Here is a 72,089-nt window from a genome sequence, read left to right as displayed (position 1 = left end):
ATTCTTGTATAAGGACCTCTTTGCATGTATCCAGCCATCTGGCCCCTAATTGTATCTGCAGATATTTTCCAATTTGTCTCGATCTCCTTAAGGTAATGTGTTTGACTTGATCTCTGCCTTTCAATACTATTGTTTTAATGTTCCCTGAACCATCCTGAATCGGGTGGTTCTGGATGTTCCGAGCCGTATTGGCCGCAAATCGGGACGGCTCAACCAGCCAAATCGAAACATCGGACGAGGGAGAGGGGAAAGATAGGAAGAGAGAGAGGAGGAGAGAGAAAGAGGGGACGATGCCACCGGAGGGCCGTGGAGGCCTTTGTGGCTCTATATCGAAAGGAGGCACAGCCAGCGGAGAGACTGTCGGAGGGCGCCGAATGGCCACCGTGGCCACCGAACGGCAAAAAAGGCACGGGTGGAGCCACGGCTGCGGAACAAGGGTGATCATCCCTGTTTGTCGCATTTTTTTTTAAATATTAATGAATATTGAAGTCAACAATGCATTTGCTGACTTCACTCAAGTGAAGCCGGTGAAGCCGTCAATGGGTGAAGTTGGCAAACTCGCTGTCGGCTTCACTGTTTTAAGAATTTTTTTAAAAAAGCGGAAAAAAAAAGAAGTTGAAAATAGGTGTACCGGCTTCATTGTGGTTGGAATTTTTTTAAAAAAAATCTCGTGAAACAAGGTTGATCACCCATGTTTCATGCCCACGAAACCGCAGGCCGTGATTTCACCATCTGACGGCCACGACAGTTAGCTGGAGGCCCTCTGATGGTCTCTCCACTGGCTTCCCCTACCTCTTTTTCTTTTCCTCTTTCCTCTCTCTATCTCTCTCTCGACTGAGATTTAGCGGAGGAAGTAGAGGCCTTGGCGGCTCTCCGAGCACACCTGCAGCCCACCTGTGGCCACAATTTTCGCCTCTTCCGACCACCCTCTCTCTCCCTCCCCCTCCCGTCTTCCTCTCTTCCTCCTTTCTGGTTCTTTTCTTTGCTTCTGTATCGGTTCATGCCAGTCTGTTCCAGTACGGATCCGTACCAACTCGTACCGTCGGCCAGCTGACACGGATCCCAGTTCTGATTCTGTGGACCTTGGTTCTATGTTCTATCATATCATGCTTGGTTTTCTTTCATCTCCATCACTTTGCTTTCGGCTCTTTGTCGTTTGTACAAAGTTATGATCTGTCCTAATTGGTTGGTCAAGGTCATTTGTGATAAGACATGCTATAACTTTCTATACACAATTTAGAAATGAAACAAATAAATGAATATGAGTTTTGTGGTTCTATTATCCATTCCACTTTTGTGGCAAGATGGGAAAGCTAGGATTTTAAAACTTGGTTTCTGTCTGGCCTGTGGAGTAACATTTTCATCTGTTCTGCTCCAAATTTTGGAGTTTTGATCAATATAATTAGTAAAAAATTAGAAAAAAAAGGGGGTAAAAATAAAAGATGTCAACTAACTTGTTATGCATGATCTTTGAACTTTTTTTTTTTTTGTTACTACAGAATCTTTATTAGTAAAGTTTCAGTAGGTTCAGCTGAAATTACTGTTGCTAAATTACTACTTGGTGTTATACTTGTTGGCGATTGTGGAGCTTTTAGTGCATAATTATAGACTATAACCATCCAGTCTTCTCCTAACTACTTAGGTCGGCTTTACATATCCTTATTCACAAAGCTTGAAGATTTTAAGCATAGCATTTTAAAATCTTTTCTTCATAATTTCGAGTACAACTTGCAAACATATCAAATTTGCATTCATATTTTTGAAGTATGTGGTCATTTAACCAAATGCATAAAGACTTAGCAATTGTATCAATTTTTTTATGAGAAAACATGCTTGTTGTTGCCGTATTTCTTTATTTGGAATTCAGATGGCCATAATTGGTCTCCTTAAGGTATAACTATAGGGGTCTCTATGAAGGCTGGGGCCCAAGGATAGTCCCTACGCAATCTAACTCAAAAGGCCCATGTAGGATTGGGTGAGGGGCCCTGACTCATTGCTAGGAGGTTTGTGTTGGTCTAAATGGCAAGAGCCAACCATTCAATATATAATGTGTGTAACCCTACACGTCTGCCCCATGCGGTGCAAATCTTCTCACTGTGATAACTGGACTCTGCTCACCCCTCAAATTTTCTGCTCAGTGTGTTGTCTGATTAAAAACTCATTGTCTATGCTTGGTGATTTTTTGAATATAAGCCCAACTTGGTAACTTTTTAGTAAGTTATATTTTTTTTGTTAATAAATAGATACTGCTGCTGCAGGTGATGCTCCACCACCAAAACCCTGGGAACGGGCTACAACTACATCTGGACCTCCTGCACCTTTCAAGCCCCCATCTTCTGGCAGCACAAGCGACATTGTTGAAGCCTCTGGAACTGCAAAACCTGGAGAGGCGGTTCCAAGTACCGAGAGGAGTGTGTTGCCAAACAGAAACACTATTGGGAGGCCTCTACCTTCGAGACCTTGGCAGCAGAACTATGGAACTAGTTATGGAGGTAATTGTTAATTTGGTCATGCTCAACTTGATTTTTCTCTGTGCAGGTTTTGAACTTCCATTTTGAATACAGGATATGGCTCAAATATAAATTACAATTCAGGCTATGGCTCTGGCATGTACAGCTCATATGGAGGATTTGGTGGATCCGGTGGGCTTTACGGTAATAACATGTACTCAGGATATGGAGGGTTATATGGAAATTCCGGAATGTATCCAGGAAGCATGTATAACAGTGGGTTTGGGGGGGCCATGGGTGGCTATGGGATGGGCATGGGTGGTCCTTATGGTAACCCAGATCCAAATAATCCATATGGCCCTCCTTCTTCCCCACCAGGCTTTTGGATGTCCTTCATCCGAGTGGTAAGATGTTTCGACTTGTGGTAATCATGGTAACTTGGAAACCTTTGTTTCCAAAAGTCGTCCTGTTTTTGTTTTCAAGTTCTGTGCATGTGCTTTACCATCCAATCATACAAAACTTTCTTTTCTGATTTGCTGTTTTTGTTTTCAACTTCCAAGCATATGCTTTGCCGTCTGCCCAGCCAATCATATGAAAGGTTTTTTTCGTTGATAACACTGACGTACATTAACAGGTCATCAACAGGGCTTCCAGCACTGCCTCAGCGTCATTGGACTGAGCAGTGGTGAGGAGTTCCCGGTAGAGTTACATACCCTCCTGGAATAGATCCCAACATACAGAACATTGCTTGGTATTCCTGACTTGCTGCTTGTTATTGTTTACTTAACCATGATTACAAGTAGCAGGGTTGCATTCATGCTTTGTCTACTATTGCAGTTGTAGATGGTCTTTCTCAGCATTGCATGATTCTGGTAACGCTACAATTGTACTTGATAGTGCATAATAAAATATATTACTTTTTTCTGTCTTGTTACTATGCATTTCGGTCATATCGGTCAAGACTTCTAGATTCGCTCTTTTTCCTAGTATATAGAACATTACAACAGATTTTAAGTCGGCATTTCTAAAGCATGTCCGCCAGAGCTCCTTTTCTTGATTTATTCGATGCCATCCTTTCTGAAAAATTGGCCTATATCTTGACACTGATGGCAGATGCAAGGTGTTGTTAATTTCTTTGGCCGAATCTCAATCCTCATTGATCAAAACACACAGGCCTTTCACATGTTCATGTCAGCTCTCCTGCAGGTACTCTTTGATTCCTTGAAATCTTGCCCTTTGGGTTCATCATTTGTTTCAAAACTGAGGTGGTTTGATTCACTACTGGTAATGCGGTCTTTTCTTGCAGCTCTTTGATCGTTCTGGTTTACTATACGGTGAACTTGCGAGGTTTGTTTTGAGGTTACTAGGGATCAAAACAAGGAGCAGGAAACACCCTCAACTGGAACCTGGTAGACTTCCCGGTCCGGATGGGAATGGGCAGCACTACATTGAGGGCCCGAAAGCTGCCACTGGGTCTTGGGACAATGTTTGGGGAAATGATGTTAAGGAAGCCAGTTAAGATGCGGTAAGCCAATGGCTGTGGGAAGTTGAAGCTCCCCAGAGGGAAACGGGATATATGATATGTCATATGTATGATCAAGAAAATCTGTGGATACTTGCCAAACAATGTTCGTATAGCTGCCCTGATGTATGTCGTGTTCTCAACTGTTTCATGGTTCGTTGGTTCATTAGCTCTAAGACTAAATTTGCTATTTGTATTGAAATAAATTTTCAATGATGTTTGGGTCAGCAGTTGCTTGATATGCCAAGTTTAGTGCTCTCTGCAACTGATTTACTCCGATGCTTTGTTGGCAAAATGCTTTGTAGGCCAGTAGTGTAGATTACTGTATCCTGAAGGAACTGACGCCAAAACTCAATTTAACATGCTCTATCCTGATCATCAAGGCAGGCAAACCCATAGATAAAACCACTAATTTACAAGTCGAGCCATGTTACTTTAGTGGTCGCACACGGGAATAACCTCAACCGTTTCTCAGAGAGCAACAACCGCTAGCTGAAACAATTCAGCAAGTTGATAAAGATAAAACTTCAAAAAATATATTGAGACCGAATCATGTGGCAACAAGTGAGGAACAAATCATCTTCTCCACACATTAACTGGATACAAAGCTTCATTCAAACCGATATGACTTTGATAATGTTTTTAAATATTCATAGCAATTTCACCACAGAAACTAGTTAAAGGCAGCATTTAAAAAGTTTTATGATTACAAATCATGAAATAATTGAGCATCACACTTGCACAGCCACTTACAATATCATCCAACGATATGAACGAAAATTAGTACACACTGTCAAAAGGAAATTTTCAGATTCTATCCACAAACAATTCCTTGTACATGAAGATCTCCAAAGACTGCCTAAGCGATCCTTGTCTTGTTCCAAAAAAATACACAATTTATCTTTCCAAAACTGTCATGTATCCAACAAGTTCGGAACTTTGAAAAAATATTACCCAGTATTTGGTCAGCAACAATTACCTACTTGTGTTCCAATAAGAATATTTTGAAAATACAAAGGAGCATTTCTCAACCTCCAAAAACCAAAGCCTTCTAAGTATTATCTTAAGAGTTATGGACCTCTATATGCTGGTGGAGGCAAGAGTCATTGGTCAGTCTCCTAGTGTGTTGTTCACCACTAATATGTCTCCTACAAAAGCCTTTGTACTTCTAATGGATACACATGGAGAACAGGGCACCTTTGTGCACCACAAACATAAGATTACTAGTCAGCTGCTCCACCGCATCTTTGTCAAAGTAAAGAAATATATAGTTCACATGGGCTCTGTAAATCTAATAACGGTCATCAACCTTAGTCAATGCTTGCTGAAAATCCTTAATGCAGTTGTTAAATACTATGATATCTAAAAATGTCATAGTATAGGATATAAAGAGTATGCATGCACAGAACAAGTCTTCTGAATGTTAAACATTATACTAATTTTTGGGCATGCAATAGGCTTAACCAGTCATGACTAAGCCTCCTACAAGAAATAGAAAAAGCAAGATATCTGCATGAGAAAGTCCCTTGCTTGGAAAAGCTTTCCTCCAAACATGAATTATCATATCAGTAACCACCACTCTACCAAAGCCAACTTGTCAGTCAGTAAGCCTCCCGATGAATATGGCAGATCAATAGTACAAGCACATGGACGAGCTTATGCCTTTCCACATTCAATATCCACAAAAGGAATGGATGGTGGGGTTGGTTGTGTAATATCATTTTGCATTAACTGTGACCTGAATCAACTTCAACCTAAATTCTTGAAGCTTAAAGACCGAGATGAGCACATTGATGCATCTCTCTCTCTCTCTCTCTCTCTGGCGAGCACGCACTCTAGCAAAATAAGTAGAAAGAAGAAGAAGAAGAAGATCCGTGTGTATGGAGCAATTATTCAAAGAAACAAAATCAGCAAACAGAATTGAAACCAAAGTAAAACAGAAAACAGATCCCAACTCCATCATAAACAACTCTACTGAAGTTAATTTCACTTTGTTGTGATGGTGACCAAATGCAGAAAATGAGAGAAAAAAAAACCTTGACAAAACAAAGCATCACGGGGAGTCATTCTCCGAATGCAATGGGAGAGATTTACACTGCAAACAAATGACTGCCACTGGTCAAAACAAAAGCCTTGTTAACTAGGGCTGCAAACAGATCAGGTCAGATTGAGGCAGGCTTGACCCCAACCAACCTGCTCATTTACATTTCTAGGTGTTGATTTTGGACCTGGACCTGAAACATTGGTTGATCAGGTCAGGTTCAGACAGGCACATGAAAATGATTTGAGACCTAGTGGATAATGTGGTTTGGTTCGGGGACAAGCATGACTCAGATCCCTCCCAAATTATTCGAGTTCAGGTTGGAACCAGGTTGCATCTGCTCTTAGTTTAACTAAAAGCGTAATAACTGAAAATCAAATATAAAATTAATAAAAAGTTAAAATAAAACTGAAGGAATGACAACTTAAACATGAATTTTCTTAAAAGAATCTTTTTAATTTGATTAAAGAAAATGATCATTATTAAGGTGCAAGTTTAAAAGCTACATTTCAGAAAATAAATAATTATTATACTGGAGAACATTGTAGACAAAATTTACCGAAACAAATAATAAATCCTTCAATATTGTTAAGAGGAGGCGATAGGCAGTAGGGTTGTCGGAATGAACAGAGAAGGATTAGTTTAGGTGAGAGCATTCATTCAAGGAACTGAGAAAGATATTTAGAGAAAAAGGAGAGGGTTTTATATGAATCAGGTTTCAGGTCCATTTAGATCAAGTCTGGGTTCCGTTAAGCATGTGTTTTATTGATACAAATTAGACCCAAATGACATACAAGCTAGGTTAGGTCAAGTTGGAAATTACAAAATCAAGACCGGACCCATTTTTCAAATTGGTCCGATTTTGGCCACAAACTGATCCACCGATCTTCAATAATAGATTTGATCGATCTAATTGTGTCCAGAATAGGTAAAGTCAGTAGTCAGCCCAACCCATGTGCAGCCCTATTGTTAATAGTCCTCCCAATGGAATCCTCAAAGCTCTATGAAAATTTCTCAAAACATGCATTCCACGTTTCCACCAAGAATTGTGGCACTACATGTGAGTGTTTCACTTTGCCAAGTCCTACCCTACTTAAATATGAAGTAAACCAGCCCATGAAGCAAAATAGGTTAGGCCAACTCAAATCAGCATTCACTAAGTCCTAACTCGTTGCTGAGGGTACACACTCCAGGAAGACATGATGGAGATTTTCAACCAAAGCTCCACCAATTCAGCAAGAACAAATTTGACACACAATAAATCCATTCCCTTCTGTATTGGAAAAAATAGAAGGGAAAAATAAAGGGCAGTATGGAGACATCCCTGTGTGTGTGTGTATGCACGCACGCACGCACGCACACACGCACGCACGCACACACACACACATATATATATACATTCATACATACATACATACATACATTACATACATACATACATACATACATTACATACACACACACACACACATCTATATACATACCCACATATACATACATACATACATACATACATCCATATATATATATATATATGATGTATCCCTGACATACCCCTAACCAAAGATTCAGTGAGCTCTATGTTTGAATAATGGTTCCACTAAAATTGTCATGCCTTGACTTGATCCCACCTCGTGGGGAAACCATGTGACAGCGCTGCATATCCACGAGGCTTAGTCTTTTAAGGCATGCAACGCTAAACCTATTAATCATCCATCCATGAAAGCCAATAAAGATAAGATAAAATATTTCTAAATACACATCTTAGGATGATGTTCATAAGAGCATCTAACACCTCAAAACAATCACACAAAAAATGAAGTCCATAATAACACAATAACATTAGATTCGAACCAAAGAAAAAACATACTCCAACTCATCATTATCAAGTAAGACATATGGTCCAAGGATTAACAAGTTCTCAAATGAGAAGCAAAAAAATAATGAACTTAAACTAGGCCTCCAATCACTCTTGCTGCAATTTAGCACCTACTAGATTTTACTAGTCCATCTTGTCTTAAAAAAAAAAAGAAGAAAATGAACAAGCACCATGACCAACTAAATTCCCAAATGCACACAATTTTTAAAAGGTTATGATTGAGCATTAAGTGCAAAAAAGCACAAGTTTAAACGTGTTTCATACTATCAAAATATAGACATAAAATAATTCGATGCACAAGAAATAATGTAAACATAATATTTAAAATGTCACCATCTTGATAACCAAACGAATTCATCATCTTTCAAGTTTTGGGCACAAACAAAATATAGATTTTTAACAAATAAACTAGATAACCATCATCACATGATTTCCCCTATGACAAGTGTCGATAACAAGCAAGGTTTGCCAAATTGGTACCAGTGGGTGTATCGACCTACGACCGATTCGGCACGGTACAAATGTGTACCATGCTGTCCTAGAGCTTACTGAAAACAAGAAGAGGGAGGGAGAGGGAGAACTAGAGGGGGGAGAAAGAGAGAGGACAGTTGAAACCTGAATCCTAGGGGTAACCCTAATAGAGCAGCAAGGAAGCTTACGTTCATTGAGACTAGGAATGCAAACGAGTCGAGCTACTCGCGAGCTACTCGAACTGAACTCGAATTGAGCTTGACTTGACTCAGTTATTATCGAGCTCGAGTAGCAAAATACTCAGCTCGAAAGCTCGCAAACCTACACGAGTTTATATATATATTTAATAATATTATTTTTATTTATAATATATATATTAATATATATATATATATATGTAATTAGTAGGCTAAAGCTCGAACTCAAGCTCGAGTATAGCTCGGTTGATATTCAAGTTGAGTCGAATCCAATCGATCTTGAGTTTTCCCTATTGTTCATCGAGCCAAATTCGAGCTTGGGATATTGAGACTCAATCGATCTCGAGTTGAGTTTGGAGCCCAAATATTTTGAATCGAGTTAAGCTCGAACTTTCAGGTACTCGATTCGGCTCGGCTCGATTACACTCCTAATTGGGACTCTAGGAGGCTGCAGAGGTACAGCAATGGTGAGAGAGGTGGAGCTCCACTTCAATTGGAGCCTTATAATCGAGAGAAAAGAGAATGCTAAAAGAGAGAGAGGGAAGGAGAGGAAGGAAAGAAAGGGCAACTTATAGGTGATCGAGATGGAGCATGCGAACAATGTTGATGACATCAAAGTCCTCGAAAGGCCATACAGGTGGGCCAGGGGGGATGGAATGCTCTTGCCCTCTCAAAACAAAGCAAGCAACGATAGGATGGGGGGCACTCTTTCGAGTCATCATGAGAGATTGAGAGCCCTTCTATACCTAAAAAAAAAAACAAATCATCGACCTAGATTGACAACTTAAATAGGCCATTTTGAATATATTAGTCGAACCATGCCGGTGTTCAAACCGGTCCAACTTGATACACCCTGAACCATCCAGTTTAGCACGGTTTAACAATCTTTGATAACAAGTACCACAATATGCCACATGATAGGCATCAATCAATCTTATAGTTTGCCCCATGACATGCATCAACAAATGTCATGATTTGCCCCATGACTAACATTGGGACAAAATAGAAATGACTAGCCAACTCATGATATTATGGTATCAATAACAATAACCTAATTGAGGCCTACCAACCCATTAAATTCCATTATTAGAAGCTCACAAAGTTATGATTCAAAAGTCCATTTACATTTAAAAACCTCGTGCCAAATGAAATACATTTATGAACATGGTTGTAACATGAATGCAGCAAGATGAATGATAGGTTTAAGCTAAATAAAATAATATCGACATAACAAAATACCAAATTTCTAAAGCAAGGTGCAAAATTGCAAAAATATATTACATGATATCTGAAAAAAATGTTCCATAAGAATTAACTAATTTCAAAATTTTTAATAAAAGTAGAGAGTGTATGGGGGGACAGAGAGAGAAAGGAAAATTTGCCTTGCAGACTTTAGCACAAACCGTTCTCAAGATATTCTAACATTTCAAAACTCACCTAAGCAAAAGGAATCAATTAAATGTCAATCTTTTATCAAGTATTTTAAGAACTCTTAGAACTAATCTAGAGCTAAAACTTCCAGCTCAGTTTTGACCCCACAATGATCAAACTTGTAAAACTCTGAATATAAAACTTGTAGGCCTAAAAGTTAACTTCAAAAACAAGCATCAACACATCTAAAATGGAAACATATAGCAAGTTATACCTCCAGAAAGGTGATAAATCCTTTTTTTTTGCATCAAAATCACCTCCACAAAAATTAGGATATTAAAAAAGTCTGAATAATAAAAATTTTAACATTCATAGCCTTAACATTGGTTAACCATCTAACAAAATTCAAATGAAAAAAAATGGAGGATACCAACCCCAAAAATGCATAATAACATAAATTTGGAGAGAATTAATGTCAAATGTCTTTATCTCTAATTGCTAGGGCTAGCTATCACTCAAGAGTGGTTTCTCTCCTTCCTCAAAACATGAACTGTAATTCCCTGCTTTGGTGAAAGCAAAAAACTTGAAAAAAAAAGTGAAAGATTGGAGGTTGAAGGCATAAGAGAAGAAAGATGAATGAAAGAGAAAGAGTTGTGGGAGAGACACAGAATACAGGAGAAAGGAAGAGAGTTAGGTCAAAAGGGCATATAAGAGGGCATACAAGGCAGAGGGCTGCACGACAAAGGGAGTGCATGGGAGAGTAGGGAGGATGTGCAAACAAAAAAATGGTTAAGAGATATGAGCACAAGTTTAAGATGGGTTTAGGGTTTGACTAATCTTGGTTCAAGTCTTGTAAAGTTTAGGTAAGTGAGTAAACGAGCCTTGTCAAGGGCATTACAAACTTCCACCTTAAAAGGAATTTGGTCCTCTAAACTTAACATACCTGATATGTCAAAAATGTAAGGATATTTCTTCTTCCTCTAGCTTCCAAGCAACATCTCTCTGTATGGCTATTCCATTGGATCTCAACTTACAGAATGGTGTGGAATCTCAAGGCCCACTACTTGTAACAATCCTGACTTGAAGAAGATCTTAGAGCAGGCTTGCAACATCAACCACACTATCCATCCTAGAGATACCAACATGTACAGAAACCAAAGGAAGAGTTTCTGGTTGATTGACCTGAAGAGCGAGATCACTTAATTTGTTGCTTGGTGTCTTGTGTGCCAACAGGTTAAGGGAGAACATCAGTTGAATATCAGAGACTACCTAGGTAATCAGAACCTCTTCCCATTCCTAAGTGGAAGTGAGAATATAGATAACGAATTTTCTATTGGGGTTGCCGAGAACCCCCAAATGGTCATGATGCAGTATGGATGATTATAGATTGACTAAAAAGATCTGCTGACTTCTTGACCATCAAGGTCAACTTCTAATTTGAGAAACTGAGGAAGCTATACATCCAAAGGTAGTGAGATTGCAGAGGGCCTAGCTCCCATTGTGCTTGATAGGCATCCAAGATTTGAAGTATCTCTTGGAAAACCCTGCACAGGATTTTGGGTACTATCTTAAGATTCAACATTGCTTTTTACCCTCAGATGTACGAGCAGTTGGAGAGGACCATAAATATCCAAGAAGATATGTTAAGAATATATCTTATAGACTTAGGGGTTCATGGGATGATCACTTGTCACTGGTGGAGTTCCACAACAATAATTTTAAGGAAAGCATCGAGATAACACCATATAGAGCACCCTATAAAAGGAAGTGCAGACCTCCAATATGTTGGGAGCATGGTTCATCGAATCGGCCCGAACAGCCCAGTTCAGCCCATACCGTGCCGAACCAGCACGAAAACAATCCCGTTCGGTCATAATTTTCGAATCAGGGCCCGAACTGGCGCGAACCAGCCTGAACCGGGCTAAACCGCCTGGTTCAGTATAGTTCGAGGCTCAAACAACCGGTTCGGCCCTGTTTCTTTTTTTTTTGTTTGTTTGTTTTTTAGTGTCAGTAGGTGGGGGGTTTCCCTCTTTTTTGGGTTTTTTTAATGCTGGTACGGTACGATATTGTATGGTACTGTACTGGTTGGCTACTAGCACGCCAGCTGGTACCAGTTCAACCTTCCTTAGTTGGAAGGATGGTAAAACAAAATTGTTAAGACTAGATTTGGTTCCTATGGCTATTGATCGATCAGAACGAGATTTTGGATTGCGCCAAGCATGTAAAAGTGCCACACCAATAATAGATAGGGAATTGGAGTTCCAAGTTAGAGATCACATGTTTCTGAAGGTGTCACCATGAAAAACATGAAGTTTGGGAAACAAGGCATGCCCAAGATATATGGAGTAGTTCAAGATTTAAGCCAGAATTAGTGAGGTGACTTAAGAGATTGGCTTCAATACCTACTTTAGAAAGAGTGCATAATATATTCCATACATCTATGTTGAGAAAATATATATTGGATTATGTGATTGAGCATGAGTCCCTTCAGATCAATGAGATTTATGAAGAGCAACTAATACAAATAGTGTAGGAGCTGGCATGTCTTAGTGTGTCACACTATACCCTATATCAAGGCACATGGAGTAACCATACAGAGAAAGACGCTGCTTAGGAACAAGAGGATGGGATGGGGGACCAGTATCCTTGACTTTCCAGCATACTATATATGCTAAGTTTAGAGGACTAAACTTTGTTTAAGAGAGGAGCTTGTAATACCTTCCTCACCCATTCACCTGAACTCGAAAAGACCAACCTGATTAGCTAAACCCATGTCAAACCCGCTCTCATATCTCTCTCAAATATTTTTTGTTCACACATGCACCCTCATGTGCTCTCATACCTTGAACCTGATTAGCTCTTGTATCTCTTTCACACGCACGCTCATGCAATCCTCTCTTCTCACTCTCTCATGTAATTCTTGACCAAGATCTCTCTCACATATCCCCTCTTCTTCATCTTCTCTCTCCCCTGTTTCACTCGTGCATCCAACCTCCAACCCCTCTTGTTACTTGTGTTCTCTGCTCTCATGGACATGGGGAATTAGGAATTCATACATTGACGAAGGATGATAAAAGCCACTTTTGGATAATAGCCAACTGCCCTAGCAATTGAAGATATATCCATTTGAGGTAAGTCCTCTCCAAGTTTGCATTATTAGGCACTTGAGGGCCTAGATCTCCCCTTCTTTGCTTTTGAATGTTGTTCGTCAACTAATCAATGTTAAGGATATGAGTGTTAGAAATTTTATTGTTAAAATGGTTTGCAAATCCTAAACTATTTAGGAGTGATTTTGATGCAAGCAAGGAATAATTAAGATTGTCTATTTTTGGACATTTTGTGTCAGCAACATTTCCAGAGGCACAACTTGAGAAATACATATCTATATTGGTACTCATTTCAAAGCTAGCTTCATGATTTACAAGTTCTGTATTCCAGTTTTTACTAGTTTGGTCATTATGGGGGTCAAAAGTGGACTCAAACTTTCAGTCTAGGACCTGGGTATTCTCATAATACTCAATATAAAGACTGATATCAGAGTGATTACTCTTCTCAGGCGAGTTTTGAGGTATTAGAATATCTTAAATTTGTTTGTTCTAGCATGTATGCAGTAAGTTTTCTCCCCCATACACTCTTACTTTTGTTAAAACTTTTGAAATTAGATTCTTTTATGGAACCATCCTCTTTGATGAATGTTTTGTAGTGTATTTGATCATTGCTTTAGAAATTTAATAGTTTGTTATCTCAGCATTAACATATTTAGTCTAACTTAATTATTCATCTTTGCTACATTAATATTATGATTAAACCATGAATGTGTTTCACCTGTATGGGAAAGAATTCTGAAATCAAAATTTTTGTAAGTTTTTCATTATCAGATTTGATAAGCTGGTAGTCTTGGTAAGGTTATTGTTATCAATATCATAATCATTAATTTGGCTAACTGTTTCTACTATCGAACAATGCCAGCCATGGGGCAAATCATGACAATTGGTCAATGCCTATCATGTGGCAAATCATGATACTCTCCGATGCTTGTCATCGGGCAAACTGCGGCGTGGCAAATCATGGCAACTGACTTATGGTTAATTGGTTTGTTTGTCATGAGCGTTTCATTTTATTTGAGCCCAAAACTTGAAAGATAATGAATTATTTTGTTTATCAAACCAGTGGAAGTTTACAGATTATTTTTACACTCTTGATTTCAATAAGATGAAACATGTTCAAATTTATACATTTACATTAAATTGCTCAATCCTAACCTTGCTTAAAACATATACATCTGCTTAGAATTTACTAGGATATAAAGCTCAAGCCTTTTCCTCTCCTTTTCAGATGAGATGGACCAGCAGAATCTAGTGGGTGCTGGGTCACAGCAAGAGCAATTGAAGCCTCGTTGAAGTTGTTACAATTTCCTTTTTCCATCTGAGGATTTGTTAGTTAAATCTTTGTACTATATTTTCTTAGTTGATAATTATAAGTTGGAGTTTTTCCTTTTATTGAGGAGAGGGTGTTGGATTGTATGATTATTATGTTATGGACTTTAGTTTTTGTTCTATTATTTTGAACACTTAGATGCTCAGATGAACCTCAACATGTGATGTGTGCAAGGAGGTATGTTTCAAGTCTTGTTAGCTTCTGTATGGCCTAATCCCTGTGGTTGTGCAGTGTTGTCACATGCCTATCTTGTGAGGTGGGCTTTCGTCGAGGCATGAACAATTTAACAAGGATCCCTTGACCTTCAAGGTAGCATGATTCTTCTAACAAGAATGGACTCCTCTTTAATGATCATCATTAGCCAAATAAAAGGCCATACTTCTGTTAAGGAAAAGACTGAATTTTATTCACAGCAATCTAGGAGAGTAAAGCACACCTAACAGTTGACCATGATATTTACATCCATACAGAGAGCTAATAGGCATGCTACAATAAGGTTGATTAGATTTGAAGAGAAATCTGATAAGATGAAATTTTAGGATTGGGGTTCCAAAATGAAGGTCCAAACTATTGAACATGGTCTGCTACCTCTAAACTATACAAACAAAAATTTTATTTATTCTGTAGGCTTTCGAGATTATGCATCGCAATAATGGATGGTAAAAATAGAGGTACTCTTATAAAACAAACGGTAAGCCACATTAATTTTAGAACAGGTAATTTTTGCCTTCAGAACTTCCTATAAGAAGTGACTGTCCTTTTTTGTGCAGCATGGATGCACGAGCTGAATATAAATCTATATGCTGATAATTTATCTTTGATGCTACATTATATCAACAAAATCCTTTATCTAGAATAGGCTTAGTTGGACAGGAAAATAATAAAGCTACTTGATCACAATGGAGCATCTCAAAGCCACTTCAATAGTTAGAAACTTAGAATCAATTTAAACTTTCTACTTTCATCTTTCTTCTGGGTTTTTGTAGTACATATGTGGACCTCAACATTATCCTTCCAGCTAATATCCCTTTTATAACTGCAACCTAAGATAATCCTTAGGGCTGCAACCTAAAATAATCATTAAGACTGAAACCTTCCTCAAATATTTGGCTCTTTTTTGATTGTTTGCTGATTGGTCATATCATGAATGCCAATATAATCCGATCCCTCCTCAAGAGCAAATTTTTGAATGTTGATGGTAGCTCATGTCAATTTTTCTATCCACCCATCACCCTCTTAATGGATAATAAATGCTTCATATTTATTAAGTCCTTGCATTCTGAAAATCACTTTTATAAAATGCCCAAATATCTATCGTCCAATGATTACTCTTTCAATAAAATGAAGATCTAAATTCAGAACTAGCATATTATACCGCACACAGTAATAAAGGTTAACAAGAGTTAAGGTTTACTTAGTATGGTTTTCATGCATCCTCATAATGCACATGATATGCTTGGTTTGAAGGTCTTATAGTTGGCATGAAGATTGTTATGACTGCTGATTTAAAAGAACAGTGACGTCCTCTAGTCTAGTGTTGTAAAGATCACGAAGGGGTTTCATTTTAGAAGTCCTTGAAATGAGGTTGTTTAGATGAAAAAGAAGGGTGACAGGGGGAGTTATGTAAAAACAGAAGAAAACTTGATTAAAGAAAGAATAACCAGGACAGAAAAGAAGAGAGTGAGAATCTATACTATCATCAATAAGCAGTAAAAAAGCAAAACGATCCAAAAAACCAAGAAAACCTAATCAAGGAAGCATGCATGCACACAGAATATATGTATCTAGTGGATGTTTGTGTTGTGCGTGTGCGCGCGCACACACACATGCACACAGAATATATGTATCTAGTGGATGTTTGTGTTGTGCGTGTGCGCGCGCACACGTGTGTGTGCGCGCGCGCTTGTCCAATTATACATATTCACACACACACACGTGTGCGCGCGCGCTTGTCCAATTATACATATTCACACACACACACACACACACATACAGAGAACCATTAAAGAAACAAAGAGAAGCGAGGAGTCAGTAATTGGATAAAGCTTCAGGGCGAGTAATTCAGAAATAGCATCCACAGACAGCGTGCAAGAGGGATTTTTTTTTTCTTTTCTTTTATGTTATTTTTTGTTTGGTCCATGTGTGTTAGGGGTGGGGTTGAGGGGTAGTACCTACATGTCTACATAGTTTCATAAAAGATTGATCTTCCATATTTCACAAAGGAAATCATTATATAGTCCTTAAGGCAACTCTAAAAGGAAAAAAGGAAAAAAGGAAAAAAGGAAAAAATGGGAAAAAAATACTGATCTAGGGCTTACTATGTGGTATGATCACCACAAGTATACAATATGAATTACTCTCACCCCTCTTGATATACATGATAAGAACAATGAAGAATACAATAGAAAATAATGATAGAATATATACATGCATTACAGTCCACAAGCTGCCTCTTCAAACTACACTTAAGGTACTTATTAATCACCCCACGAGAGCAACAATTTCTAACCTAGTCTTGAGGTCTTTCCGCTTTATTTTGCTACAATATTCAGTCTTTATCACAAGATTACCTCCAAAAAATGGTGCAACATGCTAAAGCAGAACCTCCATCTCATGTAGACCTAGCCCAGGAAGCATCAATGCAACTATCAACACCAAAATGACTATGCTTGTAAACAACTGCATAAACAAGGATCACTTTTTTATATAGTCTTAAGGCTCACCATGGTTCGTCAAATTAAACTCTAGAGGCATGCACAGATTGGAATTATCTTCATGTAACAAAGATAGATCGATATGTGGATTTGCATTATCCTTTAACACATTGTTACTTGTTTAACTATTGTAATTAATTTTAAATGTTGTATCATAACTGCCTATCAAAATCACCTTGTGTAGCCTCATATACTACTGCCCCTCTCTTAACCCAATTCATTAGATTAGTGTTTCAATGCCTTAAACAGACAAGTAATTTCTTTAGTCTTACCACACGTTAGATTGTGTAATGTGTATTAACCACACTAAGTGCAAGAACATACTATGTTACTTGTTGTACTTGAGTATAGAATGGGCAAACATCCTCCATAATGAAGACCATAAATCAGTAGGAAACTTTGCAAGCTTTCCCTTGTCCAAACTTAAAATTTAAATCCTGATACCATCAGGATCTTCTAATGATGATTTATATATCCCCATCCAAAAGTAGAGAATGTTAAGATAAAAGTTTCATATTTCATGTATAGTTATTTACTAGTATAAGCATTGCTATAAAAATTGGGCACTATGGCCAATATAGCAATTTTGGCCCAAAAATATCATACCTGTGGTAAATGGCACTTGGATATGAATCACCTGATACATCAGGCGAAAACCTGCTATAGCGGCTGCCATGCAACAGGTTCAATGCGAACTACTTATTCCATAGTGCACTAGACCAGTTTGATTTGGATGACTCAGATGTCTCCGGTTCTACTGCTTAAGCAAACCTCCTAGAAGTTCCAAATGATGATTGATCATTAAGATAGTCAATTATCAATTTGTTATTTCATTTTTCGTTTAGATTCTCGTGAAACCTTAATCTATTGTGATGATGGCGGTGAATTATGCTATATGATAGTAGACATCTTTCTTCTCTGGTTCATGTCATAGATATCCTTATGTTATGGTTAAGGTGATTGTGCACATTTTTATCTTATGAATGATGTTATCATGTTTAGTGGATGATGATATTTCATAGCAGATTATGGAACTTTACATCATATGGATGTTGACATGATATTTAGATATTAAGTGGATGGTTATTTATAGCTCGTTCCTTGATTTTATATATATATATATATATTGACACTTAGAAAAAATATTATTATATTTTAGCTCCTTGTTTTGGGTACATAGCGCTTGCTATAGCTCCATATGCTATCCACCATCCAACCTTTGGGCTTTTCTATACGCATGCTATCTGCTGTTAATATATTGAGCATGATATAATTCTAATGCTGATAGCTTAATGAGGCTGCCCAAGCAAGATCTCCATGAGATTGAAGGCTTTCCAGCAGCTATTGCACTTTGTAGATCAAAATCTTGTTACAGAGAGTTAAAAAGGCAAAACATTGTGGCAAAACTAAGTGTAAGGCTAAATGGAACAATTGAATGTCCAAGAAGACTTGGAATACATGAATTCAACCAGACACATGGACCAAATCTGTAATATGTATTCCAGTTTTATAAGAAAATGAAATGCCTAGAAGATGATCTCACTTGTGAATTAGATATATATTTTAAACAAATCACATTCTCTGCCACTGAAATTAATGTAGAGTAATCATGAGGAAAAATTGGAGAAAGGCATAAGAAGTTCAAGTAGAGATAAGCCAAAACCTGCATAGTTCATGTAACTCAATAAACGTAATTATATTTAAGATACTGTGTTCCATCCTCGTTGGAATTAGAAAAGGGAAAAAGGAGAGAAACTCTGCCTCTATGAATTGAGCATCAGCAACATGACAAAAAAGATATCTTACACAGCACTGTAACTTTGCACTCAATCTCTTCTCGCAAATAAAAGTATCAGCCTCAAAAATGTAAATAGCACTGACAGATGTAGTGATGAAGTCAATGAGGTTTCTCACATGTTCCTATTAAAAAAAAAATGCTGTCAAGTATTAAAAAGCTGTGACAATGTTTAATCATGGTATTGGCACGTGCTATCTATGAAATTTGAAATAAAGTACAACATTCAAGATTTAACACATACCAGCAGTTTCTGCATTCCAAAAGAAAATTGGGATTGAATTTTGGATAAAGACAATACAGACCATACATCCAGTCCAGCAGCAACCAAAGGACAGCAAAATTAATGCCTATTTAAGGACTTCTCTTCAATTGATATGACAGCCTTCTGAAAAACCAATTAGACAAAAAGAACAATGGAGTAAAAAAGAAATTGTTTCAAAATATAGATATACAATTTGGTAGTTTGCCCAAGATAGGTAGCATACCATCAGTGGGACTAAGTGTCCCATAATAATTTCCCATTACTAAATGATTTGAAACGTTTAATGAAGTGCTCTCTTACTGATTCTGGAATTTGGGAGTTAAAGGTCTTCCTAGCATCAAGTACCAAGTGCCTCCTGCATTACAGTAAATAGCAATGTCAGCGGAAATCATTTAAATTGAGAGACTTGTTGCACCACCATACTTTCTAAAAACATCAAACTATCTAGATTATATACTAAAGGATGAATAAATGTATTGCTCTAAAGCTTCGATGCACTTCCATAATTTTCTATTAGAAATTAACAAAAATGGTTAATTAGGAAGTCAACAGTATTGAGATCTGGCTGACAACAAACTTCTACAAATGTTACATGAGTTATCAGACCTGACATCAGGCCCATGGCTTGAAAGGTTAAAACTTGATAATGGACACTGTTTTGACAGGGAGATGGGAGGTGGAAAACTAGCCTCCCTACAGTAGGCAGCTGACAAGTTGCCCCATTCTGCATCTATGGCTCAGGCTGATCACGTTTACTGATTTCCATGACTTCATATATGTGGCAGTACTGGTAAGGAGGACTTATGGTTGGAAAGCATAACAAAAGCCACACACCTACAAGCAGAAGCCAAGGTTACTAAATTGCTTGGCGGGTTTCATGAGACCAGTGCTCCACTTTAGCAGCTGGCGTGCATGCTACACCATGCAGAGCTCAACTTCTACAGGTGTAGTTAATTCCTTCCCCCTTTCTACCTTGCCTGCTTGGATCCATTGTGCTCAATCACTAAGCATCTAGTCTTTATTCCTTTCATTATTCCCATATTCGTGACGGGACAATGGTATAGCTGGTCTTCAAAAGAAAAGTCCTGTAGCTTTTGAATTAAAGAAAGCACTTCCTTGAAAAAATGTCTTTGACAATATTTTTTGAGAAGTGCTTCCAGAAAAAGTAAGAAAACCACTTTCAACAGGGGCTAGAAAGTCTAGCTTCTAGCTTCTTATTTGTGATATTGCACCTTCACTTTCAAATATAGTGAGCTCATCCACAAAAAGTAATTCTATGGTATGTTATTACCAAACAGCAAATGTATCAAAAAGTGCTTTTTTTTATTTAAGATTTTAATGAATGTGATTTTCAGAATGACTTTTTAAAAGCCAAACGCAAAAACAAACACACCACAAGTATAATGCTTGCATGGTCAATCCAACTTATGAGATTTAAATATAGGTGTAAATTGCAGCTAATGTTGATTATCAAAAGACGTACTTATTATTTTTATCATTGATGCCAAAATGTTGATTATCAAAAGACATGCTTATTATTTTTATCATTGATGCCAAATCTAGTAACAAGTTGGAAATCTAAAGAATCTGGTTTGGTGAAATACAGAAATATAGTATGGCATTCCTCAACAGGAAATTATAACATGAGCAGGGAGCAGGGCTATGCTACAAGATCCATAAAAGGAAACATAAACAAAACACTGGAATTTTGTTGCCAGAGGATATAATCCTCAACATTAACCTAAATTAAAATGGGTTGGTATTCTGTGGTCATTTTGGATTAGCAGGAACAATATATTGCTAGCAATTGTTGGATACAATTGCTTATATAATTCCCAAAAATAGTTCGTAATTTACTATTTGCCAAGAGTTAGTTTATCCAAAGCCAGTGGCAGAGGGAAGAGAGCACTCATAAGGGCATATGCCCCCCTGGCTGAAAGAAAAACCCATACCTCCCATATTATGTTTTTCAGTCTGTGCCCCCTCTAAAGAGTAAATCTACATGGTGTGGCCCCCTTGGTTCTCCTCTAACTGGGGCCTAGGAGCCCATTCCTTTAGCATCAATTGAACCTCTTCTTTTGGGCCCTATCCTGCTGTCCCCCCATTCATGTTTTCAAATTTATCAAGACGCTTTCCTAATTTAAAAAATTTCACAAATCGCTAGAATATTTAATAATGAAAAAGGACTTCAATTAGATCTATAATCCCTTTACTGTCTAATTTATCTCTGTTCTTGTGCTGCCTGGGCAGGTTTACTATCCTCCCTTCTCTCTCTTTTTTGAAAAAAAAAATCAAACTTCTTTCTCCCCTCCCCCCCCCCCCCCACACACACTCCCTTCACCAATCTTAGGCAACTAAACCTTTATTTACCTGAACATGGATTTAGGCTCAGGTCTTATTAAGTGTTTTCCTTGCCTTTTGTTTCTGGAGAGCTTATGAAGCTGTTGCTATTTTGTGACAGCAGGTCAATTGATTTCAACAAAACATTTTTCAAAAGCTTAGATATGGATTTTAAGCCTTGCACAAATCACAGTGAAAGATACACATAGGAGCACAATATATATAAAAAAAAAGGGGCACCACTGGAACTTATCTGCTGTTGACAAAATATTTAATATTGTTGCTCTCATGTTCTATGCATTTATATTATTTCTGAAATTTGAAAGATTAATAAGTTTTTTTGTCATTATAGTGTGTTTGTTTTGGGGGCGGGGAGGGGGGTGGCAAAAGCGCGCGCCCGCGAGACAGAGAGAGAGAGAGAAGATATCCAGATCTTGCTAATATGCCATGGCATTATCCCTCAAAACTGACTGCATCATTGGTTGATCAAGGTGTGCAAATCAACTTTTCCTTCTATCTCTTATTCATCTCTACAACATCAATTATTATTTGATAATATAATCTGTTATTTGCACTTATGCATGTTTTTGAGGCTTCATACGTACAGACTAAATTATAGCAAAAAGTGTAACCAATAGAATCATGAGTATATTTTTAGAAGTTAAAATATTTAAAAAAGACTTGCTTATAGTCATGAATTTAATAACATAAACAAGATCTGATTTTCCATTTGATCTATCAGTGGTTTATAGTTCAAATAATATAATGTATTTGTGCCCCCTATACATAAAATTCCTGAATCCGCCCTTACACACAACAGCACTGAAATTAGTTACCCTTTTCTAATATTAAATAAAGGCACAGAGATGATTTCCAAATGAAAATGTATAAAAAGACACAAGCATATAAAATTTTATATTAGTTGCAGAATGAAGCAGAACACTTACTTTATAGAACCATTAACATGATCATCCATAGCTGCTTGTAAATATGACTTCTTTCTGGTGCGCATGAAATTATCCACTTCATGAACCCAACCACATGTTTGTAGCTCTGAACGGGCTTCTTTAGCAAGCCTGAAAAGACCACCAATATGATTGATACCAGAAAAGATTGGTGATACCATGTAACAGGTGCTAACTCTTGCAACATTAACCAAAGAATTATTCGGAAAATGTATATGATGCCTTGGAAAACCATAAAGGAGCATAGTGGCTAAATTGCCAATGCAAAAGTAGCAAGTTCTCTTCTTGCAACAAATAATTGTCAAAAGAAAAAAAATATCATGCTGGAGTAGCAAGAAGCAGAGACTTACACTTCTTTAAACTTTTCAAGTTCCCCTATAAACTGCTCTTTAAAACATGTACTCCGAGTCCTGAATAAAACATCTTCCCTGGACAAATTGCTAGACTGTTTGGTATGTTGTACTGAATTTTCAACTCTGTCACTATCACATGATTTTCTCTTAAATGCTGAGACACCAGAGTGGCATTTAGTAATCATGCGGCTGGATGAATTGTCACAATCAAGATCTTTTCTCACAGCTTCCACACCTTGGACACCATTGTCCTTGTGTACTTCCACTTTCGAAATACTAAAACACCCATTTCCATCTGGTACTGACAATGTCTGTGCACTACCATATGTCACCGAATTAGAAGAAATGCTCTCATCAGCAGCATTATTATAAGGTTCTGATGACACCTCAACCTTATGCATAACTTTAGTTTCATTGGAAGAGCTACATTTAGGTGCCTTAGAATCCTTTGGAGCAGAAACACTATTACACACTTCAGTGCTGTCATTACCATTTGAAATGGCTCTTTTTATCCCGAGGTTCTTCAAGTTAATGTTCTTGATTTGTGGATTTTGTGATATCTTACCATTCTTCAACATAATGGAACCATTACTTTTAACAGAAGAAACCCCATTTGGCTTTATTATCGGAGGCTTCAAACCCTCCGCAGACTTACTGCTTAGTAATACACCACTTCCATTGGAATCCAAAGACTTCATAAAATTGCAGGGAGAACTAGTTTTGCTAGATCGTGGGCTTTGATTACTGCGTACATAGAACAAGATATAGACTTTCTGAGACAAAACCTCCTGTGTGCTTGAAAGTGAAACATGAGCATCATTACAGCAATACCAGCGACCGAAAGCATCCTGCAGAAGATAATGTGAAAATTGAGTCATTTGTTATGCAGATGCATCAATAGGAATGAAGTACAAGTTCAAGTACTTGAAACTATATAACGATGAAAAAATAACAACAGGTGAGACCTTGATGTATGCATAATAGTGTCCAGACTCAGGTGAGAAACCTGAATGAACGATGCTGCCAAAAAGGTTATATTCAGGCTGCGAATCCTGCATTACCATGATACCAATGATTTTGTATTAGAAAATATCTTACAAAAGAAAAAGAATAATGAAAGATAGTTGTTTGTTGTCAAAGACATGAAAGATCAGCCACCTTAGTTCAATTAAAAACCAGTAAGTCTAAAGGATATAGATACAGATTTCCCATTTTAATGAGGCAGAGTAGGTGAAGTCTAAACTCCTTAAACAGAAAGACTGTTTGCCAAACTAACACTTCAGAAAATGGACATGGACCCCAGAGAAGGTAGGGAAAGGAAAACAGAAGAACATGAACAAATAAAAGGGGAAACCCAAAAATCGAAAAAAGAAAACTTGCAGAAAGCAGCCACATAGGTACTGATAACCCAAAATTTTGTTAGGCAAGCATACAGCTTTCAGAATTCAGGAGTTCATTTCACCCTCTACACAAATATCCCAATGACTCCTTCCCTTTTTTATAACAAATCCTTTTAATAAGAAGGTCAGCAGCTTTCGTAAAACCATCAGCCTCAAAGGTATTGTATCAATTTGAAAACTTCTAGTACACCAGGCATTTGGTCCCTCCATCAGAGATGAAACTAAGGAGAGGCTCAATATTCATCCATAGTCACTCCATTTCCAGAACCTAACATCATTCCTTTCCTATCAATCTCTATCCTTCCATAATATCCAACATTCCCAATGAACCTAAGGGCATGTTGGTTGGGGGGGTTTGGACTTTGGAATGCGAATGGGAATGAGTAATTCCCATTCCAGCTATTTGGTTGCAAGGAGTCTCATTCCCATTCTGATTCCAAAAGGAAATCGGAATGTTCTAATCCCCACAAAATCCAATCCCTACTTTCCCCTAGTATTCAAATCCCATTCCGATTCCAATTTCAGTGATGAACCAAATGCATTGGGGGAGATGGCCATTCCAATTCCTATTCCAAACCATTTCGATTCTGATTCCAGTCACGAACCAAATGCACCCTAAAGCTCTTCTCCCTTCAGATTTCTCCAAACCCTATAAAATAGCTGAGTCCTCTATTGCTTTCGTCGATATATCCAAAATCCCATTCAACATTCAACAGACCAGATAGCTAACATACATTCAATACCACTTCATTAGCCACCTCTTCCCAACTTCAACTTAATTCTGACACAAATATTCCCCATCTTTAAGGTTCAGGTAAACAGAAAAATCCAATAACAAAATGTTGTACTGGCTCAAAGAGCCTAGTGCAGTTTTTAGGTTTGATCCCTGCCAATTACCACAGTTGTCCAACATAGCCATATCCATACATCTTGCAGTTTTTGGCTCCAGGCCATACTCCAGCATAAGACTCAAAACACGATAAATTAGATGTCTGCACACCAATCCAACTTGTGTTTGCTACATGATACCCTCCATGAATAACTTAGTTGAGTTAGCCACTCCTGAAAGTAGAATGACGTAAAAGCGAGGAGCACCTGAAAGTAGAAACTACCATTAAAAAGGTTATTCTTCTGCTCAACAAAAGCAACATTTGTTTCACATTTCAGGGGCAATATCTTTTATTAACAGAGTTCTACTGTTTCATTCTAGAGAAAAGCCAAAGGGAAGCTTATCCACTCCACTCCACGGCTAAATATTTGCGCCCTCTCATTCACCTTATCATCCTCCCCATCCATATCCACCAAGAATGTCTTGAAGATATCATTAATGCTCAAAATATGCTCATAGAAGCATAAGATCATCTTGACATTCAAGACATGATCAAATAAATCATCACAAATGGCCCAAAGTGTCATCGGCAAATGTGTCCTCTTATTTTTTAACTGAAGTGGGTTACTTTCAAGATTAGCAATGCAAACACTACTATAAATTATTATTCAATAATTCTTTAGCCAAGAAACAGGAAAGAGATCATGTCACTAAGGCAAAATGCTCTCATTTCAACCAAAAAAAAAAAAAAGACAACACAAAACTCATAAACAAACTCGTATACATTTTATATAAGTTCTCTCAAAATCAAGCTTACAAAATTAACACAGCTTCTTCAATTACGACTTTGACTGATCTAAGAATGTCACCAAAAATTGATTGAGGAAGCCACAAAAATAACTACTTGTGAAAGAGAACATGACATCAATGCACAATCTTCTCATTCCAGAGAACCAAAACAGAACAACTCATCCGCATTTGAACTGTGATATGTCAAAATCAAGCTCACAAAAATAACATGGCCTTTTCATCAATCAAAACTTTGAGCAATATTAGAGAGTTACCTAAATTTGACTGAAGAAAGGCCACAATTAACTACTTCAGGGAAAAATCTAGACAGCTAACAAAAATTCCCATTCAATCTCAACAACATAAGGTTGTCTAGTCCATTAGTAGAAGGGGCTATTTCATTGCTAATATTTATGAATTAAAATGGAGGCATCTGCGTTGGCAGTGCCTCCATCCACCACATGTCGTCAACATAGATGCCTCCATCTGCCACGTCTCCCACACATCCATTGCAACTCCTTTCCATCAAAAGACATCGCAAATTCTTCTCCTCCTTCACCGTCCCTTCCTTCTCACTTCCTGAATCCAACACGTCAAAAACTTCCCTCAAATCCCTCTCAGTATCAAACAAATAACGAAATCAACCAAAAAACAAATCCCTAAAAAAAAAAAGTAAATATGATTCACACAACCGATCAATTAGACAACCAGATGCAATGATGGTCAAAGAAACTCGCTTGCTAATTCAAGAAGAAAATGAATCGATCAAGAAATAAAAAAAAAAAGATGAGAAAAACATGGAAAATCAACGCCCAACAAATCAAAACGGCTTTTGTTCACCAACGAATCGAGATGGAAAACACGAGCAAGATAGGGACCTAGGAGCGTAGGAGGAGGATTGGGGAATAGGTGCGATCAAAGAGCTCCGACGGCATGGAGAGCAAGGAACAATGCCGTGGTTTCTGCCTTGGTCTATGCACCAAAAATGTTTTTAATTGGGGGATCGGGAGAGGGGAAAATAAGAAGCCAATAAAAATCCCAACAACAACAAGAATGGATGAAAAAATACTTCCCATCAAGTGTAAAAGCCTTCTCTTCTCTCCCTTCTTTTTCCCCTTACATTTGTTTAATTTTTTGGTGTTTAGTTTTTCTCTTAGACTGTGGACCGGTGCATAGTACGCTCTATCTTGGACCCACTACCCAAACAAAGAAATTATTGCATGCACCAAGTCCCACTGAAACAGGGCAAATCCTGGAGCATATGCACAGTGCATGGTGTGCAATTAGGAATTGGTGAAATACAAGGGGTAGCGTGGCATGTTATCCATCGTGGGATTTGACGTGGTCCAATTGCACCTTGTGCATGCACTATGGAGGCCATGTTTGGTGTGAACAGTTGTGTCCATGGCCACATTTTCTCCTCCGCCGAATGCTCTGCAAGGATGTCTCGCGACAATCCTCAACGGAGCAAGTCCTTTGGTTTTACTTAGCTTTACAAGGTTTCTTCTCGGATCTTGACCTCGTAGATGAGACTGAAGGATGAGATTCGTGGCCTTGCAAGCAAATTGCTGGCCGACAATGCCCTCAGAGATGGTGCGAGCTTCCAAAACGGAGTCGAGGCCCAAGCCGCGGAGGTACAAGTGGGCACCAATACGCTCAATCCAAATAAGGTCCCGGCTCTCCAAGAGCCTCTTGAGCTCCACCATGGCAGCAAAAATAGAGAAAAGAAGAGCAAACGAGCTCCGAAGGCGAAGAGCAAAGCAGAAAAAATGAATGCTAATACGGAAAAAGGGCGAGGGTTTTAAGAGGAGCTAAGGGCATGAGGCCCATGGAGAACCTTAAATTTAGAAAAAAAAAAGTTTTTAAATAGCTTATAATCCACACTGTGCACAAAATATTTTTTTATTATTTATTATTTTTGAATGCGTATAGAATAGATATTAATAAATCAATAAAATTGAATATTTTTTCAACCAAAAATCGCATCCCGTGCATGGCACGGGGTTATAAGCTAGTATTTATGAATTTAGGGGCAATAGAACCCAAAATTCTAATAATTTTAGGAAATTAGATGTTTGATTGACATGTTAATTTGGTTTCAATATCATGTAGCATGTTCTAGAAGATAAAAACTAATGCTACATTTGATTCACATAATAAGAGCTTGAACAAAATGGAATTTCATCTTTAGGAATCATTCAATGTTTGGATTGCCAATTGGTAATAGAATCACATTGCCTTTGGAATCAACATTCCCTTAAATGGGAGAATTGTAAATCCACTCTTACATGGGAGAAAAGGTCATTCTTATTACTATGAAAAATGAATTATATTTTTTCATATGTAGCATTATAATCTAAAATGGGAATGACTGACATCTTTGGTATATATGACATAAAGTAGGAATGCCTGATATGATTAAGTTTTAATTTTAACAAATATCACTAAATTTTGTATTTACTTTAGTAAAAGATATACTCAAAAACAAGTATAAAATTAATTTCATTCTAGAATACAACTGACCAAATTAAACATTAGAAAGGAATCATTATTACTTTCCAGTGCATTCCGTTTTTTGGCACTGATGCATTTTATCATTTTGTGCCAAAACAATAGAATATTAATATTTTTTTCTTAATTTCTCATTTTCCATTCTCATCCCGTTTGACTTCTATTCCTTTTCATTTTGATCCCTGCAACCTTACATTGCATAATAAGGAGGACAATGAACCACATAATGCTCTCCTTGCTTACCTAGCTTACCAAAGGATTGGTTACTATCTTTTTTCCTTATTTCTTATCAACAAACAAAACCCAGCAACACCTAATCCCTTTACTAGTTTGAGCTTACACAATACTTATCAATGACTTTGTATCATGTCTTATGAATCCAATTATAGCTATGGCCCCAACCAGGATGAGTCAAATGTGTCTTCTTGGTTGGGGAGTCACGGTTAGCCATTTTAGCAATTTTATCAAATTTAATGATGCAATAGTAATGTGATCGACACCAAGTATAGGAGATATCACTGCTAAAACTGATTCACTTCTTACATTGTCCACATCCATCTTCTTATTCCTTTTCTTTAGCTTGCAGTGATGTGATCGGCACCAAGTATAGGAGATATCACTGCTAGAACTGATTCGCTTCTTACATTGTCCACTTCCATCTTCTTAATCCTTTTCTTTAGCTTGAGTACTGGTGTAATTGATGGTTACTTAAGGAAATAATTCTATGCTAGGATGATCCTAGGGCTGAGCAGATGGTGGTGGAGAAAGATTCGATGATGGTGGTGACCTGGCTTCAGGGGGCCCATGACCAAACGGTGTCGCTTCATCCCTTGGTGCGTGACATCCAGAGTTTGCTTCTAGGGTGCCCTTCCTAGGTGATTCACTACACTTATCGCGTGGCGAATAGTGCGGCGAATTGGGTAGCTTCTTTTGTTGCTCACTACTCTAGTGGAACTTAGATGTTTCTTGTTTGCCTTTGTCCTTCTAGGACATTCTTTTTTCTGATACTCTGGGTTGTATTCATACTAGGATTGTATGAAGTAACTGCCTTATCAAAAAAAAAAAAAAAAGGAAAGAATTCTATGCTTTGCAAAGTTGGATGTCCTATGGTCTAAAAGAGGATAGACATACTACAAGCAATGCAGCATACATGTTTGACTGGCATAACAAAACAAACATTCAAATAAGATTGTTAAATTTATACAATTGTTGCTGAGTATCTTTTCCAGAATACACAACTACCTAAATGAGTTGACATAACCTAAAAAAACCTATTGTGTTGAAAGTATTTCTTTGCCAGCCAAAAAGCAGCCAACCTTAAGCCTTCAAGGAAGTGCAAAAGTCTAAAAACACCCAAGTTTTTGAATTTATTTTTCATAAAATTGGGCAACAAGATAGCCTGCACGAATTTCTGCCCCAACAAAGGATTGGTCAGTCCAATTAGTTTATATCTCCCTCCAAACTCATAAATCTTCATCATAGCACTTGATCAAGTAAAATTCCCTTTCTCTAAAAGGTGTATTGTTATGCATTCCAGTCACTATCACTAGTTGTTTCGCTCCATGTCTCTTCCCTTCCAGATTAATCTGGAGAATGTCATGTTCATCAATTACATCATTCAATTCAACATGTATGTGCACTGAGATAGAAGGTACAAAGTACAAACAGCCAATAAAATGTAGGGCATCCATCACGAAAATCACTGCCAAACAAGTTCAATAAAATGCTTCAAGTCATAGTCATATTACTCCCCTAATTATTAGAATGTCCTACAATTATTCAATTTTTTAATTTGTGAATGGTTATCAGAATTAAATTTTGGGTAATTGAATTAGTGTTTATAAATGGATCAGAATATATTCATAAGATACGCGTAGAATATTACTTCATGTCTGCCATGGTGAGCATAACCTAGCAGTGTTACAATTTATTTCTAATTTCTTCATTATTTATGTTTTCGGTATTCTTCATGAACTCTAAGGAAAATTCTATAATTTCCCAAATGTTAAACTTTTTTACCTTAGGCATACCATTCGCAAGAGCAAACTTGCAACTACCATCCTCCAAATGTCCCAGCAACATGCTATCAGGTTTGTACACTTGATTATACTTTTCACTAGTAGATGATTTTGATGGTCACTAGTAGGTGATTTTAACATGGGTTGTAGTTTACAGATATACGATATTAAGGATGAATAGTTGATATAATTCAACAAGAAATTAACATTTTTTAAACATTACTCTTAAATAAAACTTGTTGGCAGCTAATGTTCTATTCATTAGAAATCTTGCAAGACCAGAGCATTTTTTGTTATGCAACCCTAATCCTCAAATAACACATCCAAAAACCCAATAAGAGGCACCTGTTCATATCATCAAGATAAACTGGTGGAATGCATATGTAGCCAAACTTGGATAACAAAAAGGACTTTGACATCCAATAGTCTACACAAAACACCTAGAATTATGTCAATATTATGCCTAGCTATGCTAATAACATACTAACAAATCAGGAACAACAAGCATTGCCCCAGTAGTATATTTAGATGTTGTCAAAGAATATGTATGTATATATGTATGTATGACATCCAATAGTCTACACAAAACACCTAGAATTATGCCAATATCATGCCTGGCTATGCTAATAACATAATAACACATCAGGAACAACAAGCACTGCCCCAGTAGTATGCCCCAATAGTATATATGTATGCATGTATGTATTGTATGTCAAAGAATAAGTAATTAATCTGTGCGAAATGAGAATTCCTCAAATTTTCTTGTCGACATAAATTCTATCGGGCTCCATTTAGATCAAGGTTTTACGTCCCGGCGGGATAGGGGGCGTCCCAGCTATCTCATCCTGTTCCTGTGAGAAAACGAGACCGGAACAGGGTCGGGACTCCGAAATTCATGCATGCAGGGAGAGAAGAAGAAAGAGAGAAGAAACAAAAATGAAGAAAGGAAAAAAGTAAAAGGAAAGAAAGAGAAGAAAAAATGAAGAAGGAAGAAAGAAAAGAGAAAGAATAAGAAAAAGGAAAAGAAAAAAAAAAGAAAGGAAGGGATAAAATGAAACAAAAAGAAAAGGAAGGAAGATAAAAGAAAAAAAGAAAAGAAGGAAAAAAAGAAAAAAAATAAAATAAATCAAAGAAAAAGAGGAGATAAAAATAGGCTAGCTACCAGAATGCATGATCGGAACAGCTATCGGGACAGGACAGGATAGTTGGGCATCCCGTTCCATAAAGATACCGAGACATCTCCATCCCATGGGATTTAAAATCTTGATTTAAATGTTGAAATATAAGGTCAGACAAAGGAGAGCTCACAATGAAAGAGATAACGGAAGAGAGGATCAATCAGCCTGCTTATTCTCGTTATTTTCTATTTTTCAGGGATAATATATCCCATCCCTAGGGTGATTTACCTTATCCAAGAAACAAGATATGAGATCCATGGGTTGCCCAAGTCCTCCAACTCTTCCACTACTACAACTTTTTAAACTGAAACTCCAGCCACTATATCTTGTCGCTTGAGTAATGTCTTGCAACATCCAAACGGGACCTTAGGTTGTGTTTGGAAACAGAATAAGTTAATCTAGAGAAAATGCTAGAATAAAGTATTCCTAGGTTAAGTGGGATAAATGGATTTGGAATGCAAAAAGTGGTGCACAAACAATTTAGAAATACATTTTGCCCTTCTAAAAAGGTGGTTTAACCCAAGCGCTCCTATAAGTGTGTGGCTGAAAAAGGATGAAATAACAGGGTTAAATGGCTCATTCCCCCCTCTTATTCCACTCCTCAATGCCTTAAAGATCTGGGCATATGATAGATTTCTTTCCTCATGGCTATTCAAATAACAAATATACAGGTCTCGTTGTCAATACTATTGGAAAGAGTGAATTGGCTTTTCCAGTTTGTTGATATTTCTTCCACCTTTTGCCAATTTGTTAAACCAATTCTTGTCAAATAAAATTTAATTTAGCAGTAAATAAATGTAATTAACTGGAACAAACTTCTCCTTTATCCAGCAGCCATATTTGTTCGCCCATCACTTTTACCATGTAAATATTATGCTCAAAGATCTAAAAGAAAAACTTGGTCACACATGATTCTCTCTCTATCAGGGTTCTAAAAACCATGGGACGACCCTATATTGATCGTTGGTCAGTACAGCATGATTAATGACATGAGGTCCATATCGATACATAGTTTAGCCAACACATCTAGTAACCTAGTATCATATCAAGTAGTACAAGCAATACACAGATCGCAGTTGAATCCTTGATCCTAACTAATTCACAGATTTTTAGAGGTTTACTAAGAATTACCACTTAACCAACTGATGTTAATATAACCAGATTAAAAATTTATAAACCTTTTCAGCCTTATGCCTCTAATTTACCTAGCTATCTTAAATAATTGCTCCCATTGGCCTCTCTCTATATTCCCCCAGGCTCCACCCTTTCTCAATGTCTCCTCCTTGCCTATGCCCCACGTCCTACAACCTATGATAGCAACCTCACATTTATGAGGCCTCTTTCTCCTCCCTCCTAATCTTCAACATGCAAAGCCCCCCTTTAATAGATGCTGAGCTTATCGCTTATGTCTATAGATATGACACCATTTAAATATCACTGCTTCTTTTTAGCGAATATAAATTTCTTATGTCTATAATAGTTCTTCTTCTATACTTCTGCATTATTCTTTCTTCTTTAATAGGATTAACATGCATAGCATGTGCATCCAGACTAGTAAATTTTAAGGTGCATATGCTAGTGATTTCCCAAATGACCCATTTCTCTATTTGATACAACTTGAACATTCCACATTTCTCAATGCTCAAATATGATCCAACTACATACTTAACAATACACATGAGCAAGATGCTTAAGCTGCATTCATCATGTAGAATAGTATTCGTACATCAATATTCTAGCACTCCACCAATTAATAGTGTTCCACCAGCATTGCATTACTCATTCCTAATGACCCCATCTATTTGTTCATTAGAAGAGACTGACAGACAGCTTCTAAGGGAAAAAGAAGAAAGGCTGCAAAATGGGGTATGACAAACCTGAGTTGCATTGTACATAAACTTTGAAAGAAGTAGAACCTCCTCGAATTCAATGTTCCGATTGATCTTCCCACCATGTATGCCCTCAAATCTCTACAGAGAGAACACCATTGCAAAACCGTAAAAACCTAGACAATGCAGAAACCAGGAAAAACAAAAAAAAAATCAAAGGCGATATCACCAGATAAATAAACAATCACCTTCAGCTGGATGACAAGTACATTAGGTGCTCTAAGAATGAACATCTGCTTTCTGGCCACAGATAGCTTCTTACACCTGAAACATATCACAGAATTCCAGTTAAATCGCTACATCCACCAATGAAACAAGTAATGGAATATCCGTATCAACACAGCTTCCTTACTTGCCGCAGCTATACTTGTTGTTGCCGTCAAGAACCTCAGGCTGAAAGAATCGAGCGAGGGCATCCTTCAAGGAGTTGCTTTGGAAGAGGTCGAGGCTGATATCCATGATCTCGTCGGTCTTGTTGGACTCCCCCTTGCAGGTGAGGCACTTCACCTGGCTGAGCAGCGCACCGCCGAAAATATCCATCATCACCGTGCCGGCCCCCTCCGCTGCCTCCCCCAAGCGCTCCGCCGCTGGCTTGGGGATCCCATTGGGGGCATTGCCGGAGATGGCGGCGAGGCGCTTGTGGAGCTTGAGGGAGGTGTTGTGGCAGGCGTCGATGACGTACCGGAGGAACTCGTGGGCGTCCTCCTGGCGGCCCCAGCGGAAGTGCTCGGCGAAGAGGGTGAGGAATTTCTGGATCTTGGAGGGCGGCTCGAGGGGCCCGTCCAGGCTGAGGGATCGGGCGATTTGCCACTCCAGGATGCAGAACGGGCACTCCTTGTCCCGGTTCGTGAACACTGACTTGCCTGCCAAGAAATTTTTCCCCAAATCAAGCCATAAAATCCGTCTTCGAATCGAAAGCAGAGGAGAGTAAGAAGGGAAGAAAGAGAAGGGAAGGCTCACTCACAGAGGGAAGAGTGTTGAGAGGCGAGGCAGAATTGGGCGAGGGGAGGAGTATACGTGAGGCACTGGAGGACGCTGTTGAGGTAGCAAGTGTTGCCGAGGTTCTTGAGGCCGAGAGGGGGCCCGGCCTTGCGGCGCTGCATGCCCCGCTGCTGCCAGGTCATCTGCAACGCCATCACCACCGCCGGCCGTTGCCGAAGCCGCCGCCGCTGCTGGTGGTTGGCCTTCTTCTCTTTCTTGCTCCGATCCCGGCGCCGGATTCCTCCTCCTCCTCCTCCTCATCCGATCGCATCGTCTCCTCTGGCCGCCTCGTTCTCCCCACCTCGCTGCTGCCGCCGCCGCCTCGTCTTCTCTTCACTTCTCTTCTCTTCTTCGGGTGCCGCCGCGCGGCGAAAGAGGGAGGGGAGAAACGAGACGGGAGAGGGCGCAGTCGTAATAATAACCACCCCTTCGGGTCCGGGCGAGGAAGCGAAATGGAAAAGAAGAGGCCACGGCCCTCGGTAGGTAGCGTATTTAAGGACGGGATCTTTGGGCCAGGAGTCTTTGGTACTACCTGCCCTTAGCCTAATCTTATCTCTAACCTGGTTTTTGTTCTCCGGTTGCTCCTCTCCACCGGTCTTGGTACTTTCTTCTTGAGTTTATGGTTATGTATGTGGTGAAAAATATTTTTAATACTGCTATTCCTGGATCTCAGGCCAGTCATGATTTCATTTATCAGTCTTCCTTATCATAATAATGTCTTTATTTGCTCTCTCTGCACGAATATTTAGTAAAATAATACTATTAAAAAAATCTTTTAATTTGAAAGACGTCGTTTGACGAGTTGATGGGCCTGAACTCTCCGATAAAACGCGCTTTGGAAAATTCTCCGTGGACGGCGTAGAAAATCTACTGTAGGCACCGAATTATCTCATTAATCAACGCATCATTGTTTTTCAATACATATTTAATATTTATAATTTTATTTTTTTATTTAAAATTTTAAATAATAAAAATATTTTTATTTTTAAAAAAAAATATAATATCTTATATCTATATTATGATTTTCTGTACGATATTATGATATTCTGTGTGCGCACAGAAAGTCATAATTTGATAAAGGTATCATAATATACCGCATTATGTCATAATTTTTTTTAAAGAATAAAAATATTTTCATCATTTAAAATTTTAAAAAAAAAAATAAAATTACATACATTAAATACGTATTGAAAAGTGGTTGGACAAAAATATCCCTTCCACATTACGATATCGAGGTATATTATGACATCCTACGTGCAGAAAGTCATAATTTGACGTATGATATCATATTATACTAGAATGTCATAATTTTTTTGCCATATTATGGCATCCTATATATAGGAAATCATAATATGCCAGTATGTCATAATTTTTTGGGCCATATTATGATATCCTACATGCAGGAAGACATAATTTGATGCATGATATCATAACATGCTATAGGATGTCATAATTTTTTTTGAAGAGGAGGGATATTTTTATTATTCAAAATTTCAAATGAAAAAATGAAATTGTAGGTATTAAATACGTATTGAAAAATGATAGTTATATAGATCAATTGAACAAGATAATGTATTTTACATCGAATTTTTTACACTGTTCATGGTGCACAAAGAATTTCTCAAGATGCACTATCCCTTTTGGGAGTCAGCATGATATAAGCACAATCAATATAATTTAAATTGGTGCTACTATAGAAAATTTTTTTAAGGCAAATATTCTTTTAAAGTATTTTAAGAGTGTCTATGAAAATGCAATGGAAAGCCATTTGGATCATTTTCACTTCCAAGGTCAAAAATAACCTGCTTAGTAACTTTAATCATGAAAGGTCCAAAGATGGGATTAAGTTTTAGATCAATGTAAGGATACAAGAAATCAACAAAAAAATGGTTATTATTGCTATATGATCGGTGTTACCGACTCCTTTATAAGAAAAAATTATTGGTTGACCCAGGTCTACTAACTTAGTGATTAACCAGTTCAAGTATGAAGCAACTCGCGCATCCACTGTCATATAAATATTTTTTGAAAGAATAATAAAGATAATAATAATAGTTCTAAATGGTTAATACTCTTTGAAAAGATATATTTGATAAGGAGCTTCAATAATTTGAATTTTTAAAGAGTTTGAATCTCAGGGGAGGTTTCTAACATGGACTCCTGCAAAGGAGAGTCATATTGTTTCTAAAAAATTATATATTTAATGTTCGGACTCCATAATATTGCATCGTTTTATTTTTGAAAAGAAACTTATGCAATGTTTAAACTCTTATAAATTTTTCGGGATTTGAAAAATTCGATTGGACACAACTCTTTTTTCTGAGTACGTCTTTATCTTAAATTATTCTGATATATTTTTTTTTTGGATATGATTTTCGTGAGAGAAAAATTCTCAGAGTGTAACCTTGAGTTTTTCTTCATTAGAAATTGTATCCTGGGATTAATACTTTCAGATTGCCATCTGCATCAATAGTGGAGTAGTAACTATCCTTTAATTTTTTTAATTTTTTTTACCACATTTTGAATTTTTATTCCACCACAACATCCACAACCATAAAGCTGATCCAATCACTGAGCTAATGGACCTTATCCAAATTAATAATTAGACCATCGTATCCCCAATGATTTCTCCACAGCATCTGAGTTGGCAATGCTAACTAACTAGGGGTTGAGTCGTTGAGAAGTTTGGCAGCGAATACACCACCTATCAAGATTGTGTTAACGGATGGCTTAAGACGTAAGCAAGCTGATAACGGCTCCATTAGGGAAGCCTATAAATATAAATAAAGGCCCATCCCCTTCGCAGAAACCGGACTTCTTGGACGTGGTAACGATTCTTTTCCTCTTCTTCTTCTCCGGCTTCTCCCTCTTCCTCTTTTCTTTTCGTATGTTGGGGCGGTGATTATAGATGGCTTGTGCTTCTCCTATTCTTTGCATGCCTCCTCCTCCTCCTTCTCTAGCGATGGGGCGAGCAGAGAAGAAGACACGGTGGGATCTTTTTCCTAGGTCGGCTTCTGGTTTTCTTGATCAAGATTGGTTGGTCTTCTCTTCTTCTTCTCCCTCTACTTGTTCTTGGACTTCCATGTGGATAATGGCCGTGATATTGTGCTTCTTTGTTATCTTTTTGTCTTTCTTCTTTTATGTTTCTTCTCTCTTGCTTTTCTCCTTCTTCTTTGTTCCCCAAATTGGGAGAGCGGCATTGCTTTTGGGTTCCATACAAGAGGCCGTGATGATTCCTGGACGAGGGTTTTTTATGACGTTTAGAGCAGAAAATGACCTTGACAGCGAGGTAATCTTGGATGGTCTTCTGCTGTTCTTCTGCAGGCATCCGTTTGCAGCCAATTTGATTTATTAGTTGCAGATCGATTGGTGAATCTGAGCCTCCCCCTTCATCTTCGCCTTCTCTGCTTTTTAATTGCTTTTTTTTTTTTTCAAGTTTCTTTTTTTTAGGGTTTCTTTAATTTCTTTACCATGATTGATTTTGCCACCGAAGAATCCATAGCAAATTAGAGTTTCAAGAACCCAAATCCTCAAATTGCTATTTAGTCTATTGAAAAACAAGGAGTTGTATGGCTTGACCTTAGGTTTTTGTGACATTCGAGGGAACTACTTGAGTTCCTACGGGTAACAAGGGTTTTGATCTTCTTCTCATTGTTCCTTTTTCCTTCATCGTTCTTTATTTTCTTTCCTTCTAACGAAATTGGGATAAATGAGAGCTTGGAAAGTCTGTTATCCTCCAGACCTCGAAGGAAAATTCTGGGTTGACATACAAAGCTACCATTACCAACCGGAGATGGTTTCTCTAAACCACTGTAGGAGGTGCACAGAAATTTCTTTATAGCTGGTAAGGTTACTTGTAACATGATAAGACTAAATGCTGAATAATTTTAATCTGGCCATTATGTTCAAGTTGAAGCTTGTTAGCAAAGGTTAAATTAGATAATATAATCCATTATTACTTGTAAAGCTGTATATTGCCGCATAGAGAAGGTGCATTGCACTATATTTATTAAGTTGGCATTGGTATTCTGCTGATTACCGCAAAAAGAGAGACTTCAGTCTATTGATTGCAAATTTGAAGGTACTTGTTTCTTGCATTCTCCTTGTGCTACAAAAAGTTAGGACCATTGTGCATAACATGTTTCCTTGCTATATTTGAGTGCCATGAGGTTATGAGCAATACATACATGTAATTAACATAACTTTTCTTGTTTGTTTATTGCTGTTCATGTGGTTGCTTATGAAACTAATTTGCTTTGGAGAGGATTAATCTGCGAAAGATATCAATCGTATTGGCACTAAACATATCCTATAAGAGGATTGAATAGTGATGAAGGGTTTGGAGGCTACTAGCCTCAAATAATTAAGGAAAGGCTTTTTGGCTATGATAATGGTGGTCTAAGAGAATCTATAATAGTTTTTGATTAATGTATAATTACAATTTGGATATGAACTGGTCTTGTACTGCATGTTTTAACTAAGTACTTACTCAAGATGATTATTGCTCGAAAGGATTATGCTATCTATTCCCCAACTGGCAGATGCTTGTCATAATTGAGCCAAACCAAGCAGAACCAGTTGGTTTCACTCTGTTAGGACTGGTTTGGACTGGTTACTGCTGAGTCTTGAATCTAATCCTCATACCGACTTGGTTCTGCACTGGTTTTGTATGGGACGTCTTGAACTGTATGGGATGGGTTTGTTTTGACTTTTGAGAATCTTGCCTAATACGGTGCTGAAAATGGATATGAACAGCGACTCTTTATTTTTGATAGAATCATGAGGTATCTTAAGGACTTAATTTTAATGACATTAAAAGAAAAAAAGAATGGTTTGTTGAATCTGTTCCTCAACTAAAAAATGTGAACCAGGCTCTTCTTTAGGCTTGCTTTGCTTTATTTTCTCATAGATGTTCAGCATTATATAATCAGTCAAGTTTATTATTTAGATTGGATGGAATTATTCCTAAGTTTTGTGCATGGTGGCATGACATATAGGTATAGTTCTGTGTATAGATAATATGGATCTAATTAATCTTTTTTTTTTTGAGTAAACTCAAAAGATTTACCCTATCAAATTCAAACAAGGGAATGAGATTTGCAATTGATGTTCACCCTCCATAATATCCAAAGAAAATATAAAAATACAAACTATTAACCTGGTCCAAAAGTAAACTAATTACTCGATTTTTTGCATGTGTGATCTTTGTCACCATCTAGCATGATGGCATGTACATGGTGACAGTTTTTGGAGAAAGCTGTTTTAGTCTAAAACCTATGGAAAACTCTACATCCATATTGCCAGACATCCAATGTTGAAGTGGTGTATTAGACTAAATTATTCATGTGCTGCTGACCCATTTAATTGGATCTTGATTTGAAAGTATTGGTGGGTCATGAGTCGGGAGTTGGGAGCTAGCGCTCTTGGAGGGGTTTCTTGAGTCATATTCAGCTTTGCAGTAAACCTTTTTTTTTTTACTTATTTTTTTGCAGTAGACCTGTTTATCTAATGCTTGAGGTTATATTAAGTTGTGTAAGACACAAGCTTCAAATGGTCTATATAATGGTTCCAATATTTAGAAGGAGCATGGGCAGGCATTCCATGTGATGGGTAATCACCTTCTCAGAGGGCTGGTTCTTGTATGTCGGTAAACAAGGGTCAGCCTTCCACCGCCCCTGCTTCTCAGAGGAGCTGGGCATCTATAGTGATTTCTCAGCTATCCTTCAAGCACCATTCCTTCTCCTTTTCTTCTTCTTCTTTTTTATTTTTATGTGTATGGATGTATTTATGTATGTATATTGATGCAACAATGGGTGACTTCTAAAATTGTTCTTCTCTTCTTCTTTGCATGTCATCTTCTCTAGCAATAGGTGAGGCATTTCTGGAAGGTCTGCTATACTGCTGGCAACTGATCTGTAGCCATTGCAGGTTGGATAGATCATCTCCTGAGGACAAGAGGAGCAGGGTCTTCTCCTCCTTTTTGTGTGTATGTATGTATTTATGTATGTATATTGAGGCAATGATGGGTGACTTTAAAATAGTTCATCTTCTCTTGTTTGCATGTCCGCTTCTCTAGCAATAGGCGAGGTATTTCTGGAAGGTCTGCTATTCAGTAGGCAACCAATTTGTGGCCATTGTTAGACGGAGAGGTCATCAGCTGAGGTGAAGAGGAGCGGGGATCCTTTTGGTCTGTTGATCCAAATGTTCATCTAAGCCTCTAAGCCCAAAGTCCATGGTTACCTATTTATTATCAGAAGGTCCTTCGTCTTTATTGTTCTTGGTGGACTATCAAACAAACTGAGCAGCTTGAGCTCTCATCTCTAGAAAAACTCAGATAAAGCTTTGTTCCAAGCTAAACAAATTGAACTTGAACCAGAAAAACAGGCTTGAAATAATTTCAGTTGGAGCCAGAAATCAGCCTAGCTCAAAATTAAGCTCAAAATAATGGTAACAAATCAAGCTTGATCTCTAGGTTGCAGCTTGAAATTAATTTCATGTGCTGTTTGATTAGACCAAAGATCAATCAATTTGTACTCAATTACACTCCTGTTTCTTGCTCTTCTGTTGGGTAATGGCCATGCTGTTTGTGCTTTTTCTCAATTCATCTTGCCCTTTTCATTCTTCTCTGTTGCTTTTGTTCCTACTCTTTTTCCCCCAAATTGGGAAAGCAGCATTGCTTTTAGGCTTATATGAAGAGGCTGTGATGATTCCTGAATGAGGATTTTGCTACATCATGAAGTGGAAAACTATTTTGAGCGGCAAGGCATGGTCTGCTGCTGTTTGGCAGGCAGCCTATTTGGAGTTGGTTTGATTTAGTTGCAGAGTGTTCCAAACCAACATAATGCTGGGTGAAATGGTGAATTTGAGCCTCTTCTTCCTCTTCACTCTTTGCTTTTTGATCTCTTATTTTTTTGAAGATTGTGTTTTTTTAAAGATTTCTTTAATTAGACAATTGTACCTAAATTTCTTCTGATGAGTTTTTTCTGTGGTTCCTGAAGAATTCATAGGATTTGGAGGCTGATGAAAGTTTCAGGATAATGATTGTATCAATAAAGGTGCGATTTTGACTTTGAGAACCCAAATTCTCAAAATTTGATTTTGCTCATCAAAAATCAGGGATTGTTTGCTCAATACTAGAGCATATAATATTTTTATAGGTTTTGAATCTACTCCCATTGCAACCTCATTTTCTCAGTTTTTCTGACTCTTCTTTTTTATTTCACTTATTCTGTCCCATATAACAAGGGTTTTGGTCTTGCATGGGTTCCTTTTTCCTCCATTATTCTCTATTTTTCTTTCTTTTCTTCAAGCATAGCTTAAGACAAGATAAAGTGGTCTGCTTAGAGGCCGACCTAGGGTTGATGACAACTTCAAGTTCCATTTTTTGAGCTTCCTTTATGTAGGAGTGGCAAATGCCAGGGTATAAATTTCTCTATAATTGGTATTGACTAGGGTAATCTGCTTGGACTTTCCTATGATGATGTCCTTAATCTTGTTAATAGTTTTCCAATCAATCTATTATTTATTCTGCTACTTTATTTGCTTTTATTTTTCTTGATCTTGCTACTCATCTCTATATAGCTGGTGGTAATTTGATTCACTTGCAAACTTTTATGCCTCAGTAGCCTGGATCATACTCTATTGCTATTAGGTGGTCTACAATGGCTATTGCATAAATTTTTATACATCTTATTTGAATTCGATTTTCGACAGCATCTATCCATGAAATACTCTTTCCTTGTAAACATATTACTATTGTTTGTCTACTAGAATATTAGTTATTTGTAAGACTCAATTTCTAATTATTTGCCACATATTCTTCATAGCTTTTCGACAAAATATGAACTTTTTATTCTTCCAAATTTGAGAATTTGTACTTATCCCTATATTTTGTAGTATTGTTTGCCAATCACTCAGGAAATGGTAGAAATAAAATGTAAAAATTTTGTGCTTTGCAAGTTGGAGGTCCATTGTTCTGCAGGCTACTACTGCAGCCTGTTGGAGTCTGCACAATGTTTCTGGGATGATATAAGCCTTTCCTCCTACTCAACTATGTATACCATTTCTTTTCCTACTTTTCTATTGTTTGCTTTATTTGTCAAATATTACAGTTTATTCTATCATTGACAGCTTTCGAATTTATATTTTAAGGCCAGTTCCTTCAGTAGAAGCACCTGTTCCATGAGGGTGATGATTTTATGGATGTTGTCAAATGAGCTATGGATGTCTCATTACAAGTTTTAGACAAATATACCAAACTATTTGGATGTGTTACTGTATTGTTGATCATATTCTCTCGTTTTATGCCATCAATTATCTCTGATACGACTGTATAAGTTATCCATTGATCTCAAATTCGTTGCTGATGAATATCAAGAATAACTTAAGGGCTTCCCATCTTCTATGACCATGTGTCTATGTTTACACATGTGCATATATGGATGTGTTTTGATGATTTGATCTGTCAAAATCAACATGATTGTTTGGTCTTGGTTTCATGGTTAACAGCATATATGGATGCATACTGTTTTTGCTTGACCTTAGGTTTTTTTGATGCTCAAGGCAACTACTTGAGTTGCTATCTCCTTTTATGTTTCTTCTCTCTTGCTTTTCTCCTCCTTTGTTTCTCAAATTGGGAGAGCGGCATTGCTTTTGGGTTCTAAACAAGGAGGCCATGATGATTCCTGGACAAGGGTTTTGTGGTGTTTTGAGCGGAAAATGACTATTTCTTGACCGTGAGGCAATCTTGGATGGTTTGTTGCTGTTCTTAATCTTGCTCTAACTAGGATAATCTGCTTGGACTTTTCTATGATGATGTCCTTAATTTTGTTAATAGTTATCTAATTGTTGAAAGGAAAAGCTCAAAAGAAATTCAATTCATTAATGAGATCTTATCTCTTTAAATAGATGAGAAACAAGTACATAAGGAAATAAGTATCATGTTTAGAGACATACTAAATACGTCCTTCCTATATAAGGATTTATTAAATAAGCATCATTCTAACACTCCTCTTCAAACTGGAGTACATATATCTAACATGCCCAGCTTGTTACACATAGAGTTGAAAATACCAAAAGATAGAGACTTAATCAAAATATTAGCTAACTGCTCGGATGATATAGTGAATGGTGTTATGATGGTCCTGTTCATTACAGCATCTCTTTGAGGATGTCCCAGATTTGTTTACCCATCTTCAGAAACATGACACCAGCACTAATCTTTTCTTCCATGCTATTCAACAACTATGATACAATATAATAGTCGTTGGTCAGCCAGCTGCCATAGGTAAGATCTTTGGAATTTGGAGAACTTCAGCTAGGTGTCGTGCCTTTCATTGGGCACCAATAAATAGTTTGAATGATTGAGCTCACAAAAGAGAATTAGTGCCATTGAGCTTTACTGTAGTCGCCGTTAGATTCCTTTATATGGCTGTCAGAGAAGAGGACAAAAATAGCCAGATAGAGAAATCACAGGGAGTGTACCGCTTCCGTGATTAGTAGATAGCCAGAAAGATAATCAAAAGACTTTTGCATGGCATAAGAAAGGAACCTATATTAATTTATCCAAGAACAAATTGCTCCTTGGGATACATGTGTTGAGATTTGATGTCTTGAGATTCGGTCTATATTGAGCTCACAGCGAGATTCAGAATGACGAATGGAGTCCAACAAGTCCAAGAACAGTCCAAACGGAGTCTAAACGATGAAGATACGCGCGAAAGAAGCTCGAAGTAGGTTGCACGGCGCACAAGGCGGCGGAGGCCGGTGGCGGTGCAGTCGGGCCCAACAAACGCACGTGTGCACAGGCGCAAGCGGGCGGGCCCAATGCGGGTGCGCACGCGAGCACCCAGGCCCAGCACCTGTCGCGGTCCACCATGGACCGAGGAGTGTTGGGCGGTCCATGGAAGCTGCGTGGACCGATCATGCGGTCGACGCATGGTCCAGGGGAGTTTTTGCACGATTCGATGGTCCAGATCGCATGCGATCGCGTTCGGATGGTTGGAACTCAATCCGGGCATGATCAGGCATGATCAGAGGCTGTTTTGCATGATTGGACGGCTCTGGTGCGAGCCGGTCACGATCGGACGGCGACGGATAGTTCTGATTGATTGGAACTCTGTATTCCTACTGAAATAGTATTTTTGAGATTTTAGAATCTATATAGCTCCGATTGACGAGCCATTTATTGCGTTGGGTAGCTGGTGACGTCTTGGAGGTACAGAAAGGCTTCAAGAGAGGTTTCAGAGAGCTTTTGTGAGAGTTTTGGAGCTTATTGTTGAGAGACTCTTGTACAAAGGTAGAGTGGTGAGTTTCTTTTGTATTGATTTTGTTTTATTTTCTCATATTGAAGCTTGCACGTCCCGTGAAGGAAGGTTTGAGGCCGATCCACGTATTTGCATTGTGTTTTTTGTTTTGTTTCTTCTTTCTTCCTGCTGCACCGTATGGTATCGGATCCTGCACAACTATTGGTATCAGAGCAAGGTGGTATCAGAGCATAGGTTGCGACGGTGGTGATCGAGATAGAAGATGGAGAGGACAAGCACAATCAAGATAGAGATCGATCGATTTGATGGGAAGAGCAATTTCTCCTTGTGGCAGACGAGGGTGAAGGATGTGCTCATCCAGTAGGGGTTGATCGATACTCTCTTGTGCGAGAAGAAGCTGACTACCATAGAGGTACAGAATTGGAGGTGTTTCTAGATGCAGGCGGTGAGTACGATCTGCTTGTACCTAGCGAATGAGGTGGTGAGCCATGTGCTTGGCGAGACTTCTCCGACGATGCTGTGGTCGAAGCTCGAGAAGTTGTACATGACGAAGTCTCTCACCAACACTCTCTTTCTCTGGAGGCAGTTCTACCAGCTGTGGATGACTGAAGGACAGAACATGCAGGAGCATCTCAGTCATTTTCAGAAAATTTTCACCGACCTCCTCAGTGTTGGTGAGAAAATTGAGGAGAAGATCAGGGCGCTAGTCTTGCTAGCGTCGCTTCTCCCTTCGTATGAGTCATTGGTGATTGCTCTTCTAGTGAGGAAGAGCACCATCAAGGTGGACGAGGTTATCGCGGTAATTCTTCAGAATGAGATTCTCAAGAGAAAAAATTCAGCTTCGAGCTCAGGTGGCGGCAGCTTAGCTTTGGTGGTTTTTGAAGGAGCAGGAGGCGGCAGACAGAGCGACAGGAGATTGCGGTGAGGGTGGTCCAAATCCAGGATAAGAGACTTAACCAAGATCAGATGTTATCGGTGTAATGAGTTGGAGTATCTAGCCAGAGATTGTCCTCAACTCAGAGATCGGACGAGAGCTACTGTAGTGACGGCTAGTAGCGACTCAGAGGGTGATGCCGTAGAGATATCTGACGAGGTATCTACTTCTTTTCAGTAGTAGATTTTAGATTCTGCGTGCACCTATCATATATGTTACAGAGGAGTAATTTGACTCTCTAGAGAGCAGTAAGGGCACTATTTATCTGTCGGATGGATCGAGCTGTGCGATCAAAGGCATCGAGACGGTTAGTTGGAGGACACATGATGGTGTAGTGAGGAGATTAGGGGAGATCCGATACATATCCGATTTCAGACGGAATCTTATCTTACTGAGCAGATTGGGTTCGAGAGGCTACAGGACGGTAGCTGGTAGAAGAATCATGAAGGTGTTGCACGACGATAGGATTATTCTGGAGAGAGAGAAGAGAACGAGAGGACATTACTACTTGACAGGAAGTCTAGTGCGAGATGGAGCTTCAGGAGCCAGGAAGAGTCCAGAGTGAGATGGAGCTTCAGGTGGAGGTGGATCAGACACTAGACGGGAGACTCGGAAGGACGAGAGGCGACGTCGCAGAGTGAAGTTCTTATTGCTGCAGGAGATTTTTTCGAGCAGATTTTTGGTCAGAGTGGACACAGCCAATGACGGAGATGGGATCGAGCGGTCTGGCTCAACTCCCATATTTGCCCATTCATGAGACAGTAGACATGCCCTAGGGCGTGGAGGTGAGACGGATCACAGGCTCTCAGAGATAGGTGGAGGCCGAATATCGATTCGAGGTGGAGATTGTTGAGATTTGATGTCTCGAGATTCGATCCATGTTGAGCTCACAGCGAGGTCCAGAATGATGAACGGAATCCAACGAGCCCAAGAACAGTCCAAACGGAGTCCAGACAGCGAAGATACGTGCGAAAGAAGTCTGAAGCGGGTGGCACGACGCACGAGGCAGTGGAGGCCGGCGGCGGCACAGTCGGGCTCGACGAACACTCGCACGCAGGCACACGCGGCCTAGCGCACGGGCGGGCCCAACACGGGCATGAACGCGGGCAGGCCCAGCGCGGGCATGAATGCGGGCAGGCCTAGCGCTTATCGCGGTCCATCATGGATCGAGGAGTGTTGGGCAGTCCATGGAAGCCGTGTGGACCGATCACGCGGTCCACGCGTAGTCCAGGGGAGTTTTTGCGCGATCCGACGGTCCAGATCGCATGCGATTGCAATCGGATGGTTGGAACTCAATTCGGGTGTGATCAGACGTGATCAGAGGCTGTTTTGCATGATCGGATGGCTTTGGTGTGAGCCAATCACGATCGGACGGCCATGGATAGTTCTAGGGTTGATTGGGACTATGTGTTCCTACTGAAACAGTGTTTTTGAGATTATGGAGCCTATATAGCTCCGATTGACGAGCCGTTTGTTGCGTTGGGTAGCTGGTGACGTTTTAGAGGTGCAAAAAGGCTTCAAGAGAGGTTTCAGAGAGCTTTTGTGAGGATTTTGGGGCTTCTTGTTGAGAGACTCTTGTACAAGGGTTGAGTGGTGAGTTTTTCTTGTATTAGTTTTGTTTTATTCTCTCATAGTGAAGCTTGCATGCCCCGTAGAGGTTGGCTTGGGACCGATCCACATATTTATATTTTGTTTTTTATTTTGTTTCTTCTTTCTTCCTGTTGCACCACGTGGTATCGGATCCTGCACAACTGCACAGAGGGTTCCTCAGCCAATCTTGGCGCGGCTAGGGCTTTGAAGGTTGTCGGCGAAGACAAGGGGCTATGAGTGGGCTACTACGGCGAGGGCTGCTGCGGCTAGGAAAGGTTGCTGTGGCTTGCTGTGGAAGGAGGGCAGCGGAGGGCTGGGGTTGTGGAGTGGGTGCGGCAACTGCTCCGATACCATGTTGAAAGAAAAAGCTCAAAAGGAATTGAAGTCATTAATAAGATCCCATCTCTTTAAATATATGAGAAACAAGTACATAAGAAAAGATGTACATACTGGGAAAACAAGTACATACCATGTTTAGAGATATACTAAGTTTAGAGACATACTAAATATGTCCTTTCCTATATAATGACTTATTAAATAAGCATAATTCTAACACTAATCAATCTATTATTTATTTTGCTACTTCGTATGCTTTTATTTTTCTTGATTTTGCTACTTATCTTTGTATAGCTCGTGGTAATTTGATTCACTTGTAAACTTTTATGCTTCAGCAGCCTGGATCATACTCTCTATTGCTATCAGGTGCTTTATCAGTGGCTACTGCATAAATTTTTATATAACCTGAATTTGATTTTCCATTACATCTATCCATGAAATACTCTTACCTTATAAACATGTAACTGCTGTTTGTCTACTAGAATTATTATAAATTAGTTATTTGTAAGACTTATTTCTAATTCTTTGCCACATATTTTTTATAGCTTTTTGAACAAAACATGAACTTTTTATTCTTCCAAATTTGAGGATTTATACTTATCCCTATATTTGATAGTATTGTTTGCCAATCACTCAGGAAACAATGGAAATAAAATGTAAAAATTTTATGCTTTGCAAGTTGGAAGGTCCATTGTTCTGCAGGCTACTGTTGCAGCCTGTTGGCGTTTGCACAATATTTCTGGTATGAAATAAGCCTTTCCTCCTACCCAACTCTTGTATACTATTTCTTTTCCTAGTCTTCTATTGTTTGCTTTATTCATCGAATATTGCACTTTATTCTTTTATTGACAGCTTTTCAATTTATATGTTAAGGCCAGTTTCTCCAGGAACTTTTAGAAGCACCTATTCCATGATGGTGATGATCTTACCTCTGTGGAAGTCTGCCCTCTCTATTAAAACAATGATTTGCTTATGTTACATACAGCTTCTTATTGGCATCAGAGGTGGAAGTTTATAGGTATATCATTTGTTTCCTCTTTTATCTTCATCCTTTTCATCTTTATGTTTTTGTGATTCTCTGGTTGAGCAGTGTAATGCATTTAAGCATGGTTAAAATGGGTCTGATCTTTATTTGTACAATTTGGTAAAACAGGTTCAGAGGATTGGATTTTCCACCAATCAAAAGCTAGAAATTAAAATTGTCTAGTTATTTTACACTTGCTTTTGTATCCATGAGTTCTTTTGATTAGTTTCGGTTTAGCGACTAGAGGCTTTTCCACTCTTTCATCACATGATGCTTATGACTAGAGAAACATTGTTTTAATGTCTCTACATGTAACTCCAGATTTCTAGTATTTTTCCATCTAATCAGCTTCACTTGGTACATACTCTTTGTCCTAACTAATTAATCAATCATTTAATGTTCATCTGACATTCTTCAAGTTCCCAATTGAACCTTAAAAATTTTCTTGGTGTGAGAACCTTTAATTACCGATAAATCTTCTTCAACAAGCTTCATATAAGGTGGCTACACTTGCAGATTCATTGTAAACACTTCAACAAAAACTTATACATTTTTTCTAATTTTAAAGAAAGGTTAAGTCACATTTCCTTGATTGAAAAACGAACTGCTTACAATTTCCTAAATCACAGATTTAACATGAAGTCAGCAGACTTTGCTGACTTTGTGTAGAACGTTTTGAGAAAAATTATTGATAAATTCCTACTGAATATTAAAATTCTCAAACATCTCTAAGTCCATAAGCTTCACATAAACTTGCGGATGCTTGCTGACTGCACCTTATAAAATATATATTGTAGGTAGATTAGTGGTAGCTTCATGAATGGGCAATCAGTTTTTTCACCAACTCCTAATCTATAAGTGTTATATGAAGCTGGATAAGATTATTTTGCATGTCGTCAAATGATTTATGGGTGTCTCATTACAAGTTTTAGATATGCCAAACTGTTTGGATGGGTAACTCTATCATTGATCATACTCCTTTCTTTTATGCCAACAATTATCTCTGATATGACCATATGAGTTATATGCTAATTTCAAATGCTTTGCTGATGAATATCAAGAATAACTTAGGGGCTTCCTTAGCAACCTTTGTAATTCTAAAGTCCAGATAAATTATTCAATCTTGGATTTTTATTTTTGGTCACATAGGTTAGGTTCCATGAAAATGTTTAAACATCTCTTAGTCGTAAGTTTCACATAAAGTTGGCATGCTTGCTGACTGCACCTTATAAAGTATATATTGTAGGTTGATTAGTTGTAGCTTCATGAATGGGCGATCAGTTTTTTCACCAACCCCTAATCTGTAAGTGTTATATGAAGATGGATAGGATTATTTTGCACGTCGTGAAATGATTTACGGATGTCGTGTTTCAAGTTTTAGACAAATACACCAAACTATTTGGATGCATTGCTGCATCCTTGATCATACTCTCTTGTTTTGTGCCAACAATGATCTCTGATATGACTGTATAAATTATACATTGATCTCAAATTTGTTGCTGATGAATGTCAAGAATAACTTAGGGGCTTTCTATCTTCTATGACCATGTGTCTATGTTTGCACATGTGCATATATGCATGCTTAAAATGTTTAAACATCTCTTGGTCATAAGCTTCACATAAAGTTGGCGTGCTTGCTGACTGCACCTTATAAAGTATATATTGTAGGTGGATTAGTTGTAGCTTCATGAATGGGCAATCAGTTTTTTCACCAACCCCTAATCTATAAGTGTTATATGAAGATGGATAGGATTATTTTGCATGTCGTCAAATGATTTATGGATGTCGTGTTTCAAGTTTTAGACGAATACACCAAACTATTTGGATGCCTTGCTGCATCCTTGATCATACTCTCTTGTTTTATGCCAACAATGATCTCTGATATGACTGTATAAGTTATACATTGATCTCAAATTTGTTGCTGATGAATGTCAAGAATAACTTAGGGGCTTTCCATCTTCTATGATCATGTGTCTATGTTTGCACATGTGCATATATGCATGCTGATCTTTCAAAATCAACATGGTTGTTTGGTCTTGGTTTTATGATGAACACCAAGCGATAATTTAGCAACCTTTTTAATGTTAAATTCTTCTTTTGTTTAACACTTTGTTTTCATTGAATTTTGTAGGCATAAATTAAACATTGATCAAGAAGGTGCAGAAGGTTGTGCCACATCAATACATCATTAAACACCTATTGTCCTGTAAACTGGCTTTACTTAGTCATTTTTAATATCCTAAGCAAATAGAAAAATATTCAGGTGAGTCAAGTTGCTGATGCATATGAAGAACATCCTTCATGACCATAGCTATTCACATATGCCTGATGCAAATTGGAAATAGGCTAACTAGAGTTTAAAATCAAATCAAATTTCACACTCATGTTTGACTTATGCCCATTTTGGCATCTTGCCTGAAAGAGCTTTTTCTTTCCTACTAAGCCTACATAGAAGCTGAATTAGACCAATTACCATTTTTTTTTAAGGTTCTTTGGACACCTCGCACTTCCACCTCTCATTTCATACTCATGTTTGGCCTATGCCCATTTTGGCATCTTGCATGAAAGAGCTTTTTCTCTCCTGCCAAGCCTACATAGAAGCTGAATTAGACCAATTACCGTTTCTCTTTTAGGTTCTTTGGACACCTCTCACTTACATCTCTCCCCAACCCCAGCCTCTTTTCTATCTAGGATTTGGACGTTTGATGAAAAAGCCCTTGGAAGTTGCTTCGGGATATCTGTCTTCCCATTTCCCACAACCTTTTCCCTGGACTCCCTTTTCTTTCTTCTTGATTAAAAGAGAGGTCCTCTCTTTCCAGTGCTTGTGGTGGTTTTTGAGAATCTAACATAGTTATATTTTGTTGTCATTGTGAACTGTCATGATGGTCCTCCATTTTGTGTCCCCGACTTTCATGATGGTCTGCATGCTTATGAGTACGAAACTTCTTTTCAAGATAGATGTGCTTTTGGACAATATCAAAGTATGATAGAAAGATATCTTCTGTTTAGAGTTTCCATCAAGATACTACTTGCGGGGTCCTACCCATGTTACTAAGATCTCACGGGATGCTGCCTTGCTATATTGAGCGTTATAAGGTAGTAAACAACATATACAGACATATGCATTTGAATTCATGCATATCTTCTTTGTGTTTGATTGTATATGAACTTAAATTGCTTTTTGACTGGATTAACCATGAAACGAAAAGGGATTTTGATCAGAGTTAATTTTAAAGAATCACTAATAATACAATTGCGGGCCAGATGATTCTAGTAAAGGCAGCCATATCCTGGTTAAATCTTGTTGGCTGTGGTTTTAGTGGTATATGCTTCTTTTGTTTATTCTAATTGAAAAGGCAATGGTGAATTTGTGATAAATGAGTGCATGGAAACCCTGGTATCCTTAAGACGTCAAAGGAAAATTCTGGGTTGCTGTAAAAGATGGTTTCTTTACTCCACTGCAGAAGGTGCATAGAAATTTCTCTGTAGCTCGTAAGGTTACTTGCTTCCCTTGGATCGCCTGACATCTTTTTTCCCAAATAATTTTCAAGATCTCTGTGAAAAAAGTGGACTTTTGCTTGTAACATGATAAGACTTAATGCTGAATAATTTTAATAAATCCCGCCATTATGTTCGGGTTGAAGCTTATTAGCTAAGGTTAAATTAGATAATATAATCCAGCATTACTTATAAAGCTATGTATTGCCGCAGAGATAAGGTACATTGTACTATGTTTATTAAGTTGACATGGTATTTGAAGGCACTTGTTCCTCTCATTCTGCATATGCCATAAAAAAATAGGACCATTGTGTATAACATGTTTCCTTGCTATATTTGAGTGCCATGAGGTTTCGAGCAGTACATATGATTAACATTGCTTATGAAACTAATTTGCTTTGGAGAGGATTAACCAAGGAAAAGAGTTGTTAAATAAGATTCATATCCATCGTATTGGCACTGAATACATCCTATGAGAGGATTAAATGGTGACGAAGGTTTTCGAGGCTAGCCTCAAATAATATAGGGAGAGCTTTTTGGCTATGATTATGGCGATCTAAGAGAATCTAAAATTATTTTTTGAGTGATGTATGAATACCATTTGGTTTTGAGCTGGTCTTGTACTGCATGTTTTAGCTTGGTATGTTGCTCAAGATCAATGGATTTTAGAACCATTTTGAGCTGAGTGATTTGGGGCATGTCGATACAGCTCAATTCGCTTGATAGGGTTACTGCAATGAGTGAGAAAGAAAGAGAGAAAGAAAGAGAGGGGGAGGCTGTTGGAGACAAGAGGATGGGACGTCGGAGGGGTCATTGGAGGTCTCTGAGTGGTCGTTGTGACCATCGGGCGGCAGAAGCAGTACGGGAGGAGTCGTAGTCGTGGAACAGGGGCAATCATTCTTGTTCATGCATCGGTCTTTTTTTTAAAAAAAAAAGATGAACAGGGAAGTTAGCAAATCAATGCTTTTTAAAAAAAAATCAAAAATAGTGAAGCAGGCAAACTCATTGTTGGTTTCATTATTGTCGAACTTTTAAAAAAAAATCTTTGAAATAGGGGTTAAAAGTCTCCTGTTTCATGGCCGCGGAGCTGGCGGTGGCGTTTACGCTGTCCGGCGGCCATGGTGGCTAGCTAGAGGCCCTCTGGCGACCTCTCCATTAGACCCTCTTTGGTTCGATTCTTTCCCCTCTCTCTCTTCTTTCTTTTCTCCTTCGGATGATAGGGAGCTACAGTCCTTCGAGGGCCTGTGTAGCCCTCAAGTGGCCACTGGTGGCATCTCCAATGCCTTAACCTCCTTTCCTTCCCTCCTCTCTCATTTCCTCCTTTCTGGTTCGTTCTTTCCATTTTTCGTCAGTTCGTGCCGGATCGGTCCGGTATGGAGCCATATCGGATCGTGCCGTCGATCAGTCAGAACGGCTGTGGGCACCGGTATTCAAAATCTTGCTCAAGATGGTTATTGCTCAAAAGGATTATGCTATCTATCCCTGAACTGGCAGATGCTGGTCATAATTGAGCTGAACCAAGCAGAAACCGTTGGTTTCACTCTATTGGGATTGGTTTGGACTGGTTACTGCTGAGTCATGAAACTAGTCCTCATACCAACATGGTTCCCACCGGTTTTGTACAGGATACCTTGAACTGGATTGGATGGGTTGCTTTTGAGAATCTTGCCCAATACATTGCCGAAAGTGGTTATGAACGACGAATCTTTATTTGTGATAGAATCATGAGGTATCTTAAGGACTTTAATTTTAATGACAGAAAAAGAAAAGAATGGTCTGTTGAATCCATTCCTCAACTAACAAACATGAACTGAGCGCTTCTTTAGGCTTGCTTTGCTTGATTTTCTCATTATTTGGATCTCATGGAATTATTCCTACATGTTGTAAATGGTAGCGTGATATATGTAGGTATGTGTAAATGGTAGAGCACATGAGGAAGATTAAGTTCCATATGACATTTTGTGCGAGTTGTGGCAGTGTGAGTTGGTCCCTTGAGGTTTTGAGAACTCAATCTTGGTAGAAGCATGATATTTTAAAGGGATTGGGATTTTCCATCAAATGGATTCTTCTTTGGCTATAAAATTTTCAATCTATTGAGTTCTGTTCTCATGTAAATGCAAAAAAAAAAAAAAAAAAAAAAAAAGGGGCTGTACATTGGGGAGTCCATACTGCCACACAGGCTTAAGCCATCTCCTGAGAATTGGAAAGTAGAGAAAAAATCAGGAGAAAATATAGACCTCATAAATTGAAAATTTTGTAGGCAAAGAAGAATACTTTAAATCAAAAATCTCCAAAACCCATAAAATATCATGCTTCTACCAACATTAAGCTCTCAAAACCTCGAGGACCAACTCACAATGCCACAACTCGTACAAAATCCTTTCTCCTCTGAAAAAAAAATCCAATCGAAACCTAAGAAACTTCTCTAATCTGTCTCAAGTGCTCTTCTTTCTTATAGATCCTTGAAAAATATAATCAATAAAAAGAAAAAGAAGTGAAAAGAAAAAAATGATCATTTTTCCTTTGTTTTCGATGATTTTTCTTATATTTTTCATTCATTTTTTCGGTCAGGACTCCCAACCAAGTGGGAGGTTTGGAGCGGCCAAATAGAGAAGTTTAGATGGCGGCCGGGGTTTCCGTCGATTTTTTCTTCATTTTTTCATCCTTAGGAGTCCCAACTGGGTGGGAGGTTTGGAGCGGTCAAATAGGGAAGACAGTGGCTGGACTCCCCCCCCCGCCCCCTTTTTTTTCATTTCTCTCTTTTTCGGAGATCTGTGGGAAGGAAAGAAAGCACCTGAGGGAGATCAGAGGGAAAGGTCAATGCTAGCGACATTGGGGAGAAAGGTGACGGCAGAGACTGATTAGAGGTGGCAGTGAGGAGAGCAAAGAGGAGGTCGGCACCTCTTGTTTGGAGATCTATAGGAAGGTGACCACCTAAGGGAGATTGGAGGGGAAGCCCGACATTAGTGATGACGGAGAGGAAGGCGACGACGAAGAGTGGCGAGAGGGGGCGGCGAGGAGAGTAGAGAGGAGGCAAGCATCCGCGAGAGGTAGAGAAGGTTCTAGAGGGCTCAGGAACGATTCGAAGGAAAAAAAGAAACCAAAAAAAGAATGCCGAGGGAGTCCAGAGCACGCCGAACAAAAAGAAAAAAAAAATAGTGTCGGGGTAGGGGGGGAGTTTAGAGCTTGATATATGGCCCAGCCTCAACTTGACACTTGGCACACCAAAAGATCTTCGAACTGCCCTTTAATATATTGTATAGATGAAATGAAGTACACACATTTAATAGAATTTATGGTAATGCTAATTACCCTACTTAAGATCCATCTCATAATAACAATCATTAGCATACATACTTAAGAAAAATCATAAGGAATTAGTTTAGCACCTGCCTCCAAATCAAAAGTCACAACATCTTGTTGAATAAGTGCATAAACCTGCCCCTGGGTCCTAGGTTTTTGTAGTGCATCATGGGGTGCTTGGTTTGCTAAGTCTCCTTGAATGAACTAACTGAAAGCTCAATGCTCCTATGAAGACAAACAGTCATCTTATATGTCTGTTCATTACATGTATAGCAAGCTCTCTCAGGCCATATACAATTGTTTTGATAATGGGGTCCACCACATCTATAATATTTGATTTCACCTAAGGCTAAGCTTTAAAATTTATACTACTATTAGTAGATCTCTTTACCCTAAATTTAGTATCATTATCCTACTGACTCCGAGAATTATTTCACCAAGCTCTTTTCTTCAAATTCTTTTTTTCTGTAGTTGAGCATCATTAACTCCTCTACTCTATCACTAGGGCTTTATTAATAATCTTTTTATAAGTGGGCAGCTCAAATACGTTTACTAGTTGCTGAATCTGACCTCTAAGTCTATTTTTAAATTTTCTCATTTAGGCGCTCTCTTCTGCTATCAATGCCAGATCATACCTAGATATTTCTTTAAATTTTGTAGCATATTGGGCAACCATCGTATTATCTTATTCTAATCGATCAAACTCAAAATTTTTGAAATAAGATACTCTAAGGAAGGTACCTTTCGTAAAAGATCCTTTTAAATCCTTCCTATATAAAGGGTGTATCATTAGGTTTGAACTTTTTGAGCTCCATATCTCACCAATCTACTGCATCACCTGCCATACCTTGTAGCATAAAAGTAGGGGTGAGCAAAAATCGAACCTAAACCAATTAAATTGGTGAAATCAAACCAAACTGCAGGTTTGGTTTGGTTTAAAATTTTAGTTTATTTGCTTTGGTTGGTTTTTGACATATAAAAAATAATTTTGGATTGGTTCAGATTTGTCAGTAAATAAAATCGTTCTCAAATTGAATTGGATCGGCTTTAATAAAATGACATCATTATGATTAGGATGTTGTTTATATTGGAGTATTAATGTATTAGAAAATAATTTTAGATTTATGCTGTTGTTTATCAATTTGATTTTGTGTTGATTAGCCTTAAATCCTAAGTGACTTATTTATTGGATTGTTTATTTTTTTGTAATGTGTTGGAGATCTTTATCTTAATCCTTAATGATGGTGTTTGTTTAATAATTTTATTTTATAGAATGACAATACCTTATGTTAATTTAAATCATTTTACTTGATAAATTCTCTTGATGGTACTCTTATGTGAAAAGAAAATAAATCTTTATGAATCATAAAATAATAATAATAATAATAATAATAATAATAATAATAATAATAATAATAATAATCGATAAATCAAACCAAACCAGACCGTTTAAATTATGTTGGTTTGGTTTCAATCTTCTATTAGTCTGGTTTGGTTTCTAAAAATACTAAACCATTTAGGACTGATTCAGCTTAGGTTTGAACATGAAATTGATCCAAATCGGACCATGTTCACCTCTACATGAAAGTGTCAAAATTAACTTTTTCCTTGACTGAGCATCTCAAGGCCTGAAACACTTTCTTGATCACTTTCAGCCAACTTTCAACCTCGATAGTGTCAGAGGTTCCTATGAAATTGGTGGAGCATACTTCTTAAAATCTATCAAAGTGATACAACACTCTTGTTGGATCCCAGCTCTCTACTGCTATTAAGGAATTTTTTGTTGTGGTTGCCACTACTATAACAGTTGCTCCATGAATTATTGTTGTTGCTACATGAGTCATTGTTCTTGTTACTGCACCTCCACCATCTTGGTTATATCAGTTCTAATAGTAGCTTGTTGTTGTATTAGTAGTTGCATAAGCTGTGAGGTGCTAACTTATTCATCTAGTTGAACTTCAGGTTCACTTGGAGTTTTCAGTTTTAGAGTTCTTGTTTCTCAAAGTATTATCAGTGGGATTGCTTGGTTGTCCTTGCTGGTGTATATCCTGATTGGTAAGGATGGAGCATCTTTTTGCTAGTTTGGCGGCTCCCAAGAGCTAAAGCCACTAGTAAATTGGGTAGGCTTCCTAGTACATCCATGTCCATTCCCTCATACCATATAATTTTACACTAATGATAGTTAGTATTCATAAATTACCTTAACCTAAACAATAGATACATATCACGAATACAGCTTATAGTATTTTACCCACACTTAAAAATTTAATCTTATTCACTCCCTTTAACATTTTGTCCTAGGGTCCTAAGACCTAGGCTCTCATACTACTTTTGTCACACTCTGAATTTGTCACCTGGTTCGATCATATAACATGGCTGTATGAATGCTAGAGCGATGCTATAGAGATCATGCATGATTTATAGATTATATAAAACCTCCAATAAAATTAGAATTTATTTAAAATAATAAATGACCAAATATGTTAATTAAATAGATTCATCATAATCAAATTAAGACTTGTTTAATTATAATTATTCAAATCTCTATTGGTATTAGAAACTGAACTAACTAATGAATTAATATTTTTGATATTCCAATTTTTCGTCCAACCCAACTGATGACATGTGTTCTACAACTCTGAAAGGAAAAAGAAAATTAAAATTATGAGCTTTACAGCCTAGTAAGAATCAAACATCACACATACACTAATATAATAATTCAATTTAGAAATAATGAACAAGTAATATCAAAGAGAAATCATAAATCATAAAATCTCATTCTAGACATATAATATAACTCCATAGTTATATAAATATATATCACGAATCATATATTACCACAAATCCATCAAACATATCACCAAAGATTTGTATGACTTATCATTTATACTTCATTAATATGTTCCAAATCAATAGTTGTTTTTTGGTTTAGATTAATCATGGTTATCCTTCAGTCTATGACTAGCAAACCATAAACAAGGCTTCGACCCATAATGGCAATCCATAATATTTGTGCTTCGATCTACAATAGCAAATCAGAATATCCGCACTTTGGTCCATAGTGGCAAATTAGAGTATCATAATTTGGTCCATAACTAGCAATCGAAGCTGTCATAATTCATCTCATGACCAGTAATTTATATCATGTCTAGTTCAAATCCTTTTATACAATCAACAAATCATTCAGTAATTTCATATTATATTTTTTGCTCAATTTCAAACATTCAATATTTTAGTCTCAGTAATCAAATTATCAATATATGATATAAATATAATAAAAAATTATATATTCGATGTGAAACTAGAAATATCATCTTGCATAATATAAAATTCATATATATATATATATAGATGATCATGTAAAGGGATCCTTATCTCTATTGGTATCAGACTCAAGTATAGCTATCGATCAATTCTTTGATCTACAAACTTGAGATAAAGGTGTTCCGCTTGACACCTTCCTATTGATGATTGCTCTTTTATATTATCAAGATCAATCATTGATGATCATAAATGATACAAATTATGAAAAACACCTAAACATTATAGATTTAAGACCCCTCCTATGTTAACCAATTGATCTAAGTTTTTCAAATACTTGGACCCTCCACTGATTCATAAAATTTCTAAAGAGAAAAAAAAAAGAGATTAGAGAAAGAAAGGGTACAGTAGAAAGAGAGGGGAGATAAAAGAAAAATTCTCTTTTTTTTTTCTTTTTTTTTTTTCTTTCATTTTTGTTCTTTTCTTTTTTTCTGTTTCTTTTTTCTTTTTTCTTTTTCTTTTTCTCCTTTCTCTCTTTTTCTCATTTTCTTCTTCCATTTTTCATGAAAAATAGGGGATGAGGCCTTAAGCCAACCCATTTTCCATGGCCATGGCCCTCTCCGGCAACACCCCGGGCAGCTCTGGTAGGAGAGGCTCCTACCCATGGTGACCCAGGAAAAACCGCATCCGATGATAGTAGCCTGTCCGATGGAAGGAAAGAAGAAAGCAAAAATAGGAGAGGCTTGGTCCCCTATGGAAATCCGGCGGCCAACAACTAAATCCAACTGTCAAAGGCCTCATGGGGCTCGGAAAAGAGAAGAGAAAGGAAAATAGGAGTTTGTTACCTCAATTCTGGTGGTCAATTGATGTTGACTCACTAGAAATACTCGATGAAAAGAACCCTCTAAATCTGATGATTTTGTCGATGATTGATTGGAGATTTGAGCAATGCATAGAGGAAGATGTTTGGGGAATTTATAGGTGGGAATTCTAGGATTCTCACTAGAGTTTGATCCACCTAGAACTCGTTTCCTAGTTGGATTTAGAAGAGGAGATACTCCATCAGAAGTCCTCTTCCGCCTCACTACTCAGCATGTGAGGTCTAACACACATTTTTTTTCTTTTTTTCCTACTTTAAGATTCGTGTGGGAGAAATTAGGATCTGGATCCTTACATGTTTAGTATCTTGCAATGCTCCTTGGTATACCTCCCTGTATCCTCCTTTCCCATAGCTTGTTCCCCTTTGAAATTATGCATTGTGTCTGGCAATATTCTATAAGAAAACTTTTAAGGCCCACTAGCTTTATTTAGCAAACTACTGATGGATGAATCCAGAGCTCTCTCCTCTTCTTTCATCCAACCACTAGCCTAGATCTTATGCCATGGTGTAAAACACAACAAATCCAATTCACACAGTAACACCACAATACCAATAGCTGACCCCACAACCGATCCTATCCTATTATCCTAGTATTCTTTGTGGCTCTTGTAATTGGACTAGTTCCTAAAATGGTACAAGAATCTCAAGAATAGAAAGAAACTAGGCAAAGGGACTAGGTGGAGGTTGAGAAGATAATTGCAAGCAATTCCCACAGGACCATTAATCCACAGTATAAGTGAGATTCCAATTCCCCTTTAAGTTTTTTTTTTTTTTTTGATGAAAAAGGGATGGAAATCCATCCAATTTTATTAAAAAAAAAGAAAGTACAAAAGAGGAAGAGAATATAAGAGAAAAAGTACATAAATGAGAAGAAAAAACTTTCAACATTCCTCTAAACAAACAATATAAAGTTATTCAAATTTTAAAATTTAAATTTTAAAATTTAGAAATCTTCATTTTGCTGCCATCGGAAGGAACATAGCTGACTGTCAAAGAATATAGCCACTTCTCTTTATGAGAATGCATGCCTTCCAAAGAGGATAGAGTCATCAAAGAGGAAAGATTGTCGACTCATGGCTCAAGAAAGGAGAGCAAGACTAAAGCCTAATCCATAGCCTAGAGGAGGGTCCGATGGCTACTCCACACTCGGATCTAATTGGCGACTACACCAACTATGCCGGGAAGATGATAGAGAGAGGAGACAGGCAGTCATTTTCAAAGAAGGAGGAAGTAAACTACTAAAGGGTTTGAACCAGATCACTAGAATCAGTCAGGATCAACCGAAAAGGGGCCTGGCTGGCTATCATCAAAGGGGGAATACTAGAAAGGAGATAGATCTGATTAGGAGAGAGGATCGGAAGGGGAGGGATAGGGGTGGTGGGGAGAGAGAGGAAAGAAGGGCGTAGAGGGAAGGGAGTAGGCCCAGTAAGAGGAGAGAGAAGGTCCGACGATGATCCACTCACAGCATCAGGAAAGAGAGACAATGATCGGATCGGGAGTCCAGCTGGAAAGAGAGGGATGGGGGAAGAAGGAACTCAGTTCTTAGCTGAAGTAGAGAGAGGAGCTGGGAAAATAGAGAGAGGGAAGAGGGAGAAGAGAAAAAGAGAAGGGAGAGAGAGTAGAGGAGGAAGAGAGATAGAGAGATAAGGGGAGAGGGGGAGAAGAAAACAGGAGAGATATGGCCACCCGGCTCTTCTCCGGCCATCATCAAGGGGAAAAGACTAGAATGGAGATAGATTCCATGAAAGAGAGAGTGCTTAGAGGGAGCGAGAGACAGAGAAGGGCTGGAAGGGGAGGGAGAGGGCCTGATAGGGAGAGAGAGAGGGAGGACCAATGGCCAAGAAGAATTAACGATGACTAGATCATTGTGCCAGGAAAGAGCGATAGTGACCGGATCAAGAGTCCAATCGAAAAGAGAGGGAGATTGAGAAAAAGAGAGGTGTGGAAAGAAAAGACTTGGCCCCCAACCAGAAAAGGTCCGCCAGTAGCCTGAATTGAGAGAGATAGGAGTTGAGAAATAAAGAGAGGGGAGAGTGAGAAGAAGAAAAGGAGAGAAGATGTAGCTATCCGGCTATGGCTGGCGATACTAGAATAGAGAGAGAGTGAAGATAAGAGAGAGGGGAGCGAAGGGAGGGAGGGGACAGAGGGGGAAGGAGGGAGAGGGGGAGATAGAGGGGAAGAGTGAGGATAGGGAGAGGGAAGAGAGAGGGACTCGATAGCTAGCCAATGTCAGCCAGTTGCTGGAGTAGGAGCTTCGCTGCTCGAGGTAGACGATGGGAGAGAGAAAAAAACTCTTAGAGCTTCTCTCTTTAGAATTTCTAAGAGAGCCACAAAACATTACTAGGATTCTTAATTCTCCTTTAAGTTCTGATTCATAAGATAGGAGGATACTCAAATTTCTAGAACTAGCATTATAACTGACCCATGCATTGCTAGCTAAGGGTCCTTCCCTGAGACTAGCATTCAAGTCCATGCTCACAACTGAGATAATTGTATTTACATTGATTGATTCTTTATTATTCTAGTACCTATATCATTAAATAGTCCAAGAATCCAATCATATGAATCATGACAGATATTGGAATGGTAAGTTGAGAGGAAGAAGGCTAGCCCATTGTCACTTATCCTGCTACTATAGCTGTCTATGATGAATGCAAATTGTGTGGTGAAGTCAGTGAGTGTACCTAAAGTTGAGTCTCAGATAGGCACTTGTTTAGAGTATATGACCTCGCAAGTGCTTTTCTGAGTGGAAGAGTTGAGCTGGTTCTTGATAAGGTGGATGGTATCGTTAAAGAAGGCATTGTTGAGATTTATTGCTATGTCCAAAGTCCCAATCCAAATAAGATTTTATTTTTAGTATTACTCTATTTAAATATTTTTTTCTAAAAATTGTTAGTATTTGTATCCTTATGGGTCTTTGGTTTGTGAGTCAAGTAGGAGTCAAACTTTGATCCATGTTGTGGTCTATTTAAAGGGGCATTTTGTGTCGTCTTGGTATATATGTGGAAAAACTATATAGATAACCATATAAAAGATGGTGAAAAAGAGTGAGAAAAAAAGAGAGAAGAGAAATTATTTGTATATATAGAGATCTTTTGTGAGGTACCTTTATGAGATTTTGGTCTTTATTCTTTTTTGAATAAATTATTTTTTTCTCAATCTTTTTATTCTTTCATAATTTTTTTTTTACAATTCTTCATTAATATTTTTTATTTGATATTTATTTTGGATCTTAGACCAACACAGTTGATCTACTATGTGTAGCATACCATTCTACATGATATCAGAGTTAAGGTTACGAGATTGGTACCCCATGTGCTTATGGCTCTACATGATATTAGAGTCGTAGACTTGGAGAGTGGTTGAGCGGTTTGTGGCTTAGATCAGATTTATTCAGAGCATAGTTTTTGTGGAACAGCGACTTGATTATTGGTGGTTCTCATGTTCATAGCTTGGCATGGTTGAAGAACTTTCAGTAATTTGTTGTGCAGTAATACAAGCATTTGGACTTTTGTTTGGTAATTCAAGGGGTGAATCATCATGGCCGATGCTATACTGTCTCTATCAATGAATTTAGTTATGGGATGCCTGATCTTACCAATACTAACAAGGCTATTTTTACTACTATCACTCCTCTTAGTAAGTTGAACAACATCTGTTATACATATTAGAAGGCTCTTGTCAAGTCTTATTTGACAAGCCAAAATTTATGAAATATTTTGGATGAGTTAGAGATGATGCCAATAGATGAGATTGCGAGAAAAAAGTGGAATATGAAATTTAGAAAGATAGTATGGATTTTTCAAATTTCAGTTGATAAAGAAAATTATCTTTATATTCAGGATATAAAGGAGCCGAAGAAAGCATAGGATATTCTTACATTTGTTCACTCAAGTTCATGCAAGCCAAGACATCCCAAAAGAAAATTATCTGAAGAGTGGATTTTGATTTCAAGCTTTCTGACAAATTTCAAAGAGAAATAAAATTGGTTTAAATATGAAGATTTGAAACTAGGGGAGCTTGATCAGTTAGAGATTGGAGCAATTTCTGAAAACTCAGAGATGATAAGATTGATCAGCTTAAGAATCAATCAAGTATATAAAAGAATCTTGAGCAAGAAAAATTTGATCAGATGGCTATAGTCTCAAGTTCAGAAGAGATCATGATTGAAGAATCCGCTCATTTTAAAATTATTCTGAAAGAGTTAAAGGATGCTACAGTTGATCCAATTATAGAGATCTATATTAAAGAATCAAATCATATGGAAGAGTCCTATGTTGAAACTATTCAAGATTTGAATGTTTCTTATGGAGACTTAGTTAGCTATAAAGATGAAAAGCTAATTAATTTTAAAGTAGCTTCGGAGATCAAGGAACAAGAAGATATGCTTGGTAGATATCATTCATATTGTACTTTAGTGCTGATTGATTTTGAAACTACTCTAAAGTTTAAATTGTTAGAAGATTTTATGTATGAAAATTTGATTACATATATAGAAGCCGATTGTGCACGGATACTTGAAACTCCTCAAGTGGAGATACATGAATATGACTGAAATTTTGCCTCTGATTTTATTTGTATGCCGCTAATAGTTAATACTCGTAGTTATTACAACCAACAACTTGATGTCTATTGGAATGAGCTGAATACTCGAAGGAGTCTCAGCATCGTGATTGTAAAGTGTCAATATGGAGGGAAAGTACTATAGGATAGCATCATCTTTGACATATGTATCGAAGAGGATGAGTTAGTGAAGGAATTATTATTTGAGCAAATAAAAGAGTTCCATTATTTAATTGCTGGTTTGATAAGTTGTTACATGTTACTATTACTACGACAATGATGGCGATGGCTATGATGACACTTCATGATATCGATAATTCAGCATTATTGTTATGGACTTTGTAATAAGGGGAGTGTTGAAATTCATTGTCAAGTCCAAAGTTCAAATCCAAATAGGACTTTATTTTTAATATTACTTTATTTAATTACTTTCTTCTAAAAGTTGTTAATATTTGTATCCTAGTGGGTCTTTGGTTCGTGAGTCAAGATAGGAGTCAAACTCCTATCCATGTTGTGGTCTATTTAAAGGGACCTATTGTCTCTCCTTGGTATATATATATGGAAAAACTGTGTAAAGAATCATGTGGAAGATTGTGAAAAAGGATGTGAAAAGAAAAAGAGAGGAGAGATTAGTTGTACATGTAGAGACTCTTTCATGAGGTACCATTGTAAGATTTTAGTCTTATTCTTTTTTGAATAATTTATTTTTTTAATTTTTTTATTCTTTCATAATTTTTTTTGTGATTTTTTATAAATATTTTTTGTTTGATATTTATTTTGGATTTTAGGCCTGTACAATTGATCAACTATGTGAAGTTTGCCGTTCTACAAGCATTACCTTAGGAGATAACCGTTGAGTGTTCTCATTAATTGAAAGTGAAGGAAACTGATGCTCGTATAGAGTATTGGCCGAGGAATTATACCAAAGAAGAATTAAAAAATGAGATGATAGCATATGGATTAGTAAATCACATCACGTATTAGTCCACATTAGCTTAATGTTATACAATACTTAACATTAAATAATTTTGATCAGACTATAGATTTTTAATTTATATGTGCAATCATGTATTTTGGCAAACTAGTTTAATTAATATATCTTGCATTTTTAGTGCTTTTTGTCTTATTGAACATTTTAAAAATATTTTTTTGTATAGATAGAAAATCATCACAATATCTTTTTTTAAAATTTATAAGCATTTTTAACGGCACAAATTATAATTGATTATCTAAATCTCTAAATTTGGATGGATTCTTGAACTTTAAACTTTTAATGTTTAGTGTATAATATACCTCCAAAAGCTAAAACTTTGGCCAAAGATTTTAACCAATCAATGATCAATAACAGAATATATGTTGGACATGTATGTATAGTGTGTTTTAAAGGAAAAGAAACATCCATTAGATGAAAAATTTTACCATAAACAACATGATATCAACGGCACGACGGAATGCGGATATCCACAGCTAAGTTGGAGAATTCCTTGACTGATTAATTTAACGTTATAGAGCTAAGAAACACTATTGCATAAAGCACTACCAATACTGTTAAAAATGACTCTAAAAATGACTCAAGACAATGCTATAGGCATCTGGATCTAGGAGTAAATTGGGTAAAAGGGCATCACAAAGTTAAAAAACTGACAGTCAAGAACATTGATTACTTTACCACGAGATAGGTACATGATAGCATTAAGAAGCAATTTCCTCACCATATTACATGACAGACATATGAGACTAATTTGCAAGTCCAATGGGTAACATATCAAAACTCTAAGAGAAAAGCTCATTCTTTAAACATGTTTCAATTTCTTACACAAAATAACTCGTGCATGTTTGAGTTGGAACTTGAAGAGTAGCTACTAATTAAAGGTCCACATATGATGATGATACGAATATAAAGTTAGAAATATCTATTGGAGAAAAATACATTACTATGGCATCTTTGGTGGCAGAACAAGTAGTGGAGTATCAAATTTGAGAACATTAATTGCTTGTCTCATTGACGGATTTTGATTGTAGTCGGATGGGCACACCACAACCCTACAATCATGAAGGGCCCCATTTGTTTCTCATTGAATTCCATCTTTAATCCTTTATTTGCTGCTGTTAAACACATTTTTTTTTCATAAAGCTCCCAAACCCACTCAACCAAGTTCACCCTATTTTAGTTTTTTTTTAGGTCAATTGGTTTTCTACCGCATGCAATTCAATATAAGTACTCCAAAGCTGTATATATCCGATTCTTTGCTAGTTTTTCCTATAAAATATTTCAATTAGCAAAAATTATTTTATAGTTATCATTGTTAATTTTAAATTAATTAAAAATATGTAGATCCAACTAAACAAGTCAACTATGACCCAGGCTTGATATTGTCATATTTGTGTTTGCATTGAGCCAAGCTAGCTTGGGTTTATTCTTGGGTACAATGGCTATTAGAGCCGGCCTCTGGGTTGGATATTCAATTTGAGCAATCATTAGCCTTTTGCATAGGCAGGACCTGTTGACTATTGGGTTAGACAAGCTTGACTTAGGAAAATTTCTTAGGTTCGTTTGGTTGGACAATATTAGGTTACAGGATAATTTGATAATTTTTAAAAATTATTTATTAAAAAAAATAATTATATAAAAAAATAATTTTTATTATATTTGATTGGTGAAAAAATTATTTCAAAAAATGACACTGAAAAAAAATTACTGCATTTGGTTGGAGGTATAACCAAATTTACAAATATATCCTTCAACATATAATATTTTTTTAATACTAAGATAGTATTATCATTTTCAATTAGTTTTTATATAATGATTATAATCATATAGCTCTTTATATAATGGCATCTCTATCTTAATTTTTTTTTATAAAAGCTCTTTATTAAATAAATTTTAGAAAAATATCAAAATGATTACACATGCAATTGGGAGTATTTTTGTTAAGTATAGATTATCGTTACTTAAAAATTTATCAAATATCAACTCTTCATGGTAATTATTTTACCTTCTCTCTTCGAAAAATAAATATGGAGCCCATCAATCTTTTTATTATATTTCTCTTTCATTTTTCATACTAAATCTAGTAATCTGATATGGTATTCATTTTTCCATACCCATATCAGATTATCTCCAACCAAATGGATCTTGAACCTAATTTTTCGGGCATAAATTTGGGGGCAGTGCCTATATAATGAACATCAATTGCAACACAAAAGCTCAGCTGAATTTAACTTCCTATATATCGTGCAAAGAGAGGTGTTTTTTCTCCTTCAAATACGGTAGGGAACGAAGATTAATGGTATAATTCTCTGCAGAATGGACTACTAGATTCTTTGCGCACTAAAATCAAGGCTGGCTATTGATAAAATTGGAATAGCAGTGATTGATCTTATGGTAGAGCTGATAATGGATCTTACACATGGTGAGCCTAGACCACAGCGCTACCATGGGTTCTAAGAGCCATTTTGCTTGGTCCCGGCCACAATCAGCAATCCAGCTCTGCCAGCACAAATAAATCATTTTTCCCTATAATGTTAATCAAAAAAATATTTTTCAGAAATCCTTTAAAGTGCAGCAAGAATTATAATTTTACTTACCTGTAGTGGCATATTCAGGTGCGATGTATCCTCTGGTCCCGATCATAGGCAAATTTTTTGTACACCACGGCCGGTATAGAAAATTCGATGTAAAGCGTACTGTCTTGTCCGATTGATCTACGTAGTCATCATTTTCTAACATGCATTTAATGTCTATAGATCGACTTTTTCATTTAAAAATTTTGTACGATGAAAATATTCTTATTCTTTATTAAAATTATGACATTCTATATCCATATTATATCATCTTGCATTCAGAAAATTACAATTTTTATCTACAGAATATGATAATATAATGCAGAATGTCATAATATACATAAGATGTCATAATTTTTTTCAAAAAATAGAAGTATTTTTGTCATTTAAAATTTTCAAACAAAAAAATCGATCTGCAGACATTAAACGCGCGTTAGCAACTGATTAGACAAAAATACCTCTTCCATATTATGATCATATTATGACATCCTGAACTATAATACGCCACAGAATGTGATAATTTTTTTCCAAAGGATATGGATATTTTCGTCATATAAAATTTTTAAACGAAAAAATCGACCTATAGATATTAGATGCGCGTTAGAAAATGATAACTACATGAACCAATCGGATAAGTCGTTGCGCTCCATATCAAATTTTCTATATTGCCCATGGTGCACAAACTATCTCTCCAGTCATAACTGTTGTTTGCATGCTACTCTCCAAATTGAACATTTTTCGATAAGAATTGGGGCTCTGGTCATGCTCAGAGGAGGTAGTTGTGCTGGATCACCCCCCTTCAATCCCATTTTTTCTACCCCCAAAAAAAAAAAAAAAAACTTTCCGTGGCAGTCGAAGATTGATGCCGTACGTGAACTCAAATGGATAATAGGCGGGTCTCATATACCAGCCTACGAATCACTGCACTCAATACCTCGATTGCAATAATTGACAACTCGAGTTCAATGAACTGGCTGGGGGCAATGGAGCCACGAGACCAAAAAAAATAAAAATAAAAATCTTTCCGAAAAACCTGGTATGTTAAATTTTGAAAAACGAACATTTTGCACAGCGATGGCCGGTGGATCCCGAGTAATCTTTCTTTCATAGGATCTCCCGAGCAGAGAGTTTCATATTTGAGTTTCATCCTATTCCATTCATTCTCTACGTGGAAGGCAATTAATTGAAACTGCTCTTGCATCCTGGAGGTGTTAATGCGATTAGATGTAGTTCTATCGGGAGAAAAAAAAAAAAGTGCAGAAAGTTTGCTTCCTATTATCCAAAAGTACACAGAATTACATGGATAACTTTTTACTAGCTAGTGTCAAACTGGACGATAGCAGTAAAATTTTTCAACCTACAAATCATATCCTTATGACCATCTATTCAGAAGGTTATCCAATAACAAACATCAAATTCCATAAATAACTTTTTACTGGCATCAAACTTGATGTAGCTATAAAATTTGCTAAACTACAAATCAGACTCTCATTGACCATCTATTTGAAGGCTTGTACAAATATGTGTGCTTGTATTTATACCAAAAATTATTAAATTACCAATCAATAAACTGGTTGATAATATTATTTCTAATTCTACTAGACAAAAGGAAGAAAATTATTCAACCTATTTAACTCAAATCTTTTTAAAGAAACTTATCTTTTTGGTAAGAAAATTTAGCAAAAGTAGGTTCCTAACCCACTTTTCTTTCTATAATGAATGATGAATCATAATATTGAGTTACAAAAGTTTATACTTATACTAGTCAGGTTAGTATTGCCACTATTCAAGTTAAATTCATCTACTGGTTAAAAATAAAGTACAGCTTTTGAACATAGATGTGAGTAGTGAAAATCATTGTAAAAAACTAAAATTCTACAAAAGATATACCCATGTTTTCGAATATGAGTTATATCTTTCATGGAAAAAGAATGCTTGATGTTCTATATATGAGACTTTCTAATCAAGATCAGAAGATTCAGATTAGATTGATAGGATAGAAATGGCAGAAAGATCCATTAGTTAGGACCCAAACAAGAGATTAGAAGAATTATAATCTCTCTCATGTTCAGGCTTTCTCCTTAGAAAAAAATAGGAATAGAGAGTGAAAGAGAGAGGAGGGCTGCTCATCTCTCCCACCACCATTGTTCCTTTGATAGCCACTCGTCCATTGCCATCTATTGGAAAATGTGTCCTAAAGCCAATTATGTAGGTTGTAGATGATTGTGCCCCATACATGTATATGAATTATAAAATGATAAATGTTATCTGGCAGATTCATCATAAGGAATACATCTTCTTAAATATAACTCATATGTTATGATGAAGTCCTTAGAGATATTTCCAAAATAATAAAAGAGAATTTATTATGTGATTTTTAAATCCTACTCATGATCAAATGATACAATTGTTACAAAGACGATAATTATATCGAGTGTAGGTCGTTGTGTGCCATATTAGTTGGTTGTCCTCTAAACCAAAGTGCGTGGTGATACGAGTATGACATATAGGTGAAATGTAGGAGTACGTTTCACTGAGCATAACCAACTCCGGAGTGCTCTGCTGTCAAGAGTTGCTCTGATGGGATATGGGTATAAGTATTTCTCTAACCTGAGGCTGCCTCGATGATTTGCAAGTAACTCACTGTACTTTAGTATCGGATTATCTGAATTTTTAATTTGATGATGGAATGTTTCTAGATATAGTCATGTACTTGTGAAGTCTGAGTGCGAGTCGAGATGGGATTGATCACTTCAAGTAAAATTGAAGATGATGCATCACTGTGTTTTAATTCAACAAAATTTTGACCAAAGTAGTTCTAGTGAGGAGTTACAGGATTTTTGAGGTTAAGACACAATGTGGACTACTCATCCAAGATTAACAGTTTAATCCTAAGTCATCCTCGAGCATCGAGAGTTAAAGAAATGAATTATATAGTAATTATACCACATAGGTTCTTAAGTGTTGCTGAGCATATATTTGGCCTATCTGGACGTCGGGTTCTATTGCTAGATGGTTATATCGATTAATACAAAAATTATTTTTGTGCTACCAACTTAAGTTCAAATCTATGAGATCATACACATAGAAGTACCTATCTGATCAAACAGCTGATCGACGATTATGAATCATTGAAGGATTTAATTATTAATGTGATTGATGATTAACTCTGTGCAAAGGTTGCAATAAATTATTTACTAATAATCGATAAATTAAAAAATAATTAATTAATAATTTGACTGTTAATTGACTTAATTTGATTGAGCAATGGAGATTGGATTAGATCTAATTGAATTAGATTTAATTAGGTTTGCTTTGGATTGATTGGATGCAGCCTTAATGGATAACAGCGCTTGTCCCAATTGATCTTAGGGATGCAAATCAGATTTAATTAAATAGAGTTTAATTTAATTTGATTGGATCAAATCTTATTAGATAATAGGCTTGATTGAATCAAGCTCTATTAATCAAAAGCTTTCCTGATATTCAATAAGATGAGAAGAATAAATCTCTGGACTGATAGGATTTTAATCTAACTAATTTTCTAATTAGATTAGAACCTAATTTATTTTTTAATTGGGCTAAGACCTAATTAGTTAGTTTGTTATAACTAATTCCTAAGTTGGTTAGGATTGGATCCAAGAATTAGTTAGAGTTTGATCAAGAATCATGAGTCCTATTTGGAAAAGGACATAACCAATCCAAACCCCATCTACTTAAAGTTTCTCCACACCTCCTCTCCTCTCTACCATGGAATAACCCATGCCTCAAAGGATGCCGCATCCCTTGCTTTATTTTGTGAGAAAACAAGGCATCCCTCCCCTCTTCTTGTTGCCTAAAAAGGAGGGGGCGTCCAAGAGTTGGACGCCCCAAATCCCACACGCCAAGCCCTCATCTTATGCCTCTATGGAAGGAATTTTTGAGAGCATTACTTGCTAGTTCATAGGCATCAAAGAGAGCCCCTCTTGCTGATTTTACAGCAAAAAATTAGAGAAAAAAAATTCTTCCCAACAAGAGGAAGAAAAGGAAAACGAAAGATCTTCTTTCTAGTGTGCAGTCTTGAAAAAAGAGTTCTTCTCTCAGATTTTTTTAAATTTTTTTTAGTATAAAAATCAGGTTAAATCTAATTTTTAATATAAAAATTTATAGAAAAAATATCAAAAAAATTTGGTTGGATGTTTGGGGCTTCCTAAGGATCTAGATCAAGAAAAAAAAGGAAGAAGAAAAGAGAAGAATGATTCTTCTCTAGGACATAAAAATTCATATTATTTTTTACATGAGAAATCAGATTAAATCTGATTTTCATCATGAAAAATTAGAGAAAAAAAGTTCTTCTTGAAGATGCAAAAAAAAGAGAGAAAGGTTCTCTCCTATGCATGGGTGAATTGAGAAGAATGGATTCTTCTCTTGATCTCTATCGTAAAGATTTGATGCGTGGATCCAGAAAGAAAATGAGAGGATCTCCTTATTCTTTAT

At 37.2% G+C, this 72,089-nt stretch overlaps 2 protein-coding genes and 1 long non-coding RNA gene across 11 annotated transcripts in view; 2 read left to right on the top strand and 1 right to left on the bottom strand.

The window, feature by feature from the left end:
- The window catches only part of LOC105059460 (peroxisomal membrane protein 13-like), an 11,110-nt gene extending 6,895 nt beyond the window's left edge, over positions 1-4,215 (top strand). The window contains 4 exon segments of the mRNA NM_001319918.1: positions 2,259-2,492; positions 2,565-2,854; positions 3,564-3,656; positions 3,757-4,215. Coding sequence (NP_001306847.1) covers positions 2,259-2,492; positions 2,565-2,854; positions 3,564-3,656; positions 3,757-3,969 — 830 coding nt within the window. The 3' untranslated portion in view covers positions 3,970-4,215.
- A 14,538-nt stretch (positions 4,216-18,753) lies between these two features.
- LOC105059469 (ubiquitin carboxyl-terminal hydrolase 25) lies at positions 18,754-34,907 on the bottom strand. Its single transcript, XM_010942771.4, has 10 exons — positions 34,379-34,907; positions 33,767-34,277; positions 33,603-33,678; positions 33,403-33,495; positions 23,766-23,852; positions 22,798-23,648; positions 22,430-22,558; positions 19,366-19,497; positions 19,122-19,265; positions 18,754-19,002 (listed from the first exon to the last, which is right to left on the bottom strand). Exons 1-8 carry the CDS (start codon positions 34,548-34,550, stop codon positions 19,377-19,379), a joined length of 2,040 nt encoding a protein of 679 aa, XP_010941073.1. The 5' UTR covers positions 34,551-34,907; the 3' UTR covers positions 18,754-19,002; positions 19,122-19,265; positions 19,366-19,376.
- Positions 34,908-37,211: 2,304 nt separating this feature from the next.
- On the top strand, positions 37,212-50,852 carry LOC105059491 (uncharacterized). 9 transcript variants are annotated; one of them, XR_012138533.1, is made up of 7 exons: positions 37,212-38,239; positions 40,260-40,323; positions 41,067-41,251; positions 41,394-41,450; positions 48,158-48,262; positions 48,394-48,538; positions 50,676-50,852. It is a non-coding gene; the product is annotated as an uncharacterized lncRNA (long non-coding RNA). The 9 variants fall into 9 exon arrangements; XR_012138531.1 differs by having other exon boundaries at positions 40,472-41,251; XR_002164129.3 differs by having other exon boundaries at positions 40,260-40,381; positions 40,472-41,251.
- Positions 50,853-72,089: the final 21,237 nt, after the last annotated feature.

The sequence above is a fragment of the Elaeis guineensis genome, chromosome 2, assembly GCF_000442705.2.
Source record: "Elaeis guineensis isolate ETL-2024a chromosome 2, EG11, whole genome shotgun sequence".
In the NCBI taxonomy this organism is placed as follows: Eukaryota; Viridiplantae; Streptophyta; class Magnoliopsida; order Arecales; family Arecaceae; genus Elaeis; species Elaeis guineensis.
The sequence above is the reverse complement of the archived record's forward strand: the minus strand, read 5'-3'. Positions and strand labels throughout refer to the sequence as shown.

Excerpts from the sequence above, each read along its gene's own strand:
- LOC105059469 (XM_010942771.4), bottom strand. The coding sequence starts at position 34,550 with ATGGCGTTGCAGATGACCTGGCAGCAGCGGGGCATGCAGCGCCGCAAG. Across the intron at positions 34,278-34,378 it reads CTCTCAACACTCTTCCCTCT|GCAAGTCAGTGTTCACGAAC; the intron begins GTGAGTGAGCCT and ends ATTTCTTGGCAG. Across the intron at positions 23,853-33,402 it reads TTATGTACAATGCAACTCAG|GATTCGCAGCCTGAATATAA; the intron begins GTTTGTCATACC and ends ATGGTAATGCAG.